Here is a 72,089-nt window from a genome sequence, read left to right as displayed (position 1 = left end):
ACGACCCTCACTCTTTCAGCCTCCAACAGGGTACCTCAAATGAGTAGAATCCTACAATATCTGCCTTTATACTTCACTTCATTTTCAGGGTTCATCCATGTGGCAGAAAATATCAGAGTTTCATTCCTTTTGAAGGCAGAATAGTATCACATTGCTTGTATATATCACATTTTGCTCACTTGTTTGTCTATTGATGGACACAACCTTTTGGCTATCGTAAATAATGGAGCTATGAACACTGTTGTACGATTTTCTGAGTTCATGATTTTAATTCTTTTGAATTTCAAAAATAATTTTGAAATTCTTTTGAATGGTATCTTCAATAAGTTGAGACATATACATTTGTTGTGTAAGTCACTGAGATTTTGGGGTGTTGTGGGTAAGTCCTATGAAGGACTCAGTGTGAGCAGACTGGTGCACTGTTCTCCCTTTTCAGGGATGCATAGGAACATGGTCAGGGCTAGAATGACAAAACACTGGCTATTTACCTTGAAATACTTTAACATAATAATAAAGGGAGTTTAAAAAGGAACTGATTGTTTGAGATACTGAAGAAATAGAAATAGATTCAGAGATTAATGAAGATAGATACTTAGAGCCAGAACTACACTTAGAAACAGAGATATAGATTCAATGTTCTCTCTCTCCCAAGATAGACAGATAGCTAGATAGATAGCTGGAGGATATGAATACAATTTGGCAAGCTGATTCTTAAAAAGATGATCAAAGAGCCAAGAATAGCAGCCAAGATAATGTTAAATAAGAACAATGCAGATAAATGGTCATGCCAGAAATTCAGACTTACTTTCAAGTTAAACCATTAAACAGTATGCAATTCACACATCACAAGACAAACCAAAAAAAAAGAATAAAGAGTTCAGAAATAGGTCCATGCATCTACAGAAATTTTATGAAGCCTTATTTCATCTGACAAATGTTTGTTGAATTTATACTATGTACAGCCATCTATTGAACTATTAAGACCCTTGGGATATATTTGTTGGCAAAATAGGTGCCTGTCCTCATGAAGCTGCCCATGTAGCCCAGAGGCAGTGAACAATAATAAACAGAAGAAAGAAGTTAACTGTATAGTCTGTCAATGTCAAATGGTATAGAGAAAGGGAAAAAGTAGATTGAGAGAAAGAATTGCTGAAGCTGTGGTAACGTTTGTTGCTTTTTACAATGTCATCGATAGTACAGATCTCTTTGGAAGGATAACATTCATGCAGTCTTGAGGACATAAAGAATTTAGCCCTGAAGAGAGTGTTGGGGTGGGAGGGATCCCAAGTGGAGAAAAAAAAAAAAAAAACTGGTAGGACAGGCCTGAGGTGAGAGTGTACATGGCTTATTCAAAGAATGACAAGAAGGCCAGGATGGCTGGAGCAGTGAGGGAAACAGTGGCACGAGCAGACATCTAAGAGGTAATGGGGGAGAGGAGCATGAAAAAGGGCCCTGTAGAGCTTCCTGTAAGAATTTTAGATTTTACTCCCAATAAACGGTGAGCTACAGTGGGGTTTTAATCACCAAAGTGGCATGATCTGACGTTTCTTCAACTGCTGCTTTAGAAATAACCCTTAGAGGATTTAGGTAAAGCAGGAACATATTGTAGAAATGGTTGGAACCTAGGTGTCTTCTGAAGGTAGGGCCAACAGGATTCCTTTACTAGTTGGATGTCGGTTTCAAGGGAAAGAGAAGCACCAGGGGCAACTCTAAAGGCTTCGATTGAGCAACTGAAATTGTGGACCTCCTACCAGTGGGCCTAAGGAAAGACGCAGTTGCAGGAAGTTTAGGGTGGGAAGACAGAGGCGCAGATCAGTTTGGTGAATGCCAAGTTTGCTTTGAACTGAAGTCATTAATACATAGATATTATTATATAGATACATGTTTATAGCTAAGAACCCCAATGAGCTTAACAGAGAAAAGGTACAGGAAAAAAAGAAGAGGACCCATAACTGAGCTAGGAGCCCTCCAGTATTAAGAAGTGAGCCTGGAGAAATGACAAAAGGAGAAAAAAAATTAAAAGGAAAAACAAAACAATGAGTTAGGAAAAGCCATCAGTATGGTGTACTTGAAGACAGATGAAAATGCAACAAAACAAAACACATATCTTCAATTGAGGGAATAGACAGTTATATCAAAACAAGGAAAAAAACAGACAAACAAAAACTGTGCTGATGGCCCTGAAAGATTTGATTTATCCACATAAAGATCATTGAAATGAGAGGTAAATATCCTGAATAGAGAGGACAGTGGAGGAATTGGGGAGACCAAGAGCAGGCAAAGCTTTTATGGAATGTGACTATAAAGAAGACAGAGATGTCACTGCAGATCCGGGAAAAATAAATTTATCAAGTTGTATTGGGAAAATTGTTTGTTCATATGGGGAATGGAAAATTTGCCTAAAGTCACATATCACAGATATGTTTTAGGCGGGTTAAAAACTAAAAGGTGAAGAAAGAAAAAAAAACTATGAGCTTTTAGAAGATAAGATAGGATAATATTTTCTTGACTTCAGGTTATGAACAGACTACTTAAGACAAAAAAGGCTAATATAAAGTAAAATATTGGTAATTCAATTTACAAATAAAATTTGAACACTTGGATAGGTCACAAACTAGCAGATGTGTAACAAAACTGAAAACAAAATATCCAGCACATGTATAAAAAAATTCTTATGTGTCTATAACAAAAGGCTAAAATTTGATAGCAAATGGGAAAAATACTTGAATAGGTACTTTACAAAAGGGAAACTCTAAATGGCTGATAAATCAAAGAAAAGTTACTCAACCTCATTATAAGTCAGAAAAATACATACCCATCAATTCTACCCATAGGTATATGCACTATATTTTTTGCATTTATATATGAAAACATAAGGCCATAAATGTCAATAGCAAAAGCATTCATAATAGCCCGAAGCTGAAAATAACATACATACCAAATAACTATAGAATAAATATATCAATTAAGATATTCAATGACATTGCATATGCTAAGGAAAATGAGCAAACTATACACGATAATGAGCTGAATATCACAAAAATTATATTTAGCAAAAAAGTCAAAAAAATATTCAAAGTAACTTCATTTTTAAAGTTCAAAAATAGACAAGAGTAAACTCTGTTGTTTAGAGATAGATACCGTATTAGTCCGTCCTCGTGCTGCCATAAAGACATACCTGGGACTGGGTAATTTATGGAGAAAAGAGGTTTAATTGACTCACAGTTGCTTAGGCTTTACAGAAAGCATGGCTGGGGAGGCCCCGGGAAACACACAATCATGGGGGAAGGTGGAGGGGAAGCAGGTACAATCTTTACAAGGCTGAGCAGGAGAGAGAGAGTGAAAGGGGAAGTGCTTCACACTTTCAAGCAACTAGATCTCAGGAGAACTCACTCAGAATCATGAGCACAGCAAGGGGGAAATCCACCCCAGGATCCAATCACCTCCTACCAGCTACCTCCCTGAACACTGGGAATTACAATTCAACATGAGATTTAGGTGGGGACACAGAGCCAAACCATATTGATACATAAGATGTAAAACTATGAAAATAATAAAGGAAACTAGTCACCTATCAGCTAAATGACAGTACCTGATTCATTCAGGCCAAAATGTGAAAGTATTACTAACCACAGGTTCTTGGGCTCCTGTGCAATAGAAATGGACATGAGACCAAGCAAGTTTTCCAGACAAGGCTTTATTAAGGGCTTATGCTCGAACACAAGGGAGACAGCACTGGAATGACAGTTCTCTGGCTGGTTCCCCATGGCTAGGTCTTTGCTGTGTTTTAAGATGAGTGACGTGGATAATCATGAGGTATGGGAGGCTCTTTATACATGTGGAGTGGAGCACAGGATATGCAGGCACAGTGAGAAATTATGTGAACACATACATTGCATGATCAAAAAATGGTGGGTAAGCCCTTCCCTGGGTGGAGATTTTAGTATTATAATGAAGCAAGGGGTAAAGATCAGTCATTCTTCTGGTCTTAGGCACACGTGAGTGATAAGGTTAACTCCCTTGAATAAGATTTATGGTGGAATGCTGCTTATCTTAGTTTCTTCAAGTTATCCATCCAGTGGGTATCGTGCCAGTGGAGGTGGTGGTGCAAGGTCTGGAAGTTGGCAGGTACGGGAAAAAAATGTGATAGTAGGAGTGGGGGCCAAGCCCTGTCCTTACTGTGTCTCAGAAGTAGGTTATGTGTATTGATACAGTTCAGACACACATTGTATCCCTGATATAATGAAATGATACAGTTCACAGACACATTCTATCCCTGATATAATGAACGGATACAGTTCAGACACACATTCTATCCCTGATATAATGAACGGATACAGTTCACAGACACATTCTATCCCTGATATCATGAACTGATACAATTCAGACACACATTCTATCCCTGGTATAACGAATGGATACAGTTCAGACACACCTTGTATCCCTGAGGTAATGAACTGATACAGTTCAGAGACACATTCTATCCCTGATATAATGAACGGATACAGTTCATAGACACATTCTATCCCTGGTATAATGAACGGATACAGTTCACAGACACATTCTATCCCTGATACAATGAACGGATACAGTTCAGACACACATTGTATCCCTGATATAATGAACTGATACAGTTCAGAGACACATTCTATCCCTGATATAATGAATGCATACAGTTCAGACACATCCTATCCCTGATATAATGAACGGATACAGTTCAGACACATTCTATCCCTCTTAGTGATGCTAAGCCTAAGAATCTAGGAGTATAGAAACTTTAGCAAAATCCCGTATAAATGGACTGCATAGACCACATGAGCTGTGTTTGGACTTCCCTGTGAATGAGATGGGTCACACCATAAGATGATAGATAGTATCGAAACTTTGCAAAGTTTGTAATTAGTGCTACGGGGGGCAGGGGGGAAGTAAGACATTTTTTCCTTGCTCATCAAAAGCTTCGTGGTTGGTAACTTCTAACAAAAGACAAATTAGCAACAGAAAAGTATAGCAAATTTACTTAGTAGAAGTTTCATGAGGCATGCGAGCCTTAAAAGTATGATTAGAACATTTAAAAACATGATATAATGGAAATAAACTTAGGAGGAGGACTTAGTGAGGTTTGTTCAGATTCTTAGTGGCCTCCCCATGTGACATTTTTTTCCCTCTGGGCATTGGTCAGGGCCCCTCTGGAATAAGGGGCTTATTACCTTCTCTCAGAACAGGTAGGTCTGAGAATTCTTTTGTGGACAGCTCTCAGGGGAGAAGGGCAGAAAAAATCAGAAAGTGACCTTTCTACCTCTTCGGTTTTCTCAGTTTTCTTCAGCTTATTTAGTATGTCAAGTTTGCATCTGATGAAAAAGCTGAACACTGTAAAATATTTAAAGAGGTTTATTCTGAGCCAATATGAGTGACAATGGCCGGGGAAACGCCTCAGAAGATCCTGAGAAAGTGTGCCCAGGGTAACTTCTGTCTCCCTAAAACTTAGGGAAAGAATTTGCAGGCAAAGTCATAAATCAATACATGTAAAATATACATTGTTTCAGCCTGAAAAAGCAGGACATGAAGTGAAAGGCTTATGAGTCATAGGTGAATGCAAAGATTTTTCTGATTGGCAATTGGTTGAAAGAGTTAAACTAAAGACTTGAAGTCAGTAGAAAAAAATGTTTGAGTTAAGGTAAGGGAGTTTGTGGAAGCTAAGATTCTTGTTACATATATGAAGCCTCCATGTAGCTGGCTTCAGAAAGAATAGATGGTAAATGTCTCTTTTTGGACCTTAAAAGGTGTGAGCCTCACAGTTTATCTTTCCTAGATCTGGAAAAGGCCTAGCTGCACTAATGGCAGATGCAAAATTTCCCCCACAAAAGATAGTTTTGCAGGGCCATTTCAAAATCTGTCATATAAATATATTTTGTGGTAAAACATTTTTATTTCTTTCAGTGTCTACTATCTGTCATGTGATGCTATATGGGAGTCAGGTTGGAATTTGGTATCTTATTGTTTTGTCAGTCCTATGATCTCTATTTTAATGTTAATTCCAAAATGGAGGGAGTGCAACAAGGTGTGCCCAATCCCCCTTCCCTCATGGCCTGAAATTTACTTTTTCAGATTGCTCTCAGCTCCACTGGCCAAGAAGGGGGATCCATTCAGTTGATTGGGGGGCTTAGGATTTTACTTTTAGATTTCATCAAGAAGCCATATTTGGAAGGATCATGTTCTGAGCCCTGACAGAGGAGTTTAAAATTTTTCACATCTGTCTATTAACTCATCATAGACTAAACTAGTTTACGCAGTTAAATAAAATAATGAACTATTTCAAAACAACATTTGACTCTAGTAGACAGTGTCTGCACAATCATAGCAATCCAGTTGTGAAAAATGTTATAAAAGAACCAAGAAATAACCATGTGACTACAAAACAATGAGGGATTAGGCATCAGAAGCCTGAAAATAAGCAACATACTTGAGTGTACTCCATTTTCCATCTCTCTCATTTTATCGTATTTACTCTTGCATTCCATGAGACAGTGTTTCTGCCTCTATCCAAAATTAGACCTCCTACTTGGGCTTTGTGTTGCAACCTCAGAAAATAATAATAATAATAATAATAATAATAATAATAAATCCCAAGCCCTGTCATTGACTGAATGGAAACTCTCTTGCCCAGGGAGATCTCAAAGAAATCTGAAAAACTAGTTCAGGCCATGCAGGAAGAGAGGTCAGACATGACTCCTCATATGCCATCCCTTTGGAGTTTAGGCAAAACTGACCAGTATTGACATTAACACAGTGATTATAAGACGGACAAAACAGACTGTAGCAACAATAGCAAATTCCAACCTGACTCTGGTGTAGAATCACATGACAGGTAACAGGCCCTGAATGAAATAAAATATTTTACCCCAAAATGTATTTCTTTGACATGTTTTGGAATGGCCCTGCAAAGCCAATTCTTCTGGGGGAAATCTGAATTCTGTATAGAATTTGCTTCCATTTCTAAGTCCTCGTGAGGATCCAGAAAACATTTAACTAAGAGTCTGACACCTTTTACCATCTATCCTCTCTGAAGCCTGCTGCTTAGAAGCTTTCATAGGTTGATTTTAAAAATTCTTGACTGGCAGTTGGTTGAAAGAGTTAAACTAAACACTTGAGGTCTCTAGCATTACCATTGAATGCTAAATGACTGACCAGAATTAACATTAAAACAGAGATCATGAGACTGACAAAACAGATTCTAGGTGGTAATAAGATACTAAATTTCAACCTGACTGTCATATAGCACCACATGACAGATAGCAAACCATGAAGTAAATAAAAATACTTTACCCTGGAACATATTTATTTGACAAATTTTGAAATGGTCCTGCAAAGGTATCTTTTGTGGGGGAAATTTTGCATCTGTAGAGAAACTTTATTAATGCCGCTAAGGCTTTTCCAGATCCAGGAGAGAGTAAATGAGAGTCTGATATCTTCTAAGGTGCAAGAGAGACATTTGTCAACTATTCTTTCTAAAGCCTGCTACATGGAAGCTTCATCTACATAACAAGAACGTTGGCTTCCAGGACCCCGTTATCTTAACTCAAGCATTTCTTTCTATAACAAAAACCTTGGCTTCCACAACTATGTAATCTTAAGCTTTCCTTTCTACTGACATTTTAAGTCTTTAGACAAAGCTTAACTCAAACAGTTGCCAATCAGAAAATCTTTGAATCTATTTTTGACCTGTAAACCTTGACTTTAAGATGTCTAAACTTTCTGGAACCAATGTATATCCTTCATGTATTGATTTATCTCTTTGATTATAACTTTTGTCTCCCTAAAATGTATCAAACCAAGCTGTAACCCAACCACATTGGGCACATATTCTCAGGACCATCTGGGGCTGTGTCCTGGGCCATTTGGCTCAGAATAAACCTCTTCAAATATTTTAGAGTTTCACTTTTCTTCATCAACATTATTTAGTGCCCAACGCAGGACCTCAGAGAAGACTAAGGACTCTTCTCCCCAAAAGGAGTCATGTGAACTTGGAAATAAGGTACCAATTTGGGCTTGTTACCAGTGGAAAGTCTTGACTACAAGTTGTCCAGGTCCTGCTCCCAGACCTTGGTGTTTTCTGTTTTAGGAAGTTAGCATAAATTGGCCTTAAGTTCCCTGTCTCCAGGTCTCCAGATCATATTCTCCTGCTTCAGGCTTATTGAAAGCCTCCCAACTTTGAGGTTCTCCATAGGTGGAACTGGTAAGTAAGTCCTCCTGAGCCACAGATCCCTTATGTAATTAATAGTACTTTGGTTTATTCTGAGCTGGTCTTTTCCTGGGAACTTGTTTCAGATTCTAATTTTGGATTCACAGGTTCATTCTAGAGTTTTCTCCATTGCTTTTTTCTCCAAAAATTAGTCTCAATTGGTTCATCTGTGCATTTGTTTGAAAAGCCTGACTTTGTATAAATGAATGAGAGACAACTTCTGAGCCCCACTGCACTGAAACCCACACTACACTCTGACTCCTCCATTAAAAAACAAACAAACAAAAAAAAAAACTTGCAAAGCAAATTCTCTAAGACTGAGAAAAGACAAGGAGATGACCTCCTTTGGGGCACCCATGGGGGTTTTATGGCACTCTACTTGCAAATGTTTTTGTAAATGTGAAGGTTTGAGAGCATGCTAGGTTTTCTAGTACTCTGGCTGGTTATGTATTATAGTCTGTTCTGGCACATTTTTAAACTAATGGGTAAATTCAGAGCTCAAAGTTGACCTGCAACTATAGAATTAAATATGGCATCTGCTTAGTTCTTGATTTCTCTCTTTTCTTTTTCTGTTTTAAATGTACTGTTGCTTTTCTACTGGTATTGAGATAAAACCCATTGTTTAAATTAAACCATCTTTTGCAAGCTGGTGAATCTGTATTGCTGTCTTGTGACTAGAGTTCTGAAATAAAATCTATGGGATCTTTGTATCTGTGTATCTATGTTAAGTTGTGTTTATGTTACATGTACCTGTATTTTCTTATATGTTGTAACTGCAAGGTATCAAATGGGCTTAAAAATAAAGGATTACTCATAAACTAATAAAGTCCAAATGCTCTTCAAGTTCACATGACAAGTAAATCTTCAATAAGTAAGCTGGCTTTATAATTATTAGTAAAATAAAATTTGAAATGCCTTCAGAATTGTCAGCATATATTTTTGTCTGCATTTATTGGTGAAATAGTTTTATATTTAGCTGTGTTTGTATTATAAGGTACCAAACTTTGTCATGAAGGTTATAAAACTTTAAAACCCATCCCTTAATGATCATTGTGTAATTTTTTATAAATAAGACATTTAATACTGTTGATTTATTGAAAATAGGTAAAACCTTAGTGGTTGGCCAAAAAAAAATCAAATAAACATATATTTAACATTTGGTTCTTATGTAGGTAAATGCCTGAAATATTCACAGCCTATAAGAATGGTTAGCTGAAAAATAACTTTAATGATGACTAGCTTTGTCTAATATGTCAGTTTTTGTAAGTAACCTAGGAAAACTGTTTTAAAAAATAAATTAGGTAACTTTAATGGGATAAATGCTTATAAATGAACTTGTCATATAATTTAAAATCTTAAAGTTAAAGTAAATAATACTCATTAAGTGTCTGGATCATTTCTAATTTAAAAAACAGAAAAACATATTTCTAAAATAATATAAAATGGTTCTCATCTATAAAATACTGATATATGACAGACAATTCAAGATTTACTACTTCCTAGGTTTTCACAAAAATGTAAGGTTCTAAGAATAAAAATTCTAGTTAATATATAATTCTGTATTTAGAGAGTACCAAAGTAAATATTTTTATGAAAAAGAAATTATAATAAAGACATAAAAATATGTTCTTATTAAAAGGAAAATAATCTTTGTCAAATTCAAAGGCTATTATACAAATCCAAAGATGTATTTATTTTTAAAAATGGGTAAAAAGTATAATTTTGTATGAGAAAGAGTCTTGTATAGTAAATGTAGTTCTAAAATAAAACAACTCATTATTTAAGAGGGAAATTTCGGACAAAACAGAAAGTCCAAGTATGTCATAAATAGTCTGTGTAAGATATGATAAGGTTTATAAAGAGAATTTATGAAAGAAAAGTTTTTGGAGACTAAAGCTACTCTTTCTTAGATGGGAGGCTCAAGTAACTAGATGTTGAATGGTGATCTGCCCTGTTGGCTTCTGATTAACTCCAGGGGGGAAGGCCTTTAAGATTTCCAGTTTATTTATTGCTCCTTGTGTAAGAACAGGTACTTATAATAAATCCTGCCTTTAGGTCAAACAACTTTTATGTTATCATACTTCAATTGTCCTACACATGCCTTCTGAATCATTCCTTCCCTATGGCATATAAGCCCTGGGTTTTGGGGTTAATGGCACAGGAATTTGCCATCTCATCTCACTGCTGCCTGAGACACACACATGGCTTCTGTTCATAAGTCCCTATTAATTGTTTCTGCCTAAGAAACTGTATTTATCAGCCTCTATCTTCAGCATCTCAGCTTCCTCCAACTTTGGATAGGTTTGTATAGACCTGCTCATTGTGAAACAATTTTGTATGTGACTAAGTTGTCGATAACTTAAAAAGAATTATTTGTATTAGTGTTTCTAGAGATTGGGATATAATATTAAAAATACACAAATAGAAAAACTACCTATAGGGTACTATGCTTATTACTTGGAAGATGAAATAATCTGTACACCAATCCCTTGTGACATGCAATTTACCTATATGACACCTACACAAGTACTTCTGAACCTATGTAATTGGATTGTTTGTAATGCAAAGGATAAATGCTTAAGAAGATAAATGCCGCATCCTCCATGATGGGCTTATGTTACACTGCATGCCTGTATCAAAACATCTCATGTATTCCACAAATATATACACCTAACATATACCCACAGAAATTTTGAAAAATAATTTGTGGATTAAAACCAAAATGACACTCTAAAAAATTAATTTTTTATGTAGCAGTATTCAGATGTGGGGCCTTTAAGAGGTGATTTGGTTGTGAGGCCTCTGCTCTAATAAATGAATTAATTAATTCATGGATTAATGGATTATCATAGAAGTGAGATTAACTTTATAAGAAGAGAGATATTGGCTAGCACATCAGACTGCTCAGCTCCCTCATCATGTAATGTCCTGTGCCACCTCATGCTCTACAGGGAATCCACGCTGGCAGGAGTGTCCCCACTGGTCCACCTGAGGCTCTGCAGGGAGTCCCCGCTGGCAGAAGGGTCCCCACTGGTCCACCTTAGGTTCTGCAGGGAGTCTGCGCTGGCAGGAGGGTCCCCACTGGTCTGCCTGAGGCTGTGCAGGGAGTCCGCGCTGGCAGGAGGGTCCCCACTGGTCTGCCTGAGGCTCTGCAGGGAGTCCCCACTGGCAGGAGGGTCCCCACTGGTCTGCCTGAGGTTCTGCAGGGAGTCCACGCTGGCAGGAGGGTCCCCACTGGTCCGGCTTAGGCTCTGCAGGGAGTCCCTGCTGGCAGGAGGGTCCCCACTCATCTGCCTGAGGCTCTGCAGGGAGTCCCCGCAGGCAAGAGGGTCCCCACTGGTCTGCCTGAGGCTTTGCAGGGATTCCCCGCAGGCAGGAGGGTCCCCACTGGTCCCCCTGATGCTCTGCAGGGAGTCCGTGCTGGCAGGAGGGTCCCCACTGGTCTGCCTGAGGCTCTGCAGGGAGTCCGTGCTGGCAGAAGGGCCCTCGCTGCATGTGGACCCTTGCCCTTGGACTTCTCAGCCTACATAATTGTAAGGAATAAATGTATTTTCTTTATAGAAAATGAACTAAGAGAATGATATGGGTTTTCATAAAAGTGAATTTTTAAAATTCCTCATATTAGGAAACATAAAGAGGTAGTGGAATATTTATTTAAATATTGTTTTAACATAAACCCTACTATTTAATTATTCTACATATGCGCATTTTATGTGTGTTAACTAGAAACAGGGCTAGGCAGCCTTAATGGAACTATGGTCTATTTCAAACTAAAATCTACGTATTAATATATTTATTAAATAGTAGTACTTAATGAAATTACTGAAGCTTTCTAGTGTCATAAACTGATGAAAATATAAGAGTTGGGCAAGAGAGGGAGAGGTGTTTTCTCATCAACAGATTGGTTCATTTTGGACATTACATGGCAATGGAAAGGAAGGTGTAGTTCCCTGCCATGGTTTTAGCACAACTCTTTGAAAACACAAGCAGCAAAGTTGCCACTGTGATTCAGTGATTGAGAAAAAATTACTTAAATATTCTGAAAATTTAATAACACATTAGGAATAAATGTTATATACTGTTTTTACATATAAAAAATAAAATTGATTACAGCTGTAGAAAATGAAACTCTAAAACAACTAGAAAATGTATGGGTAAAGATTTGTCTAATGTATAAACAAAGACAACAAACAAAATACCATGTATTCATGGATATAAAGATGTCAACAATTGAAACCAGGGACTGCTAGATGGGGAAGGAGTCGGGGGAGATAAAGGTTAGAAAGCTAACTACTGGGTGCTATGCTCAGTTCTTGGGTAATGGGATCATCCATAACTCAAACCTCAGCATCACACGCTATACCCAGGTAAGAAACCAGCACATGTACCCCCTGAATCTAAAATGAAAGTTGAAAAAACAAAGTAAATACCATGGAAAATAAATTAGGATTTGAAAAGAGAAAAATATATATATATATATATATATATATATTTGGGAATTAAAGAGTAGATTATTATTTTACTTGGAAAATTTTTTTGGATCTATGACAAAGCAAAAGATAAAGATTAGTAACATATGGCCATCACTTAGATATTATTAATATCAGAATAATGTAGACATATTTTTTAATTGCACACTTTACTAAAAAAGAATTTGCAGATAACACAAATACAAGACATTAACGATAAAAATGTAAACTATATCCAGAATATCTACAACAAGATCTCACTCTTACTGCTGAATTACAGAAAGAAAAAAAAAATGATCATCAGTACTGTTGTGAATAAAGTAAAAAGATGTCACCAGGTTCTGCCCTCTGTCATGATAGATTGTTGAGAGGAAGCAACTTGGATATATAAATTAGAAATGAACACTTTTTTATTTAAAGACCTATCACAAAGAGAATCGAGGAATTCTTTACATAGATATTAATTTCAGTGTTGTTTTAGATAAGCAAAAATTTTAATAAGCCTACATTTAATATGAGAAAAATGTTTTATAAATTCTGTTTCAAAGGCAAAATATTATGAAACTTTAAATTATATCCAAAAATGTAATATTTCTAAAAGTAACTAAAGACATGAGCCACTGTACACAATTTTATGTATGCAGATATAGAGCTATATATGGCATGATTCTATAGTATATATAGTATCTATAGTATATTCTATATGATATATAGTATATATACTTCTATAGTATATACAGAATATAAAAAAGATACTATATATTATCCATATTATATATTAAAAATATATATTGAAAATAAATTTTTATAGTAAATATATTTGATGATGGTACTGCAGATAACTTTATTTCTTCTTTTTGCTTCATATATATGTTAAATTACCTATGGTGCTCATAAACTGCATTTACAGAGCAAAAAAAGATATTCCACAAATATAATCAATGTAATCGAAACCACATAATGGCATTGATCTGAATTTATTATTTTTTACATGAGGAAAAACTGAATGCATAATATCATTTCAAAAACAAAAGCTGGGTGGACATCTTGAACATTCTTGTCCAAATGCCACAGTCTCAGGCCCTATTGCCTTCTGAGCCAAGTTGAGGTAAGTAGATATACTAGAATGCTGTGGAAACTGAGGTAATGAAAGAAGTGATACAGTTTAAGGAGACAGAATGGGCATTCTGTAGTTAATTCAGGGTGACTTGCAGATTTAACAATGCGGTAAGTTCATGGTCATGGTCACAGAAACATGAAAGAGAAACTGAGTTCAGCTGACGTACCTGACCACATCCAGTGCACATGACCCTCGCTTTTTCCTGGCCATGCTGGATTTCTTGGAGCTGACACACTTCCTCAGCAGAAAACTCTCTCCTCTTTTAGTTATCCCTGAGTGAAATGATCCTCATCTGGTTCCTGCATCCTTCACTGCTGTCCTTAATTACAATACCCTGATCTTTTATGTATAAAACTGGTCATATGAAATAGTAGAACCCATTTATTTGTCCTTTCTTTGCTCTTGGCGTCTCTCTCTTCCACAGGCCTGTGAGCTCTATAAGAGGAGGGATATCACCTCTCTAGTTCACAGTATCTCCCCACATTATAGCACAATGCCCAGAGCATGGCAGTCACAGAATGCATACCTATGACACTGCTGAGTAGAAGCAGTCTCCCGTAGCGCTCCCCAAACACAGAATACATACCTATGACACTACTGAGTAGAAGCAGTCTCCCATAGTGCTCCCCAAACACAGAATACATACCTATGACACTGCTGAATAGAAGCAGTCTCCCATAGTGCTCCCCAGACACAGAATACATACCTATGACATTGCCGAGTAGAAGCAGTCTCCCATAGTGCTCCCTAGACACAGAATACATATCTATGACAGTACTGTTGAGTAGAAGCAGTCTCCCATAGTGCTCCCCAGACACAGAATACATACCTATCACACTGCTGTTGAGTAGAAGCCATCTCCCATAGTGCTCCCCAAATTTTCCATTCTTCAGTCACTTTCAAAAATATAACATTTAAAATCTACATCTCAGTTTTCTTTCACTTAGTAGCATTTTTGTATCCAATGTCTCTCGTGTTTTTGACTTCCTCTGAACTATTCTACAATTCTTGGAAGACAGAAAATTAATATTCAAGAGAAATGTTCCCCACATTCAATGTCCCTTATTGATATTATTCATCGAAGACTGCTACATCATCTTTTCTCCCTGCCATAAAACAAGGTTTTAAAACAATCGCAGATTTCACAATATTGTCACTTGGATGAATTACTATTTTTCAATGATACTTCCTGGTTGATAATTATTGATTATTGTGGTTTTTGCCATTAAAAGCAATGGCAAAAATTGCAATTACTTTTTCACCAACCTAATACTTCTTCAGTCACTCAAAAATACTGTGCTCAGGGTCTCACTGATTAGAGTGCATACTGGGAGCAGTCAGGTCTTGTTTATGCAATGATCTCCATTTCATGCATTCCTATTAATATCACCAAAGGATACAAGATAATACCCTGCTACTTTAGGGGATAACAGTATAGATACATGAAAGATAAAGTTTGCATTCAATATTTTATTCCAAATATTTTATAGAGCTACTACATAATGACAAAAAGGACAATATGGCAGGAACATATAAATAATCTAAGGTATCTAATGTAGTCATGAGGGTGTCCACAGGGGATGTTGTGATAACAGATTTAATGTCTTTGAGGACATTCCATTCAACATCAGAATATACTTTTATTTCAAAGACTCATGAATAATCAGCAAGATAGACCATATCACAGATCATTAAATAAACCTTAACAAATTTAAAAGATTCTAAATCATGTGCAATGTTTTCTCTGGCAACACTGAATCAAATTGGAAGTCAATTATAGGAAAACAACTGGAAAAATCTGTAACTACTTGGAAATTAAACAATATGTTTCTAAATAATCCACAGGCCAAACAGGAAGTCTCAAAGGAAAATGTTAAGAAATTTATGAAGTTTTAATTCTATTTTTAAATTACACGTATATTTCATTAATTATAGTTGTTGTATGTGCTATGAAATAATTTCAGGTTACCTACAAAGCCTTAATTCTAAATCCAGCTAAAGTATCATTCAAAAATAAAGGCAGAGAACACAAGAAATTTTCAGATTTCTTTTTTTAGACAAGAGTTTTTACCATTGTCTGAAGGAACTATTATATTTAAAGCATAAATACACAAAGGCCAAGAGTTTGGGAAAGAAGATAACAGCAATAAATTTTTGGAGGCTGAAAAAAAAATAATTAGAACTGGACTTCTTAGATCTAAAAAAGCTGAATATTAATGTGGTCATAGAAGAAGCTCAGAAGCTTGCAGAATTATACTCGAAGAATCCCTCCAAAAGCTCGAAGTTGAAGTAATCAAGTACCTCTAAACAGTTCAAATAGGAGGCTTGTCTAAAATTTGTATAAAAAGCTGTTAGATCCTGATCCTTGTAACTACTTCATGTAGGTGGGCAGCTACTCCTGCCCCAAATGGTACAACCCTAGAAATTTACTTAATGGAAATGTTGAATGCCAGGGGCTCTGGATCAAGAAAAATATGAATGACAGTAGTACATAAGTGAAACTCTGTATAAAATTAGGAGAAGCTGGGTGAGCACTACATAAAAACTCTGTACAAATTTTGCAGCTTTTCTGAATACTTAAAGTTCAACGTAAGCATTAAAAAATTAGAATAATGTTAATATTTTTGGTGGGGAGTGTGTGCTGATTGGGAGGAGTGGCAAGAGGGCTTCCCGTGAAGGTGATGTTCTGTCGCTTGATGTTTAGTACTAATATAATATATATTATAATATATATTAGTATGTTTAGTACTAATATGATATATGTAATATAGCTATATGCTATATTATACTATGTGTTTTATTATACTACTTAATATTAAAAGGGATTAAAAACCATTTATAATGTGCTTGTCTTTCTTAGAAGCCCTGTTACCTCTTTCATTAAGTGATGAGTCAATTTGCTCCCTAAAATTCCCTTAAAATAGTCCTTGACCTCAAGAACCCTGAGTGGTCACTCAGGAACACTCACACCTGCTCTGGTGGGACAGGTGTCATTTGAGCCTTATCAGGTATAGCTGGTCCTGAGTCCACCTCCATAAATTTCAGGTCTAGAAGCTGAAGAAAGCTAGCACATTTTCCCCATCCTGGGCCATTGGCTTCTCTGACATCAGGGTCATAAGACTGAGGGTGAAAGTACTTGCTTATCTAGGACTGTATTTAAGTAAAAATATTAATCCATGGCAAATTATCTTATAGTTTTAGATGTTCATCTTATGAGAGAAAAACAGTGATAGCTTAATAACAAAGGTTTTATTATGCAATAAAACATTTACATTCATTTAGAATTATAAACAATATTTAATGTTTTAAATGTACTTTCAAGAACAGAAAAAAAACACATATTAAGCACTCAAGTAAAATTTTACATAAAATAGTTGCAAATAGATAGGTCTAAGCAAAGAATTCTTTCTCCTGCGTTGTAGCACTTTGAGTAACTTTTTTTCCTTGTTTTATAAAATTAAAGCAGGACAGTTTTTAAGAAAGACATTTAAAGCAATAAACATCTATTACATTGATAACTACAAAAGCATAGTTAAATAAAAATGAGAAAAAATAATTTTACAAATTTTTATTTGGCAGCATATCGAAGAATTATATTTACAGAATTTTATGTTTTATTGTATTTTCCCAATTGTTTGCAATCTCTCTGGAAAGTAAAAGTGAGATTTGGGATGTAAAGTCCAGTGCCTAATGGAGAGGTCAGCCTCACACACAACTGCGATGGGCTAATGACAGTTCACACATCAAGACTCTTATCATGAACCAACTAAGAATATCAGTGTTTCCACGAATCCTCTTCCCATCCCATCAAGTGAAAATCAGGAATAGCCAGTGTACATTTCACGAGCCCAGGCACCTGAGGATGGCAGACAGCCCATGTGCCAAGGGACTCACGCTCAGGTGTTCTGACAAAATAATGACAATGGCGATGATGATAATCACCAGCAGTGACCAAGAACTCAGACCCAGGAAAGAGCTCTGTTTGTATTAACACATTGAATATTAACACAGGTGTAGAAACTGAGGCACTAAGACCCAGGAAAGAGCTCCGTTTCTATCAACACATTGAATACTAACACAAATGCAGAAACTGAGGCACTCAGTGACAATCTCAGTAGATGCATTGATGGAAATTGTGTTAATTTCCTGACAGATTTCTAAAAATAACTAAGTGAAAGAGAAATATCCTTAAAATATTTGGCAAAATCTAAAACATACGTTCCTGTTCTAATAACCCTCCTGCTTGTTTTATGTTCTTTTTTGTTGACTGGCTAAATCAGGTACTAAAACTGTGTGTGTGTGTGTGTGTGTGTGTGTGTATGTGTGTGTCCTCTTCCAAAAACTTCATACTAACAGGAGTGCAAGGCTACAGGTTCAAGATGAGGTAATTAAAGCAGTTCGAACATGTGTGGAACGGGAAGGAATAAATCACCACAACAAGCTGCAGTTACACAACCTTGAAATATTTTATGAAGGTACTTTTATACTTTTATACTTTTAGTTTTTGAAGAAACATTTGCATTTCTATCTACATATAGTAGTGCAAATATTGTCTTTCTCCCATTCAACAGGTTTTTTTTCAGGATTTTTCATCATTTCATCAACAATTTTTTCATCTTTTTTTGTCATAAAGTATTTATGCTTTTTTGGGGTTTTGTTGCAGATCTTCTATAGTAAAGACCAGGACGTTCTACTTTTGCAGAAAATATATCTTCACAAAGAGTCTCCACATGGCTGTTTTAATCTCCTTATTCCTAAGACTATATATGATGGGATTGAGGACGGGAGGCAAAACTGTGTATGTCAGAGCAATCACTAAATCCTGAATGGACAGAGTTTTTGCAATTGGTCCTAAGGCAGCAAAGAGCCCTGTGGTAAGAAAGAGCATGATGACAATGAGCTGGGGGGAGCAGGTGGAGAAGGCTTTTGCTCGACTCTGTCCTGAAGGGATTCTGAGCACGGTTGAGAAGATTTGGAAATAGGAGATCATCATGAGAATAAAGCATCCCAGAACCAAGCATGAGCTCAGGGCCAGGGTCAAAAACTCTACAAAGAAAACCTCACAGGAAACCAGGGCCAACACATGAGGGATGTCACAGAAGAACTGGTGGATCACATTGGATCTGCAAACGTGCTCCCGAAACATGTTGCCAGTGTGGACGGCTGCGTAGGAAAAGCAGCTTAGCCAGGTGGTGACTGCCATCTGATAGCACCTTCCTGATGTCATCACGGCTCTGTATTGGAGGGGGTGGCAAATGGCAACATAGCGGTCATAAGACATGACAGTAAGGAAGGCCAGCTCAGCAGATGCAAAGGCAAAGAAAAAATAGACTTGAGCCACACAGCCAAGATAAGAGATGGAGCTTCTGCGAGTCATGGAGTTATGGACGGATTTAGGCACAGTGACTGAGATGTAGCACAGATCCAAAACGGAGAGGTTCTTCAGGAAGAAGTACATGGGTGTGTGAAGATGCTGATCGAGAGTGATGACCGCAATGATGAGCAGGTTCCCCACCAGCGCTGCCAGATAAATCAGCAGAAACAGCCCGGCGTGCAGCACCTGCAGCTCCCAGATACCAGAAAACTCCATCAGCAGGAATTCTGTCACTTTTGTGAGATTGTCCATTTGGCAGGGAAATCTGTGATCTGATTGTTGAGAAAAAATATACAATAGTTTCAAATGAGACAAAAAGTGAACACAGTGTGGTAGGAGTAATATCCTCCTAAATTAAATTCAATCCACTGGACATCTTCCACACTGCTGAAACAAATAAAATGGTGGGAGATTTTTAACATGGAAAGATCATAAAAAATATATGCCTAAGACTATGAGTTGAGTAACCAATTTCTAAAAGCTTTTGATTAGTACTGTTTTTTTATTATATGGAACTTCTCCATCTTGAAATTAAGATTTTTCTCATCAAATAATCTAGGGTGCTTATTAAATATGCAAAATTTCAAGTCTCAAGGCAAATATACTAAATAAAAATTTGTGGGATAAAACCAATAATTTGCTTTTCATACAAGTTTCTGGGTGATTTTTTAGCACAAAAGTTTGTAGTTTTAACTGTGGTTATACATCCTGGGCAGAGTCAACTGTCTTTAGCTATTTGTTGAATAAATTGGGTGGTAAGCCACTTTAAAATGAGGATTTACTGTTTAAGACATGGAATGAGTACGGAATATGATTTTAAAACCATTGATAAATTAGCTCTGGTTTGGAGAGAGGGAAATTTATTTTGTGTCAATGTGCAAGACATGACAATAGTTATACTAACAATGCCATTACCCGTGTGTTGCACCTTCTCTGTGCCCGATGCTATTATCTCTACAGGACACACCTTGGCTCAATTAATATTCATAATTGTGCAATAAATTAAAATATGCCGTTATTATTCTTTTTCTCAAGATAAAACGGAGGCATAACAAGATCAAATAAGTTGCCCAATGCACTGAAAGAGCCAGCACCTGAGCCAGCATTTAAATCAAGGCAGTTCATTTCCAGGATGTGTTGCTGACCTCTGCATTCTAAGTTTTTTTCATAGAAAATAACTTTGACTAACATAAGCTCACAAAAATAACTTTTTTCTATATATTGTTTATCATATTTTGTTTATTTTCACTGGTATTATCTATATGTTTAAAATTAGTTTTTCTGCATCAAAGTCATGTGTGTTAGATCCTGTTCACATGACTCAAATATTCTCACTAAAAACAACTTATTAATTTTTTTCAAACTAGAGCCAACTTTAAACAAGTGATTTTAAAATCAGGTTACTGATCATCTAAGGTTTAGTTGCCTTATTTCATTAATGATAAACTCTATTAAGCACATAAATGCTATCCCTTGCTACCAGGCAAATGTGAAATGTTATTTATAAGACAGGTAGAACCTATGTTTTATGACAAATTTTAAAGATAATGTGAAATGTTATTTTTTATAGGACAGGTAGAACCTATGTTTAATGAAAAAATTTGAAGATAATCTTTTGTCCAAATGCTATAAATGATACAGTCACTTTGAAGCACTTCATTGTATCATTAAAACAAGTAATTGAAAAGAATTGCACTCTTGGCAAAGCGCGGTGGCGAACTCCTGTAATCCCAGCACTTTCGGAGGTTGAGGTAGGTGGATCACCTGAGGTGAGGAGTTCGAGACCAGCCTGACCAACATGCTGAAATCCCGTCTCTACTGAAAATACAAAATAGCTGAGCGTGGTGGCACATGCCTGTAATCCCAGCTACTCAGGAGGTTGGAGCAGGATACTCGCTTGAACCTGGGAGGTGGAGGTGGCAGTGAGCCAAGATCATGCCACTGCACTCCAGCCTGGGCAATAAGGGCATAACTCCATCTCAAAAAGGAAAAAAAAAAAGAATTGTACTGTCACACAAAGTCAAGTGACGAGCAATACATATTTACAATGAAAATGACAAAGGAGCACTATCCCTGATAAACGACAAACTATAAAAACACATTAGCATAAACAATGAGCAAAGTATACGAACAAGGGCTCAGAAAACTGGAAAGCTAATGACCCAATAACAATTCAAAATATGTTCAACTTTACTAGTTATGGAAATGCAAATTAAAACTTTAACATGATGCTATTTTGTGTCCATTGCTTTAGAAAACATGTGTCTGGCAAGTAAAGGCTCGACAAACATGTGAAGGGATGAAGCTCTTTGCTGCTGTTTAGTTTGCTGTGTAAGCAGCCTACCTACTTTGGAGGGTCAACTGGAAATTTTGAACACAACTGAAGATGCGCAAGTTTGATGCAGCAATGCTCCTTCTCACAAATGTACACTTGAGTTTTAAAAAATGACATATGTGAGGACGTTTGCTCCATGATGTTTAAACCCCTAATTACCATCACTAGGAAAATGGATAACATACCCTACTTTATCCCAGAATGGAACACTCTCTAGAAGTTAAACTGAGTGGGATACTCTACATCAATATTGAACATTTCAACATAGTTTTGAAAAAACCCCACAAACTATTACACAAAATATGTTCCCAATCATATGCATTTAAACATTCAAATTGTGCAGTGCATTATTTATAAATACACACACATACATATATATATATATATACACACACACACACATATAAGCTTGTATAAAACAGTTACTGGAATGAATACAAATACCAATAAATGGGGGAAGGGAGGGAAAAAATAAGTTGAAAAAATTGAACAGTAATTATATCTGTAATATTTTAATAGTTAAGATCATTAAAGCAAACAAAAATATGAATAAATGATAAGCCTAAGTACTCGTTCTTAAAAATCATTTGTTATACTCTTTCTAGATTTTGGATATTTCATATTTTTAATATTATTTATACATTAATGTCAAAGAAGCAACTGAAATACTTTTGTGTGTTATAAATTGCTTTTATATTTTATATATTTAATTGCTTGTAAAATTCAGTGAAAAAAGCTCTCTTTTTTCCACTGTTTTCTTTGACATTATAGATTAAATAAAATACCTCGCATATTAAAGTAATAATCTCAAAAAATATGATTAAACATTAATAAAAAAGTAATGGGGACTCAGCTGATTACATTCTGCATATTTTGACATCCATTATAATACTATTTAACAATGCAGAGTAACTTTTAAAACTGTGTTTTCATTCTGACTTTTTAATAGAACTCAATGAAACAAGTAATAAAATGGTTGTTAATTGGTTTGTATTTAAAATGTCTCAACCAAACAACCAAGAATTGCAGCTGTCCCATAAAACAAGGCAAAAGGTTACCCACCCTTCCAGCAGAATCAGCAGTGTACAGGAGTATACTATCTCCCGGGTTAGCTTGCCATCGGTAGATGTAAAATTCTACAAAACTGCCACATGGCCAATTCCTCATAATGTATTATCTAGAGAACGAGAAAATAATAATGCTGTTTCCTTGATTCTAACACTCACATTTCTGCACTGCTAAAGGAAAAGCATCATGTAATTTATATATAGTTGTGTATATATAGTGCATATATAGTTCGTGTATATATATACATATAAATATACATGTATAGTGTATATATATACACATATATGTATAGTTGTGTATATGTATACATACATATATATGTATATATAGTTGTGTATATATTTGTGTACATATAGTGTGTATATATAGTTACTGTTTATTGAAAAGTTATTAAATCAATATTTTCCTTGAAAATTGTCTACAATTTGAAATTGAGGACATACAAAACAAATTTATAGGGATGCAAACATATTATCATTATGATATATAAGCATATATACAATACACCTATTCAAAATATTAGGCAAATTGATGTGCATTTATTAACAAAAACTTAGTAGTTAACACGTTGGTTAAAAAGACACAATACACTTTCGTATACATATGTGCATCATTGATAGATATAAGTTGCAAATTTTGAATATATTATTTTTAACCATAAAGCATATTGAATTAAATATGTATAAAGGTTTCCTGCTTCCAAGTCTGTCTATTTTAAATTCACACATGTGGTATGATGAGTAATAAGATTAAAAGAGACCTGAAATCTTGTCATGTTCTGACACAGCTGTTTTAAGTTGGGGAACCTACAAATACATTTTAATTTCAATTTACTGAAATGTAAAACTACACTCAACAAGATGGCCTCTGCTGCCCCACCTCTGAGAGCATTTGTATCTAATCTATATGAAGCCTTTTTACTTCAGTGTAGTTTTCTCTGAGTGGCCTGATGCTGAAGAGCTGCCCTTTATGCCACTTATATCAAGCAAAAGAGCAACATTGAGGAACAAAACCAATACACACTGCACCATGAGCTGCTTCCACTCTAGTCTCAAGCTAAAAATAGATCTCTCCAAAACTGATTAAAATGATAAAAATTCAAGCAAACTGAATGCACTACTTTGTTTGCTTGTTTCATTGGAAAAAATATGAAACATAATTACTAAGAGAACAATTAAATCACTTTAAGCAAACATGTCTTGTTTTTTTCTCATAAAAAATTTGAAATGATTGCTTACATAAATCTCATGTAGACAAATTCAATTTCCTTATTGGGTAAATATCTGAGAAATACAAGACCAGCAATACCTTGATTAAATAACATGTAGCTTCTCAATATGTATTCACTGTCTGGACCAATGATGATAATGAAACAGTTCTGAAGTTTTCCTCTGTGTCTCACCAGAAGAAGTGACCCAATTTAACATGCAAACTCAGTGATGGAGAAAACCTGATGTATAACATATCAAGGAGACAATCTTCTCTGTTAGTTTCCCATAGAGACTGGGCCGCCACAGTCTGGAGGAGATTGGCTTCCAGAAGGAAGCCTGGGGGACGCTGGTCTCAGGAGGATGCTGCCTCCTCTGGGTTAAATTGTAAATTACCTGCTGAAACAGAAAGCAGAATATGGAGTAGGTGCCAACTGAACTCAGAGTCCGTGAGGAAGTGATGAGCATGAGATATAGAGATTTTCATTAAGAGAGTGAGGAGAGTAAACAGTGAAAAAAGTAAAGGATTTATATTTTCACATTTCATAAAATAATCTTCGATAAAGTACAAAACCCAGACATTTAAGTACTCAGAAAATAATAAATTGTTTTACTTCATCACTATGCCTAGTCAGTATGCCACATGAGAGCAGTTAAGTGCGTATACTCAGTTTACTTTGCAGTTACAGCAGCCTGTTTCTGTATTGCACATAGACTCTCAGAAAATTATTGGCTTAATGGAGACAATCATCATGCTTCTCATCTTCCTCCAGATCTATTTGTTCCACAACCAGTCACAGACCAAGAGGATGGGGAGATCTCACTAAATATGATAATTTGAAAATTAGAAGTGAATAGAAAAATCTGGCAGAAATTTAGGAGATATATATTTTATCATTTCATTTTTCAAATGAGGAAAGTGAGTCTTAATATAAAAACTTAAGACAAATTAAACTTAGCAGACTTTATTTGATCAAAGAATGATTCATTATCAGATCGCACTACAGATCAGAAGAAATTCAGAGAGCTCTGCCCAGCAGCGTGAACAAGCTTTTATGGGCCAGACATAGGAGCAAAGTAGAAAAATCACCTGCTTGCCTACAGCTAGACATCCATCTTGTTTGAACATGGTGTTATTTAATTTTGGCAATACTATAAGGCAGTAGAAAAATATTGCACATATGTACATACATCCAGATATAGATAGACATGTAACAGAAACATTACAAATTTTTAGCCATGTGCCAGGTACAATAATACAAATCTCACTAATTTATTAAAGAATATCTGGATCTAAATTGTTTTTGGCTAATGCCACTTAAATGGCTAAAGCTTCTTACTAATATTTGTGAAAAAGATCATTAATGTTTTTTATTTGCTCAGTTTCCAAATATCTATTTTTCTTACTTCTACTTCTGATGAGTTATCTACCCTAAACTTGCATTTTAAATAGATACCTATTAAACTCTAGAGAAGACTGTGTAGAAAATTTATATCTCAAAAGCACAGAGCTTGGACTTCCAGCTTAAATGCTTTAATTTGCCCAAACCAAGAAAGAAAGATGTAAAGACCCAGTTAGGGCAAGACAGCTAGGAAAAGCACTTTAAAGGCAAGGCTTTTGTAGATTTAAGCCAACGCTTTCTTCCTTATCAGAGTTTCCAATGTTCTCTGTCCAGAGAGGTAGACCTTCTTACAAATGGAGATTCCCTTTAGGGATATAAATTTCTCTTACAAAAAGTCCTCAAAATAAGCAGGTGAAAATAGTTTTTATGCCAAAAAGTTGTATTTTGGAGATTTATTCTGCTAAATCAGTGGTTTTCCAACCCACCCTCTGTCTTTTAACTAAAATACTAAGTGGGTGGAACCCACTGAAGACTAAAACAAATATTTTGTGTGCCTGACTCACCATGGTTACTTCTAATCTTGCTCTATAATCACAGACTGGTACAACTTTTCTCTCCTGTTTTGTTTTCAAGATTGCAAGACTGAATAATATTTCCCCCCACCCACCAGAAAGAGTTTGGGGCATAGCAAAGATCATGACAACAAGAAAGAATTGGCAGAGCATGTGTTTAGCGGGAAGTTTCATAAGAGGTGTTTCAGTTGACTGCAGGGTTCCCATGGGAGAAGCAGGATTAAAGAGAGAAAACAGAAAAGACTCATTCTTACAAATGTTTTTCTAAATATGATTCAACTGTCAGTTGGATAGCTTCAGGTATGGGGACTTCCACATTTGATTTGAAACTTCCATTTTTTTTCTCTGGGGGATTGGTTGATTATTGCCCAGGGAGTGTAGCCCTTGGGGGCTTTCTCTAGTAGCTAGACAGGCCAGGTCCATCAGATGACTGGTATAGAAATGAAAAATTTCTTATGCAAAGGCCTGACTATTTAAAATACAGGTAAACTTCTTGGGACACGCGGTCCTTTACTTTTGAGGCAACTCCTCTGGGGTTCAAAATAGCTACAAGGAGGTCTTCTCAGTCCCCATAGCTGGCGTATTATAAAGGCATGCACCTCTTTGTCCTTTGTAAAAAGTCTCCCCACTGTGGCCTTTGTAACTTAAAATTACCTTTGGTCAGGTTCACTCATTTTTCTAGAAAAACACATGTTCTGGGTCCATGGTTCTTATACATAAAATAGGCTGCAGTCCCAGATGGAAGAGTTCTAGAGCCCTTGGATTCAAAAAACACATGATATGCTGTCTTCCAGGAACCTTACCTACCGGAGGCCTCCTACTGGACCCAGTCTGGTTTCTTTACCAGATCCATTCCAATTCTGAACCCAGTCCAGTCAACAAATTGCTCAAACAAAGTTAGAGCTCAAAACATAAATTTGCAGAGTTTGAATCCAAGAGGAAATTTACCCATAATCTTCAGTTGCAGCGTGAGAGCAATGGGCCCTAGTGGGTATCTACACTTGGGCATTCCTTGTTCCGGGGGGCCACTGGGTATCCTTCAAATCTTACTTCTAACACCAAATAGTTAAAAGAAAAACTTTACCAATGAGACAGAAAATTAACAGGCCTATTCAGGACTTGAACTCAGCTCTGGACCAAGCAAACCTAATAGACGTCTACAGAACTCTCTACCTCAAATCAACAGAATATACATTCTTCTCAGCACCACATAGCACTTATTCTAAAGTTGACCACATAATTGGAACTAAAACATTCCTCAGCAAAGGCAAAACAATGGAAATCATAACAAACAGTCTTTCAGACCACAGTGCACCAAATTAGAACTCAGGATTAAGAAACTCACTCAGCACCACACAACTACATGGAAACTGAACAACCTGCTCCTGAATGACTACTAGGTAACTAACAAAATTAAAGCAGAAATAAATAAGATATCTGAAACCAATGAGAACAAAGACACAACACACCAGAATTTCCGGGACACAGCTAAAGCAGTGTTTAGAGGGAAATTTATAGCACTACATGGCCACATCAGAAAGCAGGAAAGATCTAAAATCGACACCCTAACATCAAAATTAAAAGAACTAGAGAAGCAAGAGCAAACAAATTCGAAAGCTAGCAGAAGACAAGAAATAACTAAAATCAGAGTAGAACTGAAGGAAATAGAGAAACGAAGAAGCCTTCAAAAAAACAATGAAATCAGGAGCTGGTTTTTTGAAAAGACTAACAAAATAGATAGACCACCAAGCTAGGCTAATAAAGAAGCAAAGAGAGAAGAATCAAATAGACATAATAAAAAATGGTAAAGGGGATATCACCACTGATCCAACACAAATATAAACTACCATCAGAGAATACTATAAACATCTCTATGAAAATAAACTAGAAAATCTAGAAGAAACGGATAAATTCCTGGACACATACACCCTCCCAAGACTATACCAGGAAGAAGTCGAATCCCTCAATAGACCAATAACAAGTTCTGAAATCCAGGCAGTAATTAATGGTCTACCAACCAAAAAAAAAAAAAAAAAAGCCCAGGAACAGACGGATTCACAGAGGTACAAAGACTAGCTGGTACAGTTCCTTTTGAAACTATTCCAAACAACAGAAAAAGAGGAACTGTTCCCTAACTCATTTTATGAGGCCAGCATCACCCTGATACCATAACCTGGCAGAGACACAACAAAAAAAAAAAAAAAAGAAAGAAAATTTCACACCAATATTGCTGATGAACACTGATGTGAAAATCCTCAGTAAAATACTGGCAAACTGAATCCAGCAGCACATCAAAAAGATTATCCACCACGATCAAGGAGGCTTCATCCCTGGGATGCAAGGCTGGTACAACACATGCAAATCAATAAACACAATCCATCACATAAACAGAACCAATGACAAAAACCACATGATTATCTCAATAGATGCAGAAAAGGCCTTTTTTAAGGCTGAGTAATATTTCATCTTAGGTAGATATCACATTTTCTTTATCCATTTATCCATTGATGGATATTTAGGTTGCTTCCAAAAAGAATTAGAGCTTCTGCAGCTGCCGGAAAGTAAGCCATCAAAACAGCAGTTGGGTAACAGGAAGAATTCGAACACTCTTGAGCTCATAGGTAGAAGGGACCCTTCATTCATTCAACACACACTAACAATGCATTTATGTCCCAGGTACAGTGCTAAAGGCTGGAAGTATGCGGATCATGCATACATACACAGTCCCTGTCCTTTCAAAGTGTTCAGTCTCAAGGAGGTGTGGGTATGTTAGAAAATATTCTGAGGTGCCAGAATTGCACTAGATGCATTGACGACTTGGAGGGTATTGGTAGGGTAGAATGTTCCTGTCAGAGAATTAAGTATATAGGTACCCTTTCCTCAAAAATGCTTAGACTAGGTAGGGAAGAGGGTGAGGCACAATAGCATATCTTTAATTGGGTGGGGTGAGAACCAAAGAATCGGAAAAACAGACATTCCAGTTCTTCCAATCGTCAGAACTGTGGAACCAGCCCACCAGGCTTTCTCCAGTCACGTGAGCCGGGAGCCACCGGGATCTCATTGGCCAAGGCTCCCAGAGGGCGGGAAGAGCGGGAAGTGAGGACCAATGGGGCAGGCCAAAGGGACTGTGGAGGCCGTCGCATGCGCAGTGCCCTCCGGCCTAGCCCGGCCAACAGGCGTGTCCCGGACCGTCCGGCGTCAGGTACGGGTTCACCAAGCCACCCCGCCCACCTCAGGACGCAGCTGCCGGTCCAGCTGCTCCCGCGGGCCCACAGCGCGCTGTGGAAAGGAGCGGACAGGCCAGAGGCTCCCTCGGGCCTACAAGTCTAGGCTAGGCAGTGTTTCCGAGTCCCAGGTGCCTCCAGAGGCCGAGCTCACAGCGCGGCCCACCCAGCATCCGGGGGCGCTGTGAGGGGCGCTCGCCCAGCAGCGGAAAGGCCATTCGCGTGGCGCGGGAGCGCGGGAGCGCGGGAGCGCGGGAGCGCGGGCCCGGCCGCCTGGGCGTGTCCCTTTCGCAGAACTGAGCTCACTGGCTCCTCTCTTCCAGACGGAGCGACGGGGCCGGCCGCAGCCTCAGCCACGCGTCCCTCGGCGGCGGGCAGGCTCCTCTTGGCCTGCAGCCTTACTTTCATGCCCTTCTTCACAGGTGAGCGGATGGCTTGGGGTCCTCCCGCATTTCCCGCAGCATCGCTCTCCGCATTCCCGCATTCCCAGGTTCCTGCTGCATTCGTGAATTCCCTCCTGCATTCCTGTAGTCTCCACTCTTCCAGCCCGCATTCCCACACTTCCACCCTCATTCCTGCATTCCCAACTGCATCCCCCAACGTTGCCACTTTCTCCCCATCGTTCCCACCTGCGTTTCCGCATTCCCACATCCCTGCTCTGATTCCCACCCGCATTTCTGAATCCCCACCTGCTTTCTCTACCCCAGTCCAGCCTTTATTCCGGCATTTCTGCCTTCATTCTCGCGTTCCCAGCCACATTCCCCTTTGCATTCTGCAGACCTCCAATCACCTTTCTTTGTTGGGCAGTGTACTCATCAGCATGGCATAAGGAAAGAGCAGACAGGGTTCCTGCCCTCATAATGCTTACAGTCTACAGAACAGTGCTGGGGACACAGTCCTGAGTGTTGCCTCCTGATCAACCTCTTACTGACTGCCTGGCCTCAGGAAAGCAGCTGAGCTTATCTGTTCTTAGGTATCCTTATTAGAGTACTAAGAATATTGGTTCCTGCCTATTATAGTTGTAAGGAACATGTGAGCTAGTAAAGGGCTGACACAATGCCTGGCATTTAATAAGCTCTCATTAAAGAGAGCTTTAATGTTTGTCTGTCTTTCTCCAGAGACCACTTCATGTTGGGAGAATTGTGGGGAGAGAAAATGTTCACCAGTGAAACGTGAATCATGAGCCCTCATCCAAGTAGTTCTACTTCCCCGATTTCCCTGAAGGTTATAGGGTACTGTGTGAGCAGCCTCTAACTCTCCCTGGTTGTTCACAGAAATAAGATGTTCTAGGTCTGCTTATCGGGAGGAGTCATTCAGTTAGTGCCACATAATCATTTTAACATTTCTCCCATTGCTGCCAGGGCATCCTGCATCGCCTCCCAAGCCAGCCTCCCACGTCACCTGGGTGGTGTACTAATTCACGGCCAGGAGCACTGACTGTTCCTGCTCCCACGTCACCTGGGTGGTGTACTGATTCACGGCCAGGAGCATTGACTATTCCTGGCCACCTCCTTGCACCTTTCCTGTTTCCCTCAGCCTCTCAAAGTTCTCATCTTTCCTTTGATGAGAAAGAGAAGGGCAGACTGAAAATAGACTCACCACCCACCTGTCCTTTCCCCCTGCCACATACTGGTGGACCAGCATCACAGTAAAAATAGTTACCACTTAGTAAGAATTCATTATGAGCCAACTTAGGATTTTTTATAAGATAAAAGAGTTCAGCATAATTTTACATAAAATTAGTTTTTTCTTGATATATTTTCTTCTCTTCTGCTTTCCACACCTAATAAAACATTACAGAAAGTCTTGTTTTATTTATTTTGAGGACAGGCCTTAGGTAAAATGTGGAAGTTTATCTTGGAGCTTCCAATCTTCAAGTTCTCTTCTCCTTTCCCCATCCTCTGTCTTCTCCACTCTATCCTATATCTCCTCTAGAGCCCAAACCCAGCCCCACTGATTTTTCTCAATCAAAGCTCATTTAAAAAAAAAAAAAAAAGGATGGGAAAATCGTCGTTCCTCTCACTATGAATAGCTAAGAACAGTGCTATTAACTTGCCTGGGATGCTCTGCATTTTAACAGAAATCAAAGTCCAAAACTTTTTTTTTAAAAAAAAAAAACCATTTACTGAAATATTGGGCTTAAGAGTGTTTGTGCATTTGGTTGAGAGGCCAGGAAGACCTATCAGTCTGCATGTGGCACACACTCTAATAATTTTCTTCAAGTTCACATGCCATTGCCTTGGGACATCAGGGCCCCAGCCAGGCACTGGAGGGGCAGAGGGAGGCATGTGGGCAACTTTGAGGGGAGTGGGAGAAAGTGATACTTAATCTCATACTTAACCAGGTGACCACTTGTTTCCTCAAAAGTGCCCTCCTTTGCTCTGCTGATCAGAGATTGCTTAGTGGTTGTGATTTGTAGTGAAGTTTGTTTGAATATAATATTTTCTGTAACAAGCCATTTTTTTCGGGAGCAAAAACAAATTTTAAAACTTTTTTTCATATATTGTCCCATTTTTAAAATTTACTTACATTTGTTTTTAATTGTGTAACTGTAAAAATGAATAATATATGCCTATGACGTATATTATCCTACCCTCTTCAGCCCCCAACACAACTCCTGTGTAGCAATCATAGTTATTCCTTTCTTGTTTACCTTTCCAGAAATGGTCTGTTACTTACAAACATATCCAAATGCATCTTTTCTTCCCATTGGCAGCATTTTATATCAAATGCTCTACATCTTGTTTTTTTCCCCTTAAAAGTACATCTTGAAGAGCTTTTCATTTCATCAGAATATGGCCATATTCTGTCTATGGTGGTATTCATCTCTGTTTCATGGATATGACAGAATCTATCTAACCATGAGAATTTCAGTCACTTCTGATCACTTCTTATCACAGAGGATGCTACAATGAATGACCCTGTACAAATGCATGTAGGAAAATACCTAGGAATTGCTGGATAAAAGAGCTTGTGCAAATTGTTCTCAAAAAGAAGTATTACTAATTTACCCACCAGAAATAGATGAGAACACCCGTTGCCCCTCATTGCAATTTTAATTTACATTCATCATTACCTTCTGCAGTGATCAAAATGTCTATGCCTGTGCTGTCCAGTACAGTGGCCACTAGCCATGTGTGGCTATCCAGCATTTGAAATGAGACTGGTGTGACTAAGAAACTGAATTTTTAATTATATTTTATTTTAATTAATTTTAAATAGATACATTGGACAGAGTAGCTTCAGAGCAGAGTAGGGTATGAAAGAGTTTGGAAAGAGACAAAAGGGGATATGAGACATATTGCTGAGAAATTATGAATTGGAAGGTCTCTCTAACGTTAACCATTGAAATTTTCGTTATTTTGTCTTTTAATTTTCAAAATTACTTTTTAAAGTGATAAGTTTTTACGAATTACTTTTGAATGTATGCTTTTTTTTTTTTTTTTTTGAGAGGGAGTCTCACTCTGTCACCCGGGCTGGAGTGCAGTGGTGCAATCTCGGCTCACTGCAAGCTCTGCCTCCCAGGTTCATGTCATTCTCCTGCCTCAGCCTCCCGAGTAGCTGGGACTACAGGCGCCCGCCACCACGCCCAGCTAATTTTTTGTGTTTTCAGTAGAGACGGGGTTTCAACGTGTTAGCCTGGATGGTCTCGATCACCTGACCTCGTGATCCACCTGCGTCTGCCTCCCGAAGTGCTGGTATTACAGGTGTGAGCCACTGCGCCCGGCCGAATCTATGTGTTTTTAAAATTACATTTGGATTGTGCTTCCTCAAACAAGACTCTCCAGAGAAAGCAAGCCTGGTTAGCCCTGGATCTCTAATGGTTGTAGTGGTGGAGAGGCATCTGGGCGTCTCTAGTCTCTGCTTCTCCTTCTCTTCATGGCAGCACCCAGCTCCCAGGCCTCAGCACTGCCTTCGCAACCCCTTCTCCTACCCCGGGTGGAGGGCCAGCTGCCCTCACATTTGCAGGGCCCATGGTAATATGTCACAATACTTAAAAGAAATACAGTAAGCTGAAAAAAATAATAAAATATTTTCCATCCTTTTACTTACACAAATGTGTCCTCAGAATGACCTAAAAGGTTTGGAATGTTCGCAAGAGTTTCATGCCAGAGAATTGCAGCACTGAGAAATCTGGATCCTGGTCTCCAGCCCATCTCCTTTCCCCATTCCACACTCCCCTTCAACTGTGAAGGCCATCGCGATCATGTGTGTGGACACGCCAATGCTGAAGTTTAAACTCCCCACTCCCACCACCTCTGACAACTGCTAGGTTAGATCTCAGTCTGTTTGAGCAAGAAATCCCAGGATTCTTGGTAGCCAGGCAAAGTGGGGAAAGGGCATACAGGATCTGGGTGGGCATGTCCCCTTGGTGTCACATACTACTCATCCCATAGGGGCTAACAGAGGCAGAAGAGGCCCTGGTTTGGGGGAGGTGAACAAATCAAAACTACCTTTTGATAGCCTAAGGAGAATTCTTCAGGGAAATACCATGGCTTTTACTCCTTTTTTCCCCTTGCTCTTAATTTTCCACAGATTTCCACCTCTTTATTCATAGTCCCCACCATTCTCTGCTCTGTGCCTGGACATCTTTTACTGGAACAGCCAAGCCCAGTCTTTGCCCATGACAGCAGGTGGCAGCAAGAACACTTGAATGGAAGCGGGGAATCAGTCGACTTCTGTTCACTAGGACATTATTATGGAGCCCCAGAGGCAGATAGTGCAGAAGAAGCTAAGGCTCTTTCTTGATAGGGCCCCTTCTTTGAGTATCCTGTGCATTCTGCCACCCGTGACCTTTACTTGTAAGACCACATTTTTCTGTGTAAGTGTTTGGAAGTAGACCTTTTTCAGGCCTCCACTCAAAAAATGTGAGGCCTTTCCTGACCACCCCGTGAATTATCCCTACCCTGCACATCCTGTCCTGTTTTGTCTCTCTCCGTAGTATTTATCATCATCTGACATATCGTATTTTTTTCTTCTTTGTTTTTTTCTGCTTCCTCCATCTGAAAATGAGCTCCATAATGGCAGGGATTTTTATAGTAACTCTAGTGTTATTGGATGCGTTTGAAAGTGTCACATGAGGAAGGCAGGGGTGAGGATTAGGGAAGGGTGAATGGGGTGGGTGGATCTAGTTCTACCGGCTGTTCTATGAGAATGAGTACATTTGCTTGTCAATGGCAAATAACTAGCCAGTCTTCTATCTTTTTTTAACAGTCTCCTGGGAGATTAAGATGAGTGACCTAGAGGAGAAGGATGTTGATGAATTCAGCTCCAGTGGTTTTAAGTGCCCAACATGCTTTGCAGTGCAAGGAAGGAAATGCAATACAGAACTCAAATGGTGTGCAGCAGATAAAATAAAGTGTATTGAATTCTCTGGCATCATAAACACAGGTACTTTTCTAGGATGTACTGGTATTCTCTCACAAGCTTATGGGGTATGTGTTCCAAGGGTAGGGTTGAGGAGAAATCAGTTTTTGTCCAAATCTCTTAGAAATGAGGACACAGCAGTGGTCTGACTCTGTAAATATGTCCAACTGGCTTTCACATTCACTTATTTTTGAATTGATACATGTATTCATTGACAGGCTCTCTACTAGCTTTGAGGAAGTTGGTTCAGCATATTGGAGGAATCTTCATCTTCTGCAAATTTTGGTTAGGTTTAAAAAAAAAAAACAAAAAAAAAACATGGCTGGGCGCGGTGGCTCATGCCTGTAATCCCAGCACTTTGGGAGGCTGAGGCAGGCAGATCACTTGAGGTCAGGAGTTCAAGACCAGCCTGACCAACATGGAGAAACCCCATCCCTACTAAAAATACAAAATTGGCCGGAGTGGTGGCACATGCCTGTAATCCCAGCTACTCGGGAGACTGAGGCAGGAGAATCACTTGAACCCAGGAGGTGGAGGTTGTGGTGAGCCGAGATTGCTCCACTGCACTCCAGCCTGGGCAACAAGAGCAAAACTCCATCTCAAAAAAACAAAAAACAAAAAACCATGGGGGCAATGTGTGCTTTTTTCCTCTGTTGTTGTTGTTGAAATTTTCAAAATAAGAGCTTTGGAGAGAGGCAATGACCAAGCTTAAACTTTCTTCAAAAAGATTGCAAATTATATTTTACTATGCTTGCTTTAAGAAAATACAATACAAAATTCTAAATTAATTGAAGACATTTAAATGAGAAATGATTTAGGAGTGATAGTGTGGAATAGCACGAAATGCAGTGGGCTGAGTTCCATGAGGGTTGGGTTGTTTCCATAATTCCTCTTTACCTGCTCACTTCCTCCTGCTGACGCTGGGGAGCTCCACCTTCCTGAAGTTCATCTAAGTGAGGTGATTAGAAGGCTAACCATGTTGGTTGGTCTCTTGGATTCTTATGGTTCTACTTTCTGTAATTTGCATAATAAAAGATTTATTTGCTTTAAAATAGCAATCACTCGATTGCTATTGACACTGCAGAAGAAGTAAGATGAAATCATCGAGAGCATAGAATATGTGCCATGTGAAAGAATATGTCTGAAGGTGCTTTGAAAGGCAGGGAACACAATCACAGTCATAGCTTTTTTATGGCTATTGCTAGTTCTTAAATGATAACTCAGACCAAGAATAAGAGATTAGATTTATGTTCCTAAATTTACAAAGAGTCTACATAACTGAAACACAGACATACCCCCTCCCCTGAGTATCAGTAGCATACAGGATACTCCTAACAAAGTCATTAGGACTTCTTACTACCATTGGCATAAAGGGTCTATAAAAGCATATGCTATCTCAAGTGGTAACGTAAGTTGGAAAAAAGTTCATATAAAGTTTAGAAAATATGCCAATATGTGATTGACATAGATTTTGAGAAGATTTAGGAATTTGGAAGTCCCATGTTTGGAGGACACATTTCTAGCTCATTGCCTCTGCTGCAGAGAGCCCTGTCAGATGGATCACACCAGAGTGTGACTTGACTTATATCCTACTCCAGCCCAGTCTGTATGAGTAAAATGCGGAGTATAAGGAAGGAGGAGGAGAGTGGAAGTCTCACTTACAGTTTTACAGTTTCTTGCAGGTATTCGTGACGTAGCCATTGAAATGAGGAGATGCATACAAGCAGACCTATGCAAAGAGATAACTTCTTAGATCGGTTTTCCAATTGCTAACAAGAGTAGAAATTGCAAATCAGCCATCAGAAATGGGGCCAGAATCAGACCCCCATCTCCCATCTTCTTTGTTCTTTTCCTGGGGAGGGTACTTCATGGAGCTCTGGCAAGAGCCTAGCCACTTCCATTTATGAATTAAACCTGCATTTTTTTGTTAATGTATTCTTTCATGAGTGTTAATTTCTCCATAGTTATATTCAGTTGTCCATTTGTTTACTCATTCAATGAGTTTACTTGTTATGTATCCAGCCTTGCATAAAGTGGGTTAGGGTCAAAGTGAATCAGCTTTGGGTCCCTGCCTTTAAGGTCCCAAAGCATTTAGAGAATAAGGATGCGTGCAGTTAAAATGCTTAGAAAGAAATTTAAGAAGAACATAAAAGAGCAGAAGCACTCTGCTTAAGGAGCCTGAGGGATTGGTTTGGACATAGGGTAAAAGTAGAAGACTGTGGGTTTGATTAAGGAAAGATTGGGATTTTAGATGGACTTTGAGGAGACCTTTACTATATGGCAGCAGAAATAACGTGCACTGAGACATGGACACGGGGAGATGGGTGGAGGCTAAGATGCAGTAGCTGAAATTAACGGTAGGAGGAGTGGGGGAGAGGAAAATGTCAGCAAGTATATGGGCCTGGCTGGAAGCATCTTTCTGAGAGGGATGGAAAGTGCTGCCCTGGATGAACACAGTGGTCTCACTGAGCTGAGGACAGGCCAGCTCTGTGATGGAAAACAGTTTCCTTCAATCCACCAGAGAGATGATCAAAAGCCAAGGTCCCTGGTTCTCACTGCTGACTACTTTTTGTTTTGTTTGTTTGTTTGTTTGTTTGTGAGACAGAGTCTCGCTCTATCGCCCAGGCTGGAGTGCAGTGGCGCAATCTCGGCTCACTGCAAGCTCTGCCTCCCGGGTCAAGCAATTCTCCTGCCTCAGCCTCCCAAGTAGCTGGGACTACAGGCACGTGCCACCACGCCCAGCTAATTTTTTATATTTTTATTAGAGATGGGGTTTCACCATGATGTTAGCCAGGATGGTCTTGATCTCCTGACCTCGTGATCCGCCTGCCTTGGCCTCCCAAAGTGCTGGGATTACAGGCCTGAGCCACCGCGTCCGGTCCACCGCTGACTACTTAGTACAGAATCACCCAGGAGCTTTAAATTAGAATGCGCATCCCAGGCCCACTGCCAGAAATTCAGATTCAGCTGATTTGGGATGAGCCTGGCCTTGCTCCCGCATTTTTGTCCTTTGTGTTGTTTTAAATGCTCCCCAACCAGGGTGATTTTAATTTTCAGCTACTATTTTTTAAAATAACTGAAGTGTAAGTAAAAGATCATAATTTATTTTACCCAAAGTGAAAGACCTCCAATTAAAGCCAACCAACTATAGCATGTAAAACAGAAGATTGTTTACATGATATCAAATGTCAATTGATATAAAGTTTGAAAAATTGCAAGTACTCTTCTTTAGCTTTAGATTAGTTGTGCAATACAAGAACACTAACCAAATTAATGGCTTTTCTTCTCAAAGGACTTCCTAATTTATGGAGAAATGTCATTCATGACCCCGAAAATCAAACTCATGGCATAAATACATTTTAATCCTTTATGTCTCTCAAAGAAAAAAATTCCAACTAAATGTGATTATATTTGTTTCTGTCATGACAACTTGTACTCCAGATGTATTAAGTCAACTATCAGGGTTTATTGGAATTTTTAAACAAGAGGCAAATGCATTTATTTATAGCTTTGTTCTCCTGAAAATTTTTATTCTCAGTTTTCTCAAACACTCTATGAAAAGTGTCATGGATAGAGTTTTTTTAAATCATTGAGTTCATATGCGTCAGTGCCATAAATCGTCACCAGTTTATGGAATAATTAAATAAAAGAGAAGATAGTGAATTTAATGAACTTGTGTTCTTTGCCAATGCTCATTGGGTGAATCATGGAAAATTTTTACAAAGATTTACTATACTATTAACTCCAATTCCCAGTTTTCTTCAAACAGAAGGAATACTTGCCAACCATTTAATAATCAAAGACCAAAATGGGCAATGTAATTTATGTTTTCTCGTTGATGCTACATTTCACACATGAGCTAAGATTTAGCCTCCAATCAAAGGAAAAGCTTACTTGTAAACTTGGCAAAAAGATATGACACTATATTGAAATAGAAACTTTTTACAAGACAAACAATAATGATTTTACACACTTTTAACTTTTTTTTTTGAGACGGAGTCTCTCTGTATCACCCAGGCTGGAGTGCAGTGGCACCATCTCGGCTCACTGCAACCTCTGCCTTATGGGTTCAAGCGATTCTCCTGCCTCAGCCTCCCAAGTAGCTGGGATTACAGGTGCCTGCCACCACATCCGGCTAATTTTTGTATTTTTTAAGTAGAGACGGGGTTTCACCATGTTGGCCATGCTGGTCTCAAACTCCGGACCTCGAGTGATCCACCCACCTCAGTCTCCCAAAGGGCTGGGATTACAGGCGTGAGCCACTGCACATACTTTTAACTTTTTAATAATAGGCAGAAGATTTTGATTGTCATCAACATTGTTATGTAAAGTGGCTGTAAAAACTATAAAAACATTAAAACACTCTGTTGGTATTTATAAATTTAGAGTTGATTTTCAATTTTTGTGATAACTTTCATTATGATGTTCATAATACTGAGTGGACACAGAGTTAGTGAAATTACTTAATTTGGATGAATTTAGTTTTGAAATTGATACGAAGTGATAGGATTCACTTCAAATGAAATCAAGAGAGCGATATCACCAAGATGACAGAGTAGAACATACCGACCTTCATTCCCCTTGCTCCCCTGCACCCCTCCAAAAATAGCTATCCACAAATCAACATGGCACTGACAGGTCTCAAAGACCCTGTGTTAGTCTGTTCTTGCACTGCTATAAAGAACTACCTGAGACTGAGTAATTTATAAAGAAAAGAAGTTTAATTGGCTCACGGTTCTGCAGGCTGTACAGGAAGCATGGCTGGGGGGCCTCAGGAAACTTACAATCATGGTGGAAGGTGAAGGGGAAGCAGGCATGTCTTTCATGGCTGGAGTAGGAGGAGGAGAGCAAACGGGAAGGTGCTACACATTTTTAAACAACCGGATCTCATGAGAACTCACCCACTATCATGAGAACAACAAGGGAGAAATCCACCCCCATGATCCTGGTCACCTCACACCAGGCCCCTCCTCACATTGAAAAATACAATCATCCTTTCTCAACGGTCCCCCAAGTCTTAACTCATTTCAGGATTAACTCAAAAGTCCACAATCCAAAGTCTTATCTGAGGCAAGAAATTTCCTTCCACCTATGAGCCTGTAATATCAAAAAACAATTAGTTACTTCCAAGATACAAAGGGGTACAGGCATTAGCTAAATACTCTCATTCCAAAAGGGAGAAATTGGCCAAAACAAAGGGACTACACTCTACACAAGTGCTCCCTCACTGGTAATTAAGAAGAAATTCTATCTATTTATTGTCCCTCTTTTCTCACATTCCACATCAAGCCCATTAAAAAATCCTGCTGTATCTACTTTCAGAGTATCTTTAGAATTCTAATTTTTTTTGCCTTTCCCACTGCCACCACCTCGATCCAAGCCTCATCTCTCACTGTAGTATTGCCATAGCCTTTCTGTTCTCCCAGCTTCCAGCCTTAGTCCCCTAGAGCCTACTCTCATCTCAGCAACCAGGTTCATGTCATATGGTGTACTGCCTCTGCTCAAAATCCTCCAGTGTCACCCACCTCACTCAGAGCAAATGCCAAAGCCAGAATGATGTGGGCCTGCTGTTCTAGTGCTCTGCTGCTTGCTCACCTTCTTGGTTATCCTGCTACTCATCTTCTTGTTCTTCTTCTTGCTCACCTCCTTGCTCACTCTCATTGCTTATCTACTTGTTCTCCTCCTTGCTTACCTTCTTGCTATTCTGCATGCTTTCTGTTCTTGCTCACCCTCCTTTCTCACCTCCTTATTCTCCCCCTTGCTCACCTCCTTGCTTACCTCCTTACTCTCCTTACTCATCTCCTTGCTTACCTCCTTACTCTCCTTGCACACCTCCTTGCTCACTCTTATTGCTTACCTCCTTGCGTGTTCTCCTGGATCACCTCCTTGCCTAACTCACTGTTCTTTTCCTTGCTCACCTCCCATCTTCACCACCTTGTTCTCCTCACCTCCTTGCTTACCTCCTTACTCTCTTTGCTCACCTCCTTACCTCCTTACTCTCCTTGCACACCTCCTTGCTCACCTCCTTGCTTACTTCCTTACTCTCTTTGCTCACCTTCTTGCTCACTCTCATTGGTTATCTACTTGTTCTCCCCCTTACTCACCTCCTTGCTTACCTCCTTACTCTCTTTGCACACCTCCTTGCTCATTCTCATTGCTTACCTCCTTGCATGTTCTCCTGGATCACCTCCTTGCTCAACTCACTGTTCTTTTCCTTGCTCATCTCCCATCTTCACCTCCTTGTTCTCCTCCTTACTCACCTCCTTGCTTATCTCCTTACTCTTTTGCTCACTTTTCTTTCTCTCCTCCTTGCTCACCTTCGTCCTCTTCTTCTTGCTGTCCTCCATGCTTTCCTTCTTTCTCTCTTTGCTCTTTTCCTTACTCACCTCCCAGCTGTCCTCCTTGCTCACTACACTCCAGCCCCAGTTGATCTTTTTGCCATTCCTTGAGCAGCCACACTCCCACTCAAAGCCTTTGCACTGGGTTTTTCCTCTTCCTGAATCGCTCTTCCCCTACATATCCATGAGGTTTCCTCCTTTTCTCTCTCCTACCCTTTCTTCAGCCATTCACTAAAAAGTCACTCTTTCAGTGAGACCTTCCATGATCACTCTACTGAAAATACTAACTCCATCTTCCAACAGCCTTTCATATTTCCTTCCCTACTTTATGTTTTCTTCTTAGCATTATGCAACCTAACATTATACTTATCTAATTTACTACACGTTATACTTACCTAATTTACCACCCATCTGCCCAACTGGAATGAAAGCTGTACAAAGACAGGGATGTTCATCTGCTTTGTTCACTATCTTATCCCTAACACTAGAATAGGACCTGCCATATAGCATGAGCTCAAGAATATCGGTTGCACTGATGGATGAATGCATGAAAAGGTAGATGGATGAATAAACAATGGAAAAAGAAACTTGACTTAATTAGTAGCTACATTATGAATAACCACAAGATGGAGACATTCATTAATAAAATGTTATCCCTCTGTTTTTTTTGTTTGTTTGTTTATCTGCCTCTTCCTGTCTGTATTTGTGTGTCTTGTTTACCTCTGTTTCGCGCTATCTGTTCATATCTGTATGGGGCATGTGTGTGTCTTTTCTTCCCTTTTTTATTTTGTGTCATTTCTTGTAGAGTTGGTTATATTTTTCTTTCTCTGTCCATGTAGTCTGCATTTGGCAATACAAAATAAAAGTCAGCACTGAAATTTATTTTGCCAAGGTTAAGGATGCATCCAGGAGACAGGTCTGTACTTATCTCCAAAGATGATTGTGAGGGCTTCAAAATTTAAAGGGGGAAAGACAGATACTGGGGAAAGAGGAAAAAATGTTTTAAAGTGTGGGTAAATAGGAGGCAAGCAGTGGCATGCTTTCGAGTCTTTGATAAGCCCTTCACTTGTGAGAAGTAGGTAGAGGAATAGTCACTTATGCATTCATCTGGCTCAATTAATCTGCATTTTTATATAATATAAACATAAGGCAGAATGTTGGGGTGATCAGACCCAACACCAGGTCACGGGAGTGAGAAAGTCTGGCAGAGTCAAAGGATTGAGAAAAAGACAGTTCGAGAAGTAAAGTGGGACCAGGGGACCATCACAATTGTGGAGGCTGTGAAGGCCCGGAGCTCTGGGAGCCCAGTGCTATTTATTGGTAATCCAGCAAAGAAACAGGTGGTAAGAATGTGGAGGCTGAAAGGGCGTGTTGCATTAAGCACATGATTTACAGCTGTGATGGTTTAGCATCTGCTCTGCTACTTGAGAAAATGGAGAGCAGGTTCTTTTAACTCAAGGTACAGTTGATCCTGGGAGAGCAAGGAGCAAGGAGCCAGCAAGTCTAGACACATTCCAGAGCTGCGAGCCCTGGATTCTGTCCAAGCCATGAGGGATTTTATGCCCTGGGCTTAGATTATGGTGCATCAGGGTAGCCTTCCACCCGTTAGCACAGAGCTTGGTGTTCCAAAGGCCACGAGGGGTTTTAGACCCTGAACCCTGGACATGTTCCAGAGCTCTTTTACGTTATGTCGGATATGCAAGCCCCACCTCAGCTTCTCCCAACACTCAGCTTTTCCCAACAGAGGAAGAAATCTGATATGCATTTGTCTCAGGTGGGCAGAGGAATGACTTTGAATTCTGCCCTTTGTCCCATACCTGTGAAGATACACTATCAATTTACATTTTCAGGCTAAAATTCAGCAGAACTATTTTAGGGTAAAGGAATTTCCTAATGTACAAATTGTGAAGGAGGTATGTAGCTTTTCTTTTTTTTTTTTTTTAATCTTTGAGGTTATCTTATTTAGGAATAAAATGGGAAACAAATTTCCCTGACGCAGTTCCCAGCTTGACTTTTCGCTTTTGCTTAGTGAGCCCGGAGTCCTGAGATTTATTTTCCTTTCACAGTTCCCATGTCAAAGTTGGACGTGGATTTGCTGGAGTGGAGGCAAGAGGCACAGATACCAAAGGACCTTTGGGGCTGAGTGTTGGATGGGTCATCTACACAGATTTGAAAGGGGGCAGGCCTGGGGTTGGGAGAGCACCATGCTTTTGTCTTAGAGACCTGACCTCTGAGAAGGATCGTCATTGACCCGAACTGGGGTATGCCCACCCAGCTGGTAAGACCAGATATATACACTGAGGTTTGCAGCAGTAAAAAGGAAGGCAGTTATTTGCAGAGCACCAAGCAAGGAGGACCAGGAAGCTAATGCTTAAATCCTGACCTCCGAGGTGGCTTGCAGGTAATGGTTTTTAAAAGCGGGGTAGGCCAGCGCGGTGGCTCACGCCTGTAATCCCAGCACTTTGGGAGGCCAAGGTGGGCAGATCAGCTGAGGCCGGGAGTTCAAGACCAGCCTGACCACCATGGAGATACCCCATCCTTACTAAAAATACAAAATCAGCTGGGTGTGGTGGCAGAGCCAGCTGTGGTGGCGGCGCCTGCAATCCCAGCTACTCAGGAGGAGGCTGAGGCAGGAAATCACTTGAACCTGGGAGGTGGAGGTTGCAGTGAGCAGAGCTCGCACCATTGAGGCGGACGTTGCGGTGAGCCGGGGTCATATCATTGCACTCCACCCTGGGCAACAGGAGCGAAACACCATTAAAAAAAAAAAAAAAAAAAAAAAAAAGCAGGGGTAAATTTCAGGAAAGCTACAGGCAAAGTTGTAAATCAATCCTGGAGGTTACACATTGGTTTTGACCTAAACGGGTGGGATATCTTGAAGTGGGGCTTACAGGTCGGGGTAGATTCTAAGATTTTCTGATTTGCAATGGTTAAAGAGTTTTGTTTAAAAATCAAACAAAAAAGAATATTAGTGCTGGCTCATGGGTATGACCTTCTCCAGGCCCCTCAGAAAGAAATTTCTAATGGCAATCACAGTTCAGTCCTCAGTTCTCCCTTATCTGAGGTCTGTGTGTCTGCAGTTCCATTTTGTGGGGCTCCAGGTTTCTGAAAACTAGCTCAGGAACATATGTTAAGATATTATCTTTAATTTCTATGGGGAGCCAAACATCTTCTGGCTCTAGTTTCTTTGGCTATTGTTTTAAACTACTATTACCTTCTTGCTTATCAAATTGTTCATTTACTTTCCTAAGCTAGCTAGGTGCCTGGAATTTTCCTTGAAGGTACTCAAGAATTTCTTTTATGTCCATGCCTGGGGGACCCAGTGACCCCTAAGAGGGGTCCCTGCTCTGTCTCAGGATCCAAGAGCCAGAGCAATGAGGACCCAGAAATTAGCTGCGGTCATCAGCCTCTGTCTGTGGAAAGCGAAGAACAGCCTCTACCTGAGATTACGACAGGGAAAATCGTTCCTCCCTTCATCTTTAAGCCCCTCAAGCACGCTGCATTATGTTCAGTTACCTGGAGCAATGGTCTACATTATATTTCGTACTCTTTTCTGCAGGAGGCAACAGAAGATTGGTTCTGCATTTTTGTCAAATTTCTTGTAGGGCCAAGCGCAGTGTGGCTCACACCTGTTATCCCAATGCTTTGGGAAGCCGAGGCAGGAGGATCACTTGAGGCCAGGAGTTTGAGACCAGCCTGGGCAACATAGACACCCTGTCTCTACCAAAAACATAAAAATAAAAAATTAGTCAGGCATCATGGCGTGTGCCTGAAATCCTAGCTACTTGGGAGACTGAAACAGGAGGATCGTTTGAGCCCAGGAATTTGAGTTTACAGTAAGCTATGATTGTACCACTGCACCCCAGCCTAAGCAACAGAATGAGACCCTGTCTTTAAAAAAAAAAAAAATCTAGTAGGACATCATCCATAATGTTCAGAGTTCCATATAAAAAGATTCCTATAATCTCTCTCAAAAGTTTGTTCTGTTGATGATCTAAACTTGCTTTGTGTGTGCTAATTCCCTCTCAAAGACAGCCACAGCCATAAATTAGTTTCCTGGTACAGTGACCCTCCCCTTCACCCATTGTATAACACAGCTTTGTAATATTTTCCTTAGTGTAACAGTTCCAATAGTCCTCATTTATAGATACTTTTTGTTGACAAAAAAAAAATATTTGAAGAGATTTTATTCTGAGTCAAATGTGAGGGCCATGACTCATGATGCAACTTCAGGAGGTCCTGAGAACACGTGCCCAAGATGCGTGGGTTACAGCTTCATTTTACATATTTTAAGGAGACCTAAGACATCAATCAATACATGTGACATATACATTGGTTCGGTCCTAAATGGTGGGACAACTCAAAACGGGGCTCACAGGTCACAGGTGGCTTCAAAGATTTTCTGATTGGCAGTTGGTTGAAAGAGTTATGTTATTATCTAAAGACCTGGAATCACTAGAAAGGCATGTCTAGGTTAACATAAGGGGTTGTGGAGACCAAGGTTCTCATTATGTACAGAAAGCCTCAAAGGTGGCTGCCCTTGGAGGCAAGAGGTGGCAAATGTTTCCTATTCAGGCCATTAAAACCTGCTAGATGCTCAGGATCAGCAAAAGACCTGGAAAGGGAAAGGGATTCTCTGAGGAATGTACATTTGCCCCACAAGAGACAACTTGCAGGGCCATTTCAAAATACGTCAAATTTATTTTGGGGTAAAATGCTTCGATTTCCTTCAGGGCCTGCTATCTGTCATGTGATGCTATACTGGTAATGTATGGTATCTTTACTGGTAAAGATACCAAATGTGGAAATTTGGTATCTTATCACTACAGAGAGTCTGTTTTGTCAATATTAAGATCTCTGTTTTAATGTATAGTTGTTGTTGTTGTTTGTTTGTTTGTTTGTTTTGAGACGGAGTCTTGCTTTGTCACCAGGCTGGAGTGCAGTGGCCCAATCTCAGTTCACTGCAACCTCCGCCTCCCGGGTTCAAGCGATTCTCCTGCCTCAGCCTCCTGAGTAACTGGGATTGCAGGCGTGCACCACCACACCCAGCTAATTTTTGTGTTTTTAGTAGAGATGGGGTTTCTCCATGTTGGCCAGGATGGTCTCAATCTCCTAACCTTGTGATCCGCCTGCCTCAGCCTCCCAAAGTGCTGAGATTACAGGCATGAGCCACTGCGCCCGGCCGATCTCTGTTTTAATGTTAATGCTGCTTAGTTGGGCCTGAATTCCAAAGACGGGAGAGTATAATGAGGCATGTATCACACTCCCTTCTCATCCTGGCCTGAAGTGGTTTTTCAGATTTCTTTGGAATCCCATTGGCCAAGAGGAGGGGTGTATTTAGTCGGTTGAGGAGGTTAGAATTTTATTTTTGGTTTACACTTTCATTACAAGAATTTAAAAAAACAAAAACAAAATGCTATTTGTTCGCAAACAGATGGGTTATGTGGTGGCTAAATATTGTCTTCCAAATAAGTCCACATCCGTACACCCAGGATCTTTGAACGTCATTTTGTTTATTTATTTATTTATCCTACTTATTTATTTATTTTTAAGGCAGCATCTCCCTCTGTCAGCCAGGCTGGAGCAAGGCTGCGATCTCAGCTCTGGTGCAACCTCTGCCTCCTGGGCTCAAGTATCTTCCCACCTCAGCCTCCCAGGTAGCTGGGACAACAGGTGTATGCCACCACACCTGGCTAATTTTTGTGGGGTGTTTTGTTTTGTTTTGTTTTGTTGAGATGGAGTTTCACCATGTTGCCCAGGCTGGTCTGAAACTCCTGGGCTAAAGTAATCTGCCCAACTCGACCTCCCAAAGTGCTGGGATGACAAGCACGAGTCACTGCTCCTGGCCTGAATGTCATTTTACATGGTAAAAGAGACATTGCAGGTGGATTAAGGACCTTGAGATGGGAAAATTATCCCAGACGATCTGGGTGGGCCTAGTGTAATCACAAGAGTTCTCGTAAGAGAGAAGAAGGAGGATCATGTGATAATGGAAGCAGAGAGTGGAGTGATGTACTTTGAAGATGGAGGAGGGAGGTACAAGCCAAGCAGTACAGGTGGCCACTAGAAGCTGAAAAAGACAAGGAAATGGATTTTCCCCTCAGAGTCTCCAGAGAAAACAGCCCTGTTCACGTCAGCTCAGTGCAATTCTTTTCAGACTCTTGCCTCCAGAACAAGGAATGAAATTGTTTTCTAAGCCACTACTTTTGTGGTAATTTGTTATGGCAGCAATTGAAAACTGATACAGGTTATTAATAAAATGAACAAAGAATTGTTACCAAAGTCTAAATTTCTACAAGTAATAAACTGGGCAGCTTGATTATTTCACCTGCAGAGAGATTGGATTCAAATCTCAACTCCACTGTTTACTAGTTGGACAAGTTAGTAACCTCTTTGTGCCTCAGTTTCCTCATCTATAAAATGGGAATAAAATAGTACAGTACTTACGTTATGGGGCTTTTGTGAGGATCAACTGAGTTAATACATGTAAAGCCCGTAGACCAGTGGCAGGTATGTAGTAATCCCTCAACAAATGTTAGGAAATTTTTGTCATTATTGAAATTCACCTTTCTTCTCGTGAGAAACAGAAGAAATGAATTCCTACTCATTGATAGGCAGAGTACTGCAAAGACCCATATATCACCTCCTGGATCAACTCTGGACATGCAACAGCTGAAAACAATATGCAAATACTTGAAAGCTCCATGTCTAAAATGCACGTTCCTTGCTTTCTAATATTTCCATGAAAGGATAGCATCACTCCCCCAAATGAGGTAAGAGGGTTGGAATTTAGACGTCTTCATGAATCTGCAATTTCTGTTCTGGAAAAATCAGCAAAAGCAGTCAGAGCACTTCCCAGCAGGGGTGGTCATGCAGCCTTGACGACGGAGGCTAAAATAAGTGTTCCCCTTTGGTCTGGCTCAGAGCAAGTGACCTGGGTTTGTCCTGAACTCCCTGACCAGTTTAAGCAAGCAGAAATCTTCATGTTCAGGCACAGGGAAGGAATAACTCATGAGTTTCAGGGTGTTACTTGAGACTGCGCTTCTTAGATGGCAACTGGCAAGAAAACCCTTTTGGCTGGTATCTGCCTTGTAGTCTGCACTCCTCTCATTGCAATTAAGATGGATTAGTCGGGACAGGCCAACAGGTGTACCCTAACCCCTCATATTTCAGAGAGTTAACATAGAAGCGTTTCTTTATTGCCCACATAATGGTCCACATTGGGCATTCATGGTTGGGACACTACTTTAGGTGGATCTCCTCCAAGTAGCAACTTAAGGACCAGTCTGATCTATACTGAGTCTTAGCCCTCCTCAGACACAAAGTGCATCCCACGCAGCCAACAGATGCAGAAAGAGCATAAAGGGTCATGTCTGAAAGGGTTCCATGGGCCAGGATACTGGAGAAGGGCACTCACTTTGGCCCACATATAGCTCAGAAATTGCTGCGAGATGTGGTCTAGTCGTGTGCCAGGAATTTGGAGAATCCAGGGGTCAATCTGAGCCTACCACAGGGTTACTTAGTTGTGGGATCAGCACCACAAGAACATCATGCAAGTTTGAATCCTATAAAAGCTTTTCCTCACGTGGACCCCCTGCGTGTTCACAGGCATTTACGAAATGTTGCTGTGGCTGCCATGGTTCCAAACCCTGCCATGTAAGGACATAGCCCTCTTGGCTCTCCATGCATGCACCTCTGTCTTTTAAACTTAGCATTTAAACCTACCTTCACAGACCACCTCTGCCTGCATCCTTTATCCTGATACCCACCCATCCTTGAAAGCAGAGGTATCCAGAGTATATGGCAAGAATTTCACACACAGGATCCTGAGGTCGGGGAGAGTCCCTTGTACCTGTGACTTTACAATCTGTGGGAAAGGACTCTCCCACAGATGTGATTTGTTCATTTGAAATAATTTTCCCTGGCAATAGGCAGTTAAGGATCAAGGGTGGGAATTGAGAATATCAGGAAACAGGTGCATTCCAGGATGTGTGGCTGAGGATATAGTTCGATTCATACAAAGATGGCAGCACAGGGATTCTTATAGATGCCATTTAGACTTCCTCTGAAATGTGCTACTTGGGTTGAAGAAAGAAGCCATTAGAAGAGTGAATAGGATTTTTTTAACCTCAAGTACAAACAAGTAATCACACACATACTTCTGGACATATCAGCTTTTTAATTCTCTGATGTTGTGGGTAGGCAGTGTTGGGGGAGGGAGACATTCAAGGCCTCCAACTTTTTCAGGTTTATAGAAGTGCTTGGAAATATTTGTAGATGGGCTTGGAAGTGCCTCAGAGATCAAAGCAAGACTTTCAGCAGAAAGAGAGCAGTCAGAATTGATGAGATGATGGATATCAGCTGGGGGCTTCCACTACTGCTGCCCACACAGTAGGTATGGATTCTTACATCATTTGTCACTTTCATATCCTTCAAGTTGCAAGCAGTTTCAGTTGCACAACCCATACCAAATACTGGTTGGGCACCATTAACTGCAAAGAGAAAGATCCAGGGGTTAGTCTTGTCTCTCATCTTGTCTCCCCTCCTCACCCACATCCTCAGGTCAACCTATCTGCATCCTCTGTGGAAGAAAAGGGTGTGCAGAGTGCCCCAGAATCCCTGCCTTCTGCCTTCTGCATGAGGGGCATCAACAGTGGCTCCAGCTCCATCCAGGGACCAAGACTTATTGCCTTCTGGTCCCAACATCTCTCCAGTTGAGGAGAGACCCCAAAGGGACCTTGCTCTCTCAGATGCATGACTGAGACTGGGGCCTTTGTGTCCTGACTAAGGAAGGGACCGTTGATGTAGGGAAAAAAGCTAGAAAGAAGTCAGACCTCACGCATTTGGCTAAAATACTTCAGTGGTACGTGTCCTCCTCCTTACCTTTGCTTCCTTTGGGGAAACCACAGTGAAATATTGCAGATCCCTCTCAAGATCGTATCTCTTCTCCCCAGGGCTCTGAGTTTCTTGGGAGATTAGTACTGTGAAATCTCATTGCATGCCTGTGCTATCCCCATGATAAGATGGAGTAAAGAGACTGCCCCACACTATCAACAGCTCCAGCCCTTTTCTGTATCCTACATGACATCATATTTTTCTCACTCATCTCAACACATCCAGACAAAGGGCCCTTCACCTGCTAGTACCAGGCCCTCCTTTGAGATCTTCCTCTCTTCCCCTCCAAAGAAAGCATAGCTTGTCTCTTTTCCCACTAAACTCTCTCTCCCATCATTTAATCAGCTCCTAAAACACCACTAATTCCAGGAAACCTCTTACAAATTGATCAGAAGAGAACTGACAGTACCCCCATCCAGCTGTACAATCTAGAAAGAAAAATATTATGGTTGAATGGTATATATGCCCTTCACCACAAATATACTTCTTCCCTACTCAGGAAAATTACAAATCTTTCCATAGATTTCAGAATGACACCATGTAAAAATTAAATGCTTAATCATGGGGTTTGGTAATGGCAATAATGGTAGTGACGATAACAACCAGAACTGAGGTGCCATCACCCCCTTCATTGCAAATGAGCTGAGAGCTCATTTCAGGACATCATAGTGATACATGTCCCCCTCAAGCATCAGTCCTAGCTATGGGAAGCAATTACATTCTCTCTTCTCCTCTCTTCCCTTTTCCTTTTTTCTCCTTCCAGATGTCTCCCTCCAAACCTTAGAGGGATAACCAAGCACCTGGCCCTGTAGCACACCTTGCTGTGTGTACCAGTCAGCCTCTCAAATAATCCCCAGTGGTTCCCATCTTCTGGTATTTATGCACTGGCATAAACCTCTCCCATGCTGTGTCAGGCTTGATCTGTGTGTGACCAAGAGTGGAAGTGATGATGTGTCACTTCTGAGATTAGATTATTAAAAACTATAGTCTCCCTCTCCCTCTCCCTCTCCCTCTCCCATCACTTGTTCTGGGAGAAGCCAGCTGATATGTCCAAATGACTCTCAGGCACCCATCAGGCTCATAGGAGAACAGAGGCCTGCCAACAACCATGTGAACCAGCTTGAAAGCAGACCCTTCATCCGAATGACCACAGCCCCTGCTGACATCTTAACTTCCACCTCATGAAAGACCCTGAGCCAGAACCATCCAGCTATGCCACATCCAGATTCCTGACACACAAAAACTGTAAAATAACCCTTTGTTGTTTTCAGCTCTAAATTTTGGGGTAACTAGTTATCCAGCAATAATTGGCTAATACACTACACCTTTTAGGAAAATGAACACCAAAATGCTCGGGTAAATAGCGATACCTGTGCCTACAAACTCAAGACACTTTTTCTCTTCCCCTTTACAGGCGAGGTCAGTTGGTTGGCAGGTAAAACCCTGGTCATTGTAGCAGGCAGGACAGGTAATGCCATTGGGCTCTGAGGACTTCCGAGCCACTGAATGAAGAGAGAAAAAATGTATCTTAAGGAATAGGCAGATAAAATAAAAGAGTTCATTATTAATCCCCAAGATCATGGTTATTCTAGGATTTCTCCAAACACACACACACACACACACAATTACAACTAGGATGGCGTGGGGGGAGGGGGGAGGGGGGAGGGGGGAGGTGGGGAGGAGGATTGTAGTAGGTATTAGATGTTTCCATGTAAAGTAATAAAAAACATTTATTAGGAATTCAGTGTTATTTTCCCTTTTCATGAATCACCCCCTCTCTGCCCTGGCTGGAGACAAGTATTTAAATAATGGTAGAAAAGATAATCAGTGGTCTAAAAAGACACTATTGAAGGACTGAGGAATTAAATAGATGAGGAAGGACAAGTCTTTCAGCGGGAATCGAAGAGAAAATTATTTAAATCGACCGACTCACATTTAAAGAAAATCCCCGAACCAATCTCTGCCACCCACTGTCACTCAGGAGATGGACTGGTGTCTAAGGAAGAAGGATCACTCAGTCTCCCCCACTGTCACCCAGTCTCCCACACTGTCACCCAGTCTCCCACACTGTCACCCAATAGAAGGACTGGTGTCTGAGGAAGAAGGACCATTCAGTCTCTCCCACTGTCACCCAGTCTCCCCCACTGTCACCCAGTCTCCCCCACTGTCACTCAGGAGAAGGACTGGTATCTAAGGAAGAAGGATCACTCAGTCTCCCCCACTGTCACCCAGTCTCCCACACTGTCACCCAATAGAAGGACTGGTGTCTGAGGAAGAAGGACCATTCAGTCTCTCCCACTGTCACCCAGTCTCCCACACTGTCACCCAATAGAAGGACTGGTGTCTGAGGAAGAAGGACCATTCAGTCTCTACCACTGTCACCCAGTCTCCCACACTGTCACCCAATAGAAGGACTGGTGTCTGAGGAAGAAGGGCCATTCAGTCTCCCCCACTGTCACCCAGTCTCCCCCACTGTCACCCAGTCTCCCCCACTGTCAGGAGAAGGACTGGTATCTAAGGAAGAAGGATCACTCAGTCTCCCCCACTGTCACCCAGTCTCCCACACTGTCACCCAATAGAAGGACTGGTGTCTGAGGAAGAAGGACCATTCAGTCTCTCCCACTGTCACTCAGGAGATGGACTGGTGTCTAAGGAATGGTGTCTAAGGAAGAAGGATCACTCAGTCTCCCCCATTGTCACCCAGTCTCCCACACTGTCACCCAATAGAAGGACTGGTGTCTGAGGAAGAAGGACTGGTGTCTGAGGAAGAAGGACTGGTGTCTGAGGAAGAAGGACCATTCAGTCTCTCCCACTGTCACCCAGTCTCCCACACTGTCACCCAATAGAAGGACTGGTGTCTGAGGAAGAAGGACCATTCAGTCTCCCCCACTGTCACCCAGTCTCCCCCACTGTCACCCAATAGAAGGACTGGTGTCTGAGGAAGAAGGACCATTCAGTCTCCCCCACTGTCACCTAGTCTCCCCCACTGTCACCCAGTCTCCCCCACTGTCACTCAGGAGGACTGGTGTCTAAGGAAGAAGGATCACTCAGTCTCCCCCACTGTCACCCAGTCTCCCCCACTGTCACCCAATAGAAGGACTGGTGTCTAAGGAAGAAGGATCATTCAGTCTCCCCCACTGTCACCCAGTCTCCCCCACTGTCACCCAGTCTCCCCCCACTGTCACCCAGTCTCCCCCACTGTCACCCAATAGAAGGACTGGTGTCTAAGAAAGAAGGATCATTCAGTCTCCCCCACTGTCACCCAGTCTCCCCCACTGTCACCCAATAGAAGGACTGGTGTCTAAGGAAGAAGGACTGGTGTCTAAGGAAGAAGGACTGGTGTCTAAGGAAGAAGGATCAGTCTCCCCCACTGTCACCCAGTCTCCCCCACTGTCACCCAGTCTCCCACACTGTCACCCAATAGAAGGACTGGTGTCTAAGGAAGAAGGATCATTCAGTCACCCCCACTGTCACCCAGTCTGTCTGCCCCACTGTCACCCAGTCTCCTACACTGTCACCCAATAGAAGGACTGGTGTCTAAGGAAGAAGGATCATTCAGTCTCCCCCACTGTCACCCAGTCTCCCCCACTGTCAACCCAGTCTCCCCCACTGTCACCCAGGAGATGGACTGCTGTCTAAGGAAGAAGGATCACTCAGTCTCTCCCACTGTCACCCAGTCTCCCCCACTGTCACTCAAGAGAGGGACTGGTGTCTAAGGAAGAAGGATCACTCAGTCTCCCCCACTGTCACTCAGTGTCCCCCACTGTCACTCAGTCTCCCGTGCAGAGAGGGACTGGTGTCTATCCGTGATGCTCCACAGGAAGAAGGACAAGCAATTGGCAAGCAACGTCAATGGGTATCTCAGAAGCAGAAAGATGGATTGTGGACTGGTTCTTAGAAGGCAGAGGCTAAAATCAATGGACTGGGAGTAGGAGCAGGAAGAGAGGGAGAGCACAGAGCTGAGCTGGTCCTCACCTTGGAAGTCCGCTTTGTTACACCCTTCAGCTTGGCAGCATTGATAGCCATACCCAAATGTGTGCTTATCTCCCAGTGTGACTGAGAAGGCCTTTGGATCACACTTGCTTGAAGAACAGCCTTTCCTCAGAAGGATACTCAGGGGCCGCTGCCCTGCACAGAACCAAACCCCAAGAATTTTCTCTCTGCGCCAGAGGCAGTGATGCCCCATGGGCAGCCAGTATTAAAGGACTGCTGGTCCCCACTCCATGCGTCTTTAGTCTTTCCTCTTCTCTGAAAGACTGCTTTTGTATTGGTCCATTTCATAGAATAAACCAACGGAGGGACAATAGGTTAGAATTTGCTAAAAAGGGAGTGTCAGGACTCAACGGTCCCCACGAGATTGGTGTAGGAGCCAGGACCACCTAGACCTTTCCCTGGACACCCTGTGTTCACACAGTGCCCCATCCCTGCCACCTCCTGCCCTCATACTCTCCTAGCCCCTTCCTGGCAGGACATTATTTTAGGAAGAAAGGATAAAAGACGATGCGTAAAGGAATGAGGAGATACATCAAGTTTCTGAACAAAGTAACCCCTCACACTAAGCACCTCCTTTGTCTGCCCTGAGCATCCAGCAGCTCGGGCAGGGTGGCTGGGGCCTACCTGTCGCATTAAGTTCTCTCTTTTCACTGAAGCAGCCGTGAGAGGAATCACAAGTTTTCTTATTGCCATTGTTACACTCTTCAAGTTCACATTGTGCACATTTGTAATTCTCTACTAAAAGGAAATAAATATTGTTCAAAAAATAATTCAAGAATGAAAACTGTCAAGTCATAGTTGATGTTTCCAATAGCCAGAGATCCCTGGGAATCAAAGTCCCATGAAACCTGGTCCCTGTGGGGCTGGATGGGTCCCTGGAGGCCCACACGGCCCACAGTTGCTCTCTAAGGGACTTTATTGCTATCTTCACCCTTCAGATCTTTGGGAGAAAGGGGCATCTGTTCATTCTTACCCACAGTGCTGGAAACAAAAGCAGCGAGGACACAGATGGTGAGGAGACTCTTCAGGCTGGAGGACAGGGACATAATGGCTTCTTTGATTCACTGTGGAAGACCCAAGCGAGAATGAAGGAGTCAGGGATATGGGCCCAAGCGAGAATGAAGGAGTCAGGGATATGGGCCCAGGCTCCTACTATAGCACGTGCTGGAAAGATCTGGGCTGTTGCATCTCAAAGCAAGCACCCCATTAGCTAAGGACACAAATTTCTCAGTTTTGAAGTCACCTTCCCACAAAGAACCAGCCACCCTGACATGGGTATTACCACCCACACTGGAAATGCTCACCTTCAAGTATTTCAGATCTTCTTGTGAAGGGACTGCCTCTGAGATGGAGAGGAAGGCAACTGTTCTCACCTAGAGAGGAAAGGAGACTTAGAAAAGGAGAAAAATCCTGAAGATGGGCTCTCTCCCTACCCCTTTCTTTCACTTACTTTTATAGCACTCTAATTCAGGTGGCCTAATAATTAAGCACTGCAGATCAATATCATCTTGACACAAACCTAAGTGCAGTAAATTGCACTGGTCTAGGAAGATACTGGGAGAACAACTGTTCCTGACCCTCTGATCTCCCAGTAGAAAACTCTCTGGGGAAAAAGATTCTTGTGAGTTTAGCAAATAAGTTTGAAAAGAAAAAGAATTAAGAACAGCTTGTAATTCAGAATCACCCAGTCACATGTCCTTCAACAACAATTCTAATGCTGGGTCTGGCATAGGCATTTATCAAGCATCCAGCTCCAGAAACAGACACAAAATGCAAGGCAGTTGTAGCGGCGATATCGTTGACTGAACTAGACATTGCTGTGGAAGACTGCAAGTAATAAATCTCTCCTAGAATTAAGTGGCAGAGGGGGGAAACTGCCTCTGTTTCAAAGAAACAGCTTGCTTCCTTTTTTGAATAATATGAAGTATGAATTCTTAGATAAAAGAGTTTTTGGCCACCAGGAAGTTCAGAGTTGTATTTTATGCTAAACCATGATTTCTCTAATTGCTTCCTGCTGTTCTTGCATGTCGCTACGTTCATCTTTTTGAAGCCGGCTTGTCACCATTCAAGGGGCAGTGGAGATGTCAGTGGGAAGCCCACTTGTGAAAGAACGTGACCTAGGAGAAAGTGGTCCTCACGGCAGGGGGTGGAGGGGAGTACTTCACAACACCTCTGGGCCTCTGTTTTGTACTCTAAACCAAGTCTCCCTCCCGGGGTTCTGCGGAGATGAAAGAGATGGTATGTCTCTGGCCCGTAGCTGATATCATTGTCCAGCTGTTCCTCAATGCTAATTCCCAGATCTCCTTCTCATGAGATCCATCCCTTCCTTTCTCCTCCCAAAATCAACTCTTATGACCTGCTTATATTTCTCCAGATGAGGAACTGGGAATCTCCCTCTACCCCATTTTCCTTCTCCCTCTGTCTTTATTTTCTTGCTGATCTATTGTTAGGGCATAAGTTCTATCCCAGGCTACTTGTTTGAAATGGGAGACAAGGGAGATAAGAAAAACACCTTTATAAGCAAACTTTGAGAATTTCTTATTACAACATATGTCATTCTTCATTGGTATCTATGGACAAGTTGATATATCTAGCCATAAAAGGCAATAAACCCTCCTGCCAGGCACTGAAATGCTGATTGCACAGTCTGAAAGTTCAGGATGTTGTGGTTATTCTCTACAGTGGGCAGGAAGGAGCCTCCTGGGGTCTCCTTTGGCTGAGTGTTGACGAAGAAGGTGTCAAGCCTGCAGGAGAGGAGCAACAGGGCTGTCCAGGTGCCTCAGAGGCCAAGGCATGGAGGAGCAGGAGAGGGACAGGCCCAGGACAGGTGTAGAGGTCAGCAAGGCCTCGCTGGAATCTCCACAAAGGCACAGCACGATGCCGAGAAGTGGGACAGCAAACATAGCAGGTTCTTGCTTATTGAACAAAGTCGATAAAGAATTGCAGAGGAGACAGAAACATGCACTCAGAGAAGGCCAGAGGACCCACTAACCCCTCAGACATGGTTAGGGTAGAAGATGCCCTTCAAAACAGGTGGGAAATGCCAGCTTGCATTCCAGACAGAACTCTGCTCAGGCCCCACAAAGTGACAGAGCCAGGACTTGCTAGACAGATTCGGGCACTCGTTCTAAACATTCTCTCATCGATTATCCTTTCAAAGAAGATGTACGGACTTCCCCAACCTAGGAAGGAATCCCAGACTCCCCACCTTGTGGAATTTCATGAGCCATCTCCCCCACCACCAGCCTGTCCCACCCCACCTGCCTTGAAACTCATCTTGCCAGGGGCTGGAGGAAAAGCCTGCAAAAATCTTGCAATATCATGGTGTGACAACTGAGGAGGGGTCAGGGCCCCACGCTTTTCCTTCTTGAAGGCAGGTTTTCAGGAAATGGCAAAGATTTTATACTCTGAAATTCAGGTTTCATTTTCTATAACCTTAAGCCAAACCAGGCAGAGACAATACATATGATACCCAACGAAGAACAACCTGCAACCTCATTCCAGCTTTCTCCTGTTCAGCCTCCATCATAACCTCAAGATAACAGACAAAAATGTTGTCTCTTGCTTTCTTTAAAAAGAGGAAAAAGATCGTTTTGCATAGAGAGGTGCTGGCTGAGAGCAGTGAGAAGAGGCGTTGGAGTGCGTCCTGTCCCCAGTTCTGTCACAGGGCACTGTGTGAACCTGGACACACTGTTCCACTAGTCTGAGCCTTGGTTTCAGGAATGTGCAGGGAAGATAGCAATGCCTACTTCTCAGGATGGAAATGGAGACACTATGTGTATGACACACCTGTCGCAGTGCAGGCACATAGCAGCGGACTTCCCTTGTCCGTATTAGCAACATGTGAGCAAAAACAGGCAAGAGGTTGTGGTTGGTGGCACAAGGTCAGTGGGGCCAGTCAACCTGCTCTGCATATGCCAATGTGGGAGTGAACATCTAGGAGCAAGAATATAAGACGAGTGCACATCCTGTGTTTTTCCTCCACCATCTCAACTGAGGAGACGTCTCACAGGGTGACTGGATATCCAGAAGCCCCCAGAGGCTTGGACCCCCAGATCGGAGACTCCCCATAGAGTCCTTTGTATGGTTGTATAGAAAGAAGGATAGCATCTTCATTTTTGCTAACATCTATCTGAAATGTAGCCTTTCCTTCCATGAAAAATGGAGCCCACAAACCACAGCAAATCTACCCACCAGTAGTCATCATTGAGGTTTTCTTATGACGTGGCATCTGCAGATACCTGAAAGTATTCTTTGCCTTCATCAGCTGCTCTAGACTATTTCCTTATCAGTCCCACTGACAGGTCCTGCTATCTGGCACTATTCCACATGTTAGGGGAAATTTATGACCATATTTTAATACAATCACACAGGATTATCACTGAATTTTTTTAATGAGAAAGGGTTCTTGGGTCCACAGCCTGCCATATTCCCACGGCAGACATGGTTTCTACTCCACTTCTGAAAACAGCAAAATCAGCCTTTCCCTCCCAGAACAGTGCTCTGTCCCCAAGCCCATGCAGAAAGCATGGTCCAAGGCTATACATTTTATGATTCTTTTCTTTTCTTGGCCCATTAAACCTCTCCCCTTCTTCCTAATACTACTTACCCATGAACTCTGACCAGCTGAGGTGGCCAGAAATAAGGATAGTTTCTGGCAGAGGAATTTGAGGCCAGGAAGCCAAACGTACAGTGTAGTCTTGGTTAAAATTTTGCTAGTTAAATCCAACTACCTGCTGCAATGCAGTGATGCTGGATGCCTACCTGGGCTGGCTGTCAGTGCAGATGGAGCCTGAAGGGCAGGCTGGGTTCAGCGAGGAGGGATCGTCAGGCAGAAGGAACTGTTTTGCCACTGCTGGTAGAAAGCCAGGGTCTGTATCACTCATGTCACATGGAGAACAGAATGTGAAAGATATTAAATTTGGGACCGCCCAACTCTGTGCCAACTTCCTACTTCCCCAAACAGGTCCTCAGCAAACTGTCTGTGGCCCAGTGAGCACAGACCTGGGCTTACCTGTTGTTACTGTGGCAAAGCTGCCAGCAGCCCACCTGGGGACACAATTCCTGCAGAAAAACAGAAGAGAGTCCAAGACACTTATCGGGCACATGGGTATTCACTGTCTTTATCACCTCCCACACCTTCCGGCTTCAGAACCATCCCACAGATCTTCTTGTGGGTATCCCGCTCTCTCAGGGCAGCTGAGATCATTCTTGGAGCCGGAAACAACATTCTGCTCCATGTTCCAGATGAAAGCACTCCCCAGGGGGGCACCATGGCCACCCTCCCGTCAGCCCAGCTCCTGGGCTCAATTCTGAGAGTGGCACACTCCTTGTTCTCCCAGTCAGACAAAGATTGTCTTCTGGACCAAATTCTACTTCAGGCTCTCTCTCAGCTTTCTTCTCAACTAGGCCCTGATTTGGGGGCTTCCATGTGGTTCTGCCTTGTCCAATTTTAGCAAGAATCCCACGATTCTGGGTGGGTGAAGGGTACTAAGAGCAGGATGCAGGAGCTGGGAGTGTAGAGGCAGAAGAGCCAGGCCCAGGTGGAGTACCCTGGGGGCCTGCAGAATGCCTGGCCCTGCCCCCACTGTCCTCACCAACCTGCCATTCTAGCCTTTATCATGTTATAACCCCTGGCATAGCATACGAGGCTTCATGTGAAGGTCTGAACAACCGCCAATCATCCTCATAAATTGAAACCCAAGTATCAGCAGGTCACAGGCAGGCCAAGGCAGGAAGCGGTTTCACTCTGGAGAGGTTTCACTTTTACTTACCAACTGCGAGTCTTCTGTAACAACTATTTGTCCAGCCCTTTGACCATTCATACATTAACATCTTAACGTTTTCTTCTTAGCATTTTATGACAGTCATACATATATACAACTTATGTATATGAACTTACATACGTATATAAAACATGTATGTAAACATACTATAACTTCTATATAAAGATACCCATTTTTGTCATATTTATTGTTAATTGTTTCAAGGTCTATCATTTAACACTCAATTTGGGGGATTTTTTTCTGGTTAAAATGCCATTAATTTTGATATAAGCAAATCTTGTAGCTTTTCCTACCTGTGAGCTCCATGGGGTAAGATTTCCATCTGCTTGTTCACTCTTGCATCTTTAACACATGTGATGCTGATACTTAGTTGGTGCTTGGTAATTTTTGTTGGTGAATGATTCTTATTCTTGATCTAAGATGGCAATTTTCTATTATTTGAGGCTTTCTATGTAACTCTTCAAACATGGAAAACAACATGGAGTACTATGTGATGACAGATTTCAACTTTAGGGGTAACATTTATTGAGTTTAGACTTTTAATAGAAATCAGCTGTCAAAAAATTAGCTGGGCATGGTGGTGGATGCCTGTAATCCCAGCTACTCAGGAGGCTGAGAATCGCTGGAACCTGGGAGGCAGAGGCTGCAGTGAGCCCAGGTCGCGTCACGGCACTCCAGCCTGGACAAGAGCGAAACTCCATCTCTTAAAAACAAACAAACAAACAAAACAAAAAACAGAAAGAGATCACCTGTCAAACCCCAAAGACTAATGAGGCAATGTGCCATAGTCAACAAAGTTTTTATTTCAGCTAGAACTACTGAGAAGATGAACAGGTCATGTAGAATCGGCCACACTCCTTATCTCCTCAAATTCTGGAGCATCTTCTGTCCCTAGAAATGTGTGCGGACAAGAGATTACAGGCTTGTTTTTTATTCATTATCACCCTCCCAAATGTAAAGCAATAGGCAACTATTCTGCAACTTCTCCTCAGTCACTGGTTCCCAACTCAGCACAAAATAGCACTTTCAAAATTCCATTTTCTGACCTGAACTTTCACCAATTGGGTGTCCCCAGTCTTTGAATTTTCACCTCCTCTAAACATTCCTGATTGTTGTGTAGAAATAGAATATATTCGGCAGCTCATGTACCCAACTTTTACACATGTGGATAGACTAACAGAAGCATGTAAACTAAGCATTATTGGTTGTTATGACTGAATGTTGCCCCTAAAAATGTATATATTGAAGACCTAACCCCCAGTACCTCCAGATGTGACTGTGCTTGTGTTACTGGAAGGAGGGTCTTGAGTGAGTTGTCCAGGTCCTTGGCGTTTTGAACAAAGAATTGGACAAAATGCACAAAGTAACAAAGGAATGAAACACAGGAATGAAGTAGCAAACGCAGGGATTAAAGTGAGAAAGCACTCCGCAGGGTGGGAGCGGGTCCTAGCAAGCCACTCAAGGACCCAGTTACAAGGTTTTCTGGGCTTCAAGTACTTCTTTTGAGGTTCCTATGGGTTACCCCTCATCTGGATGAAGGATTTGGTCTGTGGCTGAGGCTGAGGTGAACTGGCAACCTGTGCAGATGCAGGGATGGTCCCTGCTTGGCCCTCAGGCAGTTCAAGGCACTCTCCCTTTCGCTGTGAGCCTTGGTGGAGTGGGGAGGTGGTAAGGAGAGTAGCCTTTGAGCCTTTGTCATCGGTGTGGGAAGATGGGGTTTTTCCTTTGGGTTTAGCTGTAGGAAGTTTAAGTTAATTGGCCTTAAGGTCCCTGCCCCCAGACCTTGGTCTTTTCTCTTTTAGGAAGTTAGCACAAAATGGCCTCAGATTCCTTGCCCCTAGACCTTGGAGATTTTCCTTGATTTGGCATGAATTGGCCTTAAGTTCCCTGCCTCCAGACCCTATTTATTCTCCTGCCCCCAGACCCTATTCTCCTGCCTCATTTGGAGATAGGGTCTTTACAGGGTAATTAAGTTACAGTGAGGTTATTAGTGTGGGCCCTAATTCAATATGTCGACAAAAAAATTATGAATGTTGTTATGTTGTTTTCATAAACGTTTGTGTACAAGTTTTTGCGTTTACATGTTTTCAGATATCTGGGGTATATACCTAGAAGTGGAACTTCTGAATAAGATGGTAGCTCTGTTTAACTTTTTGTAAAATTGCCAGTGTTTTACAAAGTAGCTGCACTATTTTATATTTCCATTAGTGTCCAAATACCACCATCATTCTTCACAGAACTAGAAAAAGTAATCCTAAAATTTTATATGAAACCAAAAAAGAGCCTGCATAGCCAAAGCAAGATTATGAAAAAAAAAAAAAATCTGGAGGCATCATATTACCTAATTTCAAAATATAAGATGACGGTGACCAATACAGCATGGTACTAGTATAAAAACAGGAACACAGACCAATGGAACAGAATAGAGAGTCCAGAAATAAACCCAAATATTTTCAGCCAACTGATCTATGACAAAGCAAACAAAAACATAAAGTGAAGAAAGGACACCCTATTCAACAAATGGTGCTGGAATAATTGACAACCCACATATAGAAGTACGAAACTGGAGCCTCATCTCTCAATTTATGCAAAAATCAACTCTAATGAATCAAGGATTTAAATCTAAGTCATGAAACTATAAAAGTTCTAGAAAATAACATCAGAAAAATTCTTCTAGACATTGGCTTAAGCAAAGATTTCATGACAAAGAACCAAAAAGCAAATGCAATAAATACAAAGATAAATAGGAGGGACTTGGCGGGGTGCAGTGGCTCACACCTGTAATCCCAGCACTTTGGGAGGCCAAGGCGGGCGGATCACGAGGTCGGTAGTTCAAGACCAGCCTGACCTACATGGTGAAACCCCATCTCCACTAAAAATACAAAAATTAGCCGGGCGTGGTGGTGCATGCCTGTAATCCCAGCTACTCAAGAGGCTGAGGCAGGAGAATTGCTTGAACCCAGGAGGCGGAGGTTGCAATGAGCCAAGATAGTGCCATTGCACTCCAGCCTGGGTGACAGAGCTACACTCTGTCTCAAAAAAACAAACAAACAAAACAAAACAAAAACTCTTAAAAGAAAAGATGCGGTTACATTTTTATGACCTTAGATTTCATATATTCTTAAATATGACACCAAAAGCACAAGGAACAACAAAAATTTTCTTAAAGAATTGGACTTCATCAAAATTTAAAACTTCGTGCGTCAAAGAATACTACTGACAGTAAAAGGAACCCACTGAATGAGAGAAAATATTTGCAAATCACATATTACAAGGGTCTAATATCTATAATACGTAAATAATTTTTACAAGCCAATAACAAAAAGACAAATAAATCAATTTTAAAATGAGCAAAGGATTTGAATAGACATTCCTCCAAAGAATATATACAAACGGCTAACAAGCACATGACAGAGTTTTCAACATTATTAATTGATAAATGCAAATCAACACAATTGTCACAGGCAGAGGGTGTCCAGGTTCTTGGTGTTTTGAATGAAGAATTGGAAAAAATGCATAAACAAAGCAAGGAAGGAATGAAGGAATATACTGAAAATGAAAGTACACTCCACAGTGTGGGAGCGGCCCGAGCATAGGGGCTCAAGGGCCCCTTTACAGAATTTTGGGGAGTTTAAATACCCTCTAGAGGATTGCATTGGTTACTTCGGGTGCGCTCCATGTAAATGGAGAGACTAAGTTACAAAGTTAGTTACTTGGCCTCACTCTATGGAGAGGATATTTCCTGTCATAGCTGAAGTGTGAATTGGCCTTATGTTCTCTGTCCCCATACTCTATTTTCCTGCCTCATCTCCCCCTGAGAAATGTGATCCCCATAAATCTTTATAGGAGGTAGAGGGAACAATGGTATTTTTTCTGTAACTGCCTCATGCTGGCTTGGGGCATAGTCTCTACCTATTGGGGATCATGGAACTCTCACCCTGCTCTGTCTAGTGGAGGCAGGGTAGCTCTTTCATGGCCAGCAGTGGTGTCTTCACCTAGAACTGGCTGGAACCTTTGTTGCACGATCATCTGAAGCTTGATGGTCTCTAGGCAAGAAGAAATGAATTTGATTAAAAGATTTAATGGGAACTTTAGGGGTTGGATACCCATGCTGTCAGGAATGTTTGTTATAGAGATTTAAAGGAGAAAAACAAAACCTGGTCTGTTCTAGAATCTATGCATTTCCTTAAAATCTTAGCATACATGACCGCAGTTTGGTTCGGTTTGGTTTAGTCTGTTGGGGCTTAGTAAATGAGCTTAGTCCAAAACAATGGCCTCCCAGAATTTTGTTTAAAAAATTCCCCCATTGTGATCACACTCTCATAGCACCACTCTCAGTTACCACCATTTTGGGTTTCCAGTCTCAGCACATTATTTATAGGTTATGGTGCCCTCATGGCTGCACATTTCTTTCAGCTCCTGTCATTCCAATTGAAGAGAGCTCATATGACATTCTAGAGATGGCTGCATGCAAGCATTTAAAACCTTTGAGAGAATACAGCGCACCAGGGAGACTATTATTATGACTATTGGGAGGATAATACCAAGAGTTTGGAGTATGCTCTTTATCCAAGGTCCCCATAAACCAAACCTCCTAAAATCAAATAAACCAAAGAGTGGGCTAAAGAGTTTACTCACTTGACTAAGCATTTTTTTTGTTCCCAACACAAAGAAATGAGAATATTCAAGCTGATGAATGTCCTAAATATCCTGACTTTCTCATTACACATTGTATGCATGTATCAAAATATCACATGCCCTCCATAAACATGTAAAATATCAGCAAAAATAAAAATAAAAAACAAGTGACAGCCAGGCGCGGTGGCTCACGCCTGTAATCCCAGCACTTTGGGAGGCCGAGGCAGGCAGATCACCTGAGGTCCGGAGTTCGAGACCAGCCTGACCAACATGGAGAAACCCCGTCTCTACTAAAAATACAAAATTAGCCAAGCGTGGTGGTGCATGCCTGTAATCCCAGCTACTCGGGAGGCTGAGGCAGGAGAATGGCTTGAACCTAGGAGGCTGAGGTTGCTGTGAGCCGAGATCGTGCCATTGCACTCCAGCCTGGGCAATAAGAGCGAAACTCCCTCTCAAAAAAAAAAAAAAACAAAAAACAAGTGAGAGAACTTTCTGGTCATATTATCAGTATAATGTTGTTTCTATGCCTATTAAATCAAATTTTTTTTTTAAATGAGGGACAAAAAAACTGAAGTCCAATAGAAAAATAAATAAAATAAATCCAACAGAAAAGTAGGTAAAAGACATACACAGATAAATTATATATAAAATCTTAATGGACTTCAAATACATGAAAAATGTTCAAACTCCATAATTAAAGAAATGCAAATTAAAACACCCTTGAAATGTTATTTCCCAGCTGTCTGACCGGCAAACATTAAAATGGAAAATGGAACATTCTTTGGCATAACTGCTGTTGGGAATGCACAGGTCAGCACAATCTTTCCGTAGGGGAATTTGGCAAACCTAACAAAACTACCTGTGCATTAATGACCCAGCAATCCAACTTCTAGGAATCTGCTCTGAAGACATACCTTCAGTGTTAGTGGCAGCAGAGATCTGAGATACCCAGAGTTTTCCGCGGCATCCACAGGAGCCCACGGGAACTTCAGCTCTTGCTTCCTCAGGAGAAAGAATTCGACTGAGGTGCATAAAGCAGGAAAAGAGACTGAGGCAAGTTTCAGAGCAGGAGTGGAAGTTTATTTTAAAAGGCTTTGGAAAAGGAAAGAAACGAAAATTTGCTTGGAAGAGACCCAAGGGGGCGCCTGAAGGTCCAAGAGAGAAAAAAGGAGGCCTTTAACCTTAATCCTAGAACTCTATAGACTCGCCTCTTTCCCATGATTCTTCCCCTAGGGCGGGCTTTCCGCATGCCCAGTGGTCTCCTTGCCCTTTGAAACTGAGCATGCGCAGTGTGTTTAGGGAGTAATACGCATGCCCATCTCAGGCTTGCTTTCTTTTTCCAGTGGCGTGTACCAGTAATGTCATGCTTGACATTTTTGTCTTCTTAATGTGCATGTCCAGGAAGTTTCTCTTCCCTGGGGTCTTCATTCAATGAACACTTCAATGTTTAACAGCTGTGGATCATCAGGAGATTTTCCTCTCCATGGCTCCGGAATTATCATTTTTAGACAGGCAGTTTGATAATTGTTGAACCAGCACCTGACGTTTCTAGTGGGTGAGGGAGAACCCTCTCCTGCCCCACTCATGGCTATCTACCTATAACATTCAGCAATAGAAAAATACAAATGCTCAAGGGTATTCATTGAAACATTGTGATTGCAAAATATTGGAGCAAACTGAAAGCCCATACAGCACAGAGCAGTTGAAAAGCCACACTGTGGACTCCGGTGACGCACTGCAGAAGAATGGCAGACCCCATGAACAGAAGCAACAGATTTCCAGAATATACTATGAAGTGAGAAAAAGCGAAATTGCATAAGGGTATCTACAGTAGACTACTACTCAGGTGGGCTGCTCTTAATTGGTTGCTGTTTATAAAGCTGAGATGACCAGCTGGAGTGATCTGGACAACAGACAGGCCCAGGAGAGGCCCAAGTCCCCCAGGGCTCTTCCAGTGGTGGGAGTGTGCCCCCACCAAAGTGTCGATGAGCTCCCCCTGGAAGGACACACCACAAGGTGAGCCCTAAGGCAAAGCGCACACACCATCTGCAACTCAGCCTGGGCCGTTCCCAAGCTCTCTGGAGTGCTCAGGCCCCAAAAGGGGCGGAAATGGAGCGTGGAAAATTCTTCTGGCCAAGAACGCCTCTGACCTTCAGGAGGAAAATGAATGAATAAGCAAGCAAACAAATAAAAGCTAGAATCATCCAGGTAAAAAGTGACTAATTTAGCTTATAGAGAAAAATATGTAAACTATTCAATGTAAGAAATAAAAAAGATAAACTTTAGTGCTATATTATGGTCACAGGGGAAGAAAAAGTGAAAGCAGGTGAGATGGGGTTGGAGAACAAAAATGAGGCACTGAATTCCAAAAGAAAAAAGACAAATAGTGAGACGAAGACTTGGAGGCAGGAAGAAAGATAGCTGGGAGTCCACTCTTAGCCAACACAAGATTGAATATACTGGGGTGCACAAGTACCTTGTAAACCAAAAATAAAATTCTAAGGCCTCCCAACCATCTGAATGGACTTCTCGTCAGCCAGGGTTCTTTTAAAATTTAACCTAAGAGACTGTTTTAGGCTATGACTGTTTTAGGGGGTTGGACATGTCTCATTATACCTCTCCAGCATTAACATGGACACAGACTTTAAGTCTGATAGGAAACAGTTTACAACCTATTCTCTCCGAAGCCTACCACCTGAAGGTTTCCTCTGCAAATAGGAACTTGGGTCTCCACAATCCTTTATCTTAACCCAGACATTCCTTTCTATTGATCCCACGTCTTTAGACAAACTCAACAAATTGTCAACCAGAAAATGTTTAAATTTACCTGTAGCCTGGAAGCCCCCACTTTGAGTTGTCCTGCCTTTCTGAACCAAACCAAGGTACCTCTTAAACGTATTTGATTGATGTCTCATGTCTCCCGTAAATATGTAAAATCATGCTGTGCCCTAACCACCTTGGGCACATTTTCTCAGGACCTCCTGAGGGCTGTGTCATGGGCCACGGTCATTCATATTTGGCTCAGAATAAATCTCTTCAAACCCCAACTCTGCTCCTCCACTGAGGAAGAAGTATGGCCGTCTCTAGGCCCCTAGGCCACTGTGTTCACTTGAAAACGAGTTCTCAAATTTTGTATTGTCCCTTCCTGCCCACCTTGAAGCTCATAGGGGATGATATCCAAGCCCAAGTCCCCACTGTGGCTACAAGGTTCTAAAGGAACAGAAGCTGAGAGGAACCTGAGGGATCCCGAAATCACCATTTCACAGATTCTATAAGGAACTAGAGACAGAAGGAAGCAGACTCACCCAGGGCACTCAGCTGCCAGCACAGAGCTGCAACCACTCACTCAGGTCTTTCCCTGGGGTTCTGTGGTCAGGGAGAATTGCATGAAATCTCAGGACCTACCTCCTCGGCTGTGTGACCTTGGGCTAGGCACTGGGTCAGGGAGAAATGTATGAAATCCCAGGACCTACCTCACTAGCTGTGTGACCTTGGACAAGGCACTGGCCTCTGCCAGGCTTAGTTTGCTCATCTGAACAACAGGGACATGTAATACCTACATGTCCTCCATGGGTTGTCATGGGAATAAAATATGGCACAAAGCCCGTTACTCAAAGGGAGTATTGACTTCTACTACCATCACAGCTGGTACCATCATTGTAGGTAATAATACTGGGTTGACTCCAAATCACACATAGTTGGGTGGGGCCTGTGCTCATGTCTGGGGGAGTTTGTCACTGTATCTTAGGGACTCTAAATCCCCTGATTCATGCTCCCTAACCTTCACCTTTATGGACTCTTCCTGGTTTTCCCTCCTACCTTCTGGTCTCGCTTCCTTAAGAGCCCTCCCTCTCAGCAGGAACGATCCCCGTAAGATGTCAGCTGAGAGTGATTAGAGTGTGACTCCCACTGAGAACTAGTTAATGGGAAATAGATGGCTCTTCAAGGGCCAAGAGAATGGCTGGAATTTGAGACTCTCTGACAGTCCCTGCAGAAAGTGTGGGTGGCAGCGGGTCCCAATTTCTTTGTGCTGGCCAAAGCTCACCAGCACTATTATTCTGCGCTTGTAAATTCTGCTGCTGGGGCTGGCAGTAGGAGACCTACCTCCTGCTTCTGGGTTAATGTGCAAGAGTCTGAAAAAGTCCCAACTCATCCTCATTCAAAACCTGCTCTGGTAATCATCCACTATGATTTGCTGGCACTGTATTTCTTGAAGCCTTACTTTTCTCTGTAACTTGGCTGGTTGGAGCACTTTTGGGGAAACCAGAAGCCTCAGAATCACTTGACACAAGTAGCTGCTTTCTCAAGCTTAAGAGCAACCCTGCCCAAAGTCCACTGCCCATTCTGCCTGGGACCTCCCTTCTCTGAACCCTCCTCACTCTTCTTCTCAGATCTAAAGCCAGATTTGGGTGCTTAAGGACTCGGCAAAACATTTCTAGGTTCACTCGTTGAGTTAAATATGTACATTGAAGATTTATTTCTGCATTCTCTATTCTATTCCATTGGTCTATTTGTCTGTTTTTATGCCAGAACTATGCTGTTTGGGTTACTACAGCTTTATAGTATCTTTTGAAGTGAGGTGGTGTGATGACTCTGGCTTTGTTCTTTTTTCTCAGGATTGCTTTGGCTATATAGGGTCTTTTGTGGTTTCATACGAATTTAATTGCTTTTTCTATATCTGTGAAGAATGTCATTGGTATTTTGATAAGGATTGCATTGAATCTGTAGATTGCTTTGCGTAGTACAGACACTTTAACAATATTAATTCTTCCAGTCTATGAACACGGGATATCTTTTCATTTTTTTTTCTGTGCCCTCTTTAAGTTCTTTCATTAGTGTTTTATAGTTTTCATTGTAGAGCTCTTTCAACTCTGGTTAAATTCATTTCTAGGTTTTTTTTTTGTAGTCATTATGAATTAAACTGCTTTCTTGATTTTTTCAGATTGTTCACTATTAGCAAATAGAAATGCTACTGATTTTTGCGTGTTGAATTTGTAGCCTCCAACTTTACTGAGTTCATTTAGCAATTCTAACAGTTTTTGGCATAATCTTAAGGTTTTTCTAAATATAAGATCATGTCATCTGCAAACAAGGACAATTTGACTTATTTTTTTTTCTTCTTTTTATTTGAGATGGAGTCTCGATCTATCACCCAGGTTGGAGTGCAGTGGCACCATCTTGGCTCACTGCAAGCTCCGCCTCCTGGGTTCACGCCATTCTCCTGCCTCAGCCTCCCGAGTAGCTGGGACTACAGGTGCCCACCACCATGCCTGGCTAATTTCTTTGTATTTTTTAGTAGAGACGGGGTTTCACCATGTTAGCCAGGATGGTCCCGATCTCCTGACCTCGTGATCTGCCTGCCTCAGCCTCCTAAAGTGCTGGGATTACAGGCATGAGCCACTGCATCCGCCTGACTTATTTTTTTTCTATTTTGAATGTCCTTTATTTCTTTCTCTTGTCTAATTGCTTGGGCTAGAACTTTCAGTACTGCGTTGAATAAAAGTGGTGACAGTGAACATCCTTGTCTTGTACCAGATCTTAGAGGAAAAGCTGGATGTTAGTTGGATGTTAACTGTGGATTTGTCATATATTACCTTGATTGTTTTGAGGTGTGTTCCTTCTATACCCCATTTGTCAAGGGTTTATCATGAAAAGATGATGAATGTATGTTAAGTGAAATAAGCCAGGCATGAAAAGACAAATATTCCATGTTTTCACTCATGTGGGAGCTAACAAAGTTTATCTCATGGATATAAAGAGTAGAATGGAGATTAACGGAGATTAGTTAAGGTGGGGGGAGGTAGGAATAAAGAGAGGTTGGTTAATGGGTAACAAAAATACATTTCAATAGAAGGACTAAGTCCTTGTGTTCAACAGCACAGTGGGCTATAATTTTTGTATTTCAAAATAGCTAAAGAGGAAGATTTGTGATGTTCCCAATACAAAAAAATTGATAAAAGTCTGAGGTGACGAATATCCCAATTACCTGGATTTGATCATTATATATTATATGCATGTATCAAAATATCACATGTACCCCATAAATATTATATGCACAATTATTATGTATATATTGAAAATGTACATTGAAGACACATAGTGATAAGTGGTTTTTACTTTGGTTCAATTTATATTTCAGATTAAAGGTTATTTGGAGATTTAGTTCAAGAAACTTTTAGCTCAGACGTGCTAAACCCAGTCTTGAGCACAAAGAAAGGAACCCTACACCCTCCTTTTGTCTTCCTGGCTGAGGCAGTGAGAAGGGGTCAAAAAGGCTTGGGGGTCTGATGGAAACAGTACCTTATCCTAACCCCTTCCACGAGGCAGAATTGTTGCTGGGAAAATCTGACCCCTGGGGACTATTCTGCCTGTTGTCTTGAGCCTGGGTGTTGCTGAGTGAATGCTGAACTCAATGGGTTGTGAGCAGGGTGTTGCCTGTCATTTCAGGAGGGGAGAGTGGAGATGCCTGGGGCTAGCGTGGAGTGAGCTGCGTAGCAGCCCAGGGGAACTACTGGAGAGGCTTTCATGTCTTCACTGGGGTGGGGGGTAGTTACAAGGGCACGTTTGGTGATACCCATCAGACTGCACACATACATTTTATTGTATGTAAATCCTGCCTAAAATGTGATTGTGTATACAATTTCATTCTAAATAAAATAAACCAACATGGGCAAAAGAACTTTACAAATTTTAAAGTACTGTGGAAAGACAAGGCCACTGTCATTAGTCCAGCCACACAGTGTGAGTGTAGAATTCTGTGGAGTTTCTCAGATATGGGGGCTTATCCTAGACCCCAGGCTGGGTCTAATGAAGAATTGCCAGTAAGGGGCTTTAGCTTAGGTGCAAAGTATGAGACCCGGCTCAGGGGCCAGAGGACAGGAGTCTAGAGTTAAGCATGAAGAGCCAGGAGGAAAAAAAGGTAGACACACGGGCAGGAGTGGCACTCTGCTCAATTCTCTGCTCTGGGTAAGGAGGTGGGAGCCAGTAATGCAAATGGAAGTACATTAGGGTACTAGTTTATACTCCATTAATGGGATGAAAAGCATCTACCCCTGGGCAGTACCCACTACTTCTGTTTAACTTTCTTGCTGCCCTGTCCTTCTACCTTCATCCTGCAGTCTAGGCAATCTTCCCAGAATGGAAACCCAATCCCACTCTTACTATCTCACTTAACTATACAGTGACTCCCCATGGCCTTTAATCTAAAGCCAGAGTCATCTACAATGCTGTGGAGGCCTCCTGGGCTCTGGTCCTACTTGTCCTTCAGGCAGGCTCCCATGTGACCCTTTGCAGTTCCCCAAACATGTCGCTGCTTCCTCACATCAACGTGGAGCACTGGGGCTTCCAGGAGATTTTAAGAACCAGTTAGCTGGTAGTTCAGACAATGCAGATGAGAGGCAGAGAAGCCCCCACTGCGTTCTGTGAGGCCATGGTGTCAGCAGCCACGGAGGGCCTAGGAAGGGTGAGTGAAGTGGATACGAGATTCTGAGACTGAAACAGAAGCAGCTGTAACCTTAGTGAAGTTGGCATCGTCAGAGGGAGCTGAGCAGGGACAGTTCCTTCTACATCAGCATTTCTTGTGGCCTCTCCTCTTCCTACTGTCCTTAGGGAGGACCCTCCAGACTGTAATCTTCTGCTGTTAACATTTACTCCTTGCCAAGCTCTTCGCTAAGCTTCACAGGGAGAACTATGTTGACAGACCTCACAACCCCAGGTAGCAGACCTTATCACTATCCCCATTATACAGGTGGAGAAACTAAGGCCCAGAGAGGAAAAGTCTCTTGCTCAAGGTCCCACAGCCGGATTTATGAGCATAAGTGATGGATGTCACTGCCAGCCCTGGCCCCTGGGCCGTTCTGCACAGCCCTCCAGGCGCTCTCTCTTTTTACTTATCAGCCGGCTACAGACAGAGCACTTAACTGAGAGTCCAGTGGGTCATGGGGGATGGTGGAACTGTGGGATTAAAGAAGCATGACGCCTTCCTTACTCTTGGAGAAGAGCAGCCCTGGACAGATGTCCAACCAGGAGCATCTATATGGAGTTTAAGTTGCTGAGAAATAAACTCCCATTGTGTGATTTTTTTTTTACTAAGGTATATTTGTTATAGCAGTACAACCTAG

At 41.2% G+C, this 72,089-nt stretch overlaps 2 protein-coding genes and 2 long non-coding RNA genes across 8 annotated transcripts; 1 reads left to right on the top strand and 3 right to left on the bottom strand.

The window, feature by feature from the left end:
* Positions 1-17,058: 17,058 nt before the first annotated feature.
* On the bottom strand, positions 17,059-39,905 carry OR14I1 (olfactory receptor family 14 subfamily I member 1). 2 transcript variants are annotated; one of them, XM_054675290.2, is made up of 5 exons: positions 39,845-39,905; positions 39,053-39,147; positions 35,990-36,048; positions 22,600-22,714; positions 17,059-19,474 (listed from the first exon to the last, which is right to left on the bottom strand). In XM_054675290.2, the coding sequence occupies exon 5, from the start codon at positions 19,452-19,454 to the stop codon at positions 18,519-18,521; it is 936 nt and encodes a 311-aa protein (XP_054531265.1). In that variant the 5' UTR covers positions 19,455-19,474; positions 22,600-22,714; positions 35,990-36,048; positions 39,053-39,147; positions 39,845-39,905; the 3' UTR covers positions 17,059-18,518. The 2 variants fall into 2 exon arrangements, with proteins under 2 accessions (XP_054531265.1, XP_063645932.1); XM_063789862.1 differs by lacking the exons at positions 22,600-22,714; positions 35,990-36,048; positions 39,053-39,147; positions 39,845-39,905 and adding an exon at positions 23,914-24,144.
* LOC134807913 (uncharacterized) lies at positions 28,843-36,250 on the top strand. 2 transcript variants are annotated; one of them, XR_010149533.1, is made up of 4 exons: positions 28,843-28,930; positions 29,276-29,374; positions 34,167-34,343; positions 35,992-36,250. It is a non-coding gene; the product is annotated as an uncharacterized LOC134807913 (long non-coding RNA). The 2 variants fall into 2 exon arrangements; XR_010149534.1 differs by having other exon boundaries at positions 28,923-29,083.
* An 8,911-nt stretch (positions 39,906-48,816) lies between the features above and the next one.
* LOC104004104 (protein RoBo-1-like) lies at positions 48,817-58,459 on the bottom strand. 3 transcript variants are annotated; one of them, XM_009439992.2, is made up of 7 exons: positions 58,310-58,459; positions 54,850-54,918; positions 54,519-54,609; positions 54,170-54,283; positions 53,528-53,680; positions 50,923-51,054; positions 48,817-49,149 (listed from the first exon to the last, which is right to left on the bottom strand). In XM_009439992.2, exons 3-7 carry the CDS (start codon positions 54,589-54,591, stop codon positions 48,959-48,961), a joined length of 663 nt encoding a protein of 220 aa, XP_009438267.1. In that variant the 5' UTR covers positions 54,592-54,609; positions 54,850-54,918; positions 58,310-58,459; the 3' UTR covers positions 48,817-48,958. The 3 variants fall into 3 exon arrangements, with proteins under 3 accessions (XP_009438267.1, XP_009438269.1, XP_009438268.1); XM_009439994.2 differs by having other exon boundaries at positions 54,170-54,280; positions 58,310-58,448; XM_009439993.4 differs by having other exon boundaries at positions 58,155-58,332.
* Positions 58,460-60,113: 1,654 nt separating this feature from the next.
* Positions 60,114-67,481, bottom strand: LOC134807914 (uncharacterized). The gene is made up of 3 exons (XR_010149535.1): positions 64,884-67,481; positions 63,269-63,377; positions 60,114-60,222 (listed from the first exon to the last, which is right to left on the bottom strand). It is a non-coding gene; the product is annotated as an uncharacterized LOC134807914 (long non-coding RNA).
* Positions 67,482-72,089: the final 4,608 nt, after the last annotated feature.

Source organism: Pan troglodytes, chromosome 1 (genome assembly GCF_028858775.2).
Source record: "Pan troglodytes isolate AG18354 chromosome 1, NHGRI_mPanTro3-v2.0_pri, whole genome shotgun sequence".
NCBI classification, from domain to species: Eukaryota; Metazoa; Chordata; class Mammalia; order Primates; family Hominidae; genus Pan; species Pan troglodytes.
This window is presented reverse-complemented; position numbering and strand designations above follow the sequence as displayed.

Bases quoted from the DNA above. Each gene is read 5' to 3' on its own strand.
- LOC104004104 (XM_009439992.2), bottom strand. From the start codon at position 54,591: ATGTCCCTGTCCTCCAGCCTGAAGAGTCTCCTCACCATCTGTGTCCTC. The intron at 51,055-53,527 runs GTGAGGACCAGC...CTCTTCATTCAG, and splicing joins TAACAAAGCGGACTTCCAAG to TGGCTCGGAAGTCCTCAGAG. The intron at 49,150-50,922 runs GTATCGCTATTT...TTCTCTTTGCAG, and splicing joins TCTTGAGTTTGTAGGCACAG to TTAATGGTGCCCAACCAGTA.